The 72,089-nt window shown below is 47.2% G+C and overlaps 3 protein-coding genes and 1 long non-coding RNA gene across 4 annotated transcripts; 3 read left to right on the forward strand and 1 right to left on the reverse strand.

The window, feature by feature from the left end:
- Positions 1-27,817: 27,817 nt before the first annotated feature.
- Positions 27,818-29,963, forward strand: LOC119267166 (L-type lectin-domain containing receptor kinase SIT2-like). Its single transcript, XM_037548515.1, has one exon. It carries the CDS (start codon positions 27,820-27,822, stop codon positions 29,842-29,844), a length of 2,025 nt encoding a protein of 674 aa, XP_037404412.1. The 5' UTR covers positions 27,818-27,819; the 3' UTR covers positions 29,845-29,963.
- A 1,671-nt stretch (positions 29,964-31,634) lies between these two features.
- On the reverse strand, positions 31,635-36,576 carry LOC119267168. Its single transcript, XR_005132323.1, has 2 exons — positions 36,438-36,576; positions 31,635-31,944 (listed from the first exon to the last, which is right to left on the reverse strand). It is a non-coding gene; the product is annotated as an uncharacterized LOC119267168 (long non-coding RNA).
- Positions 32,295-35,861, forward strand: LOC119267167 (L-type lectin-domain containing receptor kinase SIT2-like). Its single transcript, XM_037548516.1, has 2 exons — positions 32,295-34,690; positions 35,734-35,861. Exons 1-2 carry the CDS (start codon positions 32,824-32,826, stop codon positions 35,748-35,750), a joined length of 1,884 nt encoding a protein of 627 aa, XP_037404413.1. The 5' UTR covers positions 32,295-32,823; the 3' UTR covers positions 35,751-35,861.
- Positions 36,577-38,223: 1,647 nt separating the features above from the next.
- LOC119267169 (chlorophyllase-2-like) lies at positions 38,224-39,586 on the forward strand. Its single transcript, XM_037548517.1, has 3 exons — positions 38,224-38,618; positions 38,711-38,833; positions 38,915-39,586. The coding sequence occupies exons 1-3, from the start codon at positions 38,361-38,363 to the stop codon at positions 39,467-39,469; spliced, it is 936 nt and encodes a 311-aa protein (XP_037404414.1). The 5' UTR covers positions 38,224-38,360; the 3' UTR covers positions 39,470-39,586.
- The last annotated feature ends 32,503 nt before the right edge of the window (positions 39,587-72,089 follow it).

Below are 72,089 nucleotides of genomic sequence, written 5' to 3' on the forward strand. Positions count from 1 at the left end.
ACTGCAAAGATAAGCCGGGTCATCCGAAAATCAAGGAAATATTTCCTGGATTGTCTGCATGGCATATTTCCTATCATTTCACAACCTACTTTTTTTCTTAGTTAGATACTATAGCACCTTCCCTTCATGGGGAGATGTTTATATACCATCTAAATTCATTCATTCATTCATTACTTACTTGCTCTTCTTTCCCAGTGATCGGAATAGGGATTTCCATGGATTGTAGGCCCTCGATTGTAATGATGGTATCAATGAAAGATGAAATAACATGATACTATTTAAAGCAATGGTTGATAGAGCGAGGTCTAACCTTGATTGGGTAGACCGAGAAGCAAACCACTAAGCAACTGGACTGCAGCCCCGAGAAAACAAGCAGTTCGGAAAAGCAAGTCAGGAATACGGTGGCGATGCAGCAACGATACGCATTCCCGCAAGGGGTAGTGAAAAGCCATTAGGGGGAAGAGATAGGTTTCTTATTCTAAGCCAAATTACTATACCATAAGGCGATTACCATTATGAAATGACACTTGAGAGGGCACTTTAAAGTGATTGAACCCACTTTCCATGTTAGTTTAAGCAACAATATTGCTAGGGACCAAAGTAGTGAAAACGACAGCTCCATTTTCCAAAACTTTCTGTCTCATAAGACTGTGAAACCACACAATTTGACATTCCCCTTGGGAAATAGGGAAAAACAGGCCCCGGATTCCGATAACTTATGTCTCGCCTAGTGGAAAAGTACACAATTGACTAAGAAGATTGGAAGGTGGTACGAAAATACTCATCGGGTCTTTCGTTCCAGCAGTCATGATATAGCTTCTAGCTTTGACCGCTCTTAAGGTGCCCGCACTCTTGGCTTGAATCGCCGACTTGTGTTTCGGTTTAACCGAAAAGCAGAATCCTATCATTTCACTACTCGACAGAGGCTCCTCATTCATCCATCGGATAGGACGCCCCATCTATGGACCAAGAGAACAAGATATTTACTTTTTTTACATCTGTAACTACATTCTCACATTTCTTTTTTGATCTCATGACTTTTTATGCGATCGGAAAATGAATGAGATCAGAAAGATAGGCGGACGACTTGACCATAAGGTCGGATGTTTCCGTGAGCAGTAAGCAGCGGATCTCCCCTTTTTGGGGGAAAGCTGGTGGCCCTTTTGGCGTGTTAATTCTTTCGACGGGGCGGCCTTCTTCGTTCGGTAGATCCGGTCGAGGTGGTTTTCCTTTACCAGCGCGTAGGTGGTCTAAGTTCCTATGACCGAGTCTTTCTGGCCCCTGTGAACATATTTTCTTAATGTATTAAAGAGGGCCTCTCTAACCGGTGAAAAGTGGTAGGTGTCCACTAACGGCTATTCCTGGCTCGGCTCCGATAACGCAATTCCGGGAGGAGTCGGTAGTTGGGCACTGGATCCCTTCGGACCTGGAGAACGTGTGACACTGGGTCGGGGTTTGGTGAACCAACAGGTCGCTCCTTTAGTTGAAGTATCGGGCCCCTTTTTCGTTGCCTAGGTTACACCTTCGGAATACCCCAGACGGGGATTTCGCTCTATTCCCCCCAATCTTCACTTTACGCCACGCCGACTCTCCGTCGTGGAATTAGACCAAGGGTCGAAGACCCATACCATAGGACCCCGTCTCCCGTATCTTATCTTTCGCGCGTAGGAGATCGAGACACAGCCTTAGGGCTATGGGGAAAGTGGATCGATTGCCCTAGAATTACAACTACGTAGAGGGTCTCTACAAGTCCATAAATAAGTTCCCAAAAATTGATCGGCAGTAGTCCGGTCGCACCCGAACAATAATATTCCAGAGGGAAATGCACCTAAGATCAAATATTTTGAGCCGGCTTCCGTGGAAAATTCAGACTTTCTTTTTGATGCTGCGGTCACATAAAAACATAAACTTTGAAGCTCAATAGCTAAATACATGGCAATTAAATCATGAGCCGGGATCATTAAGAGCATACTGCGAGTAGGAAGTGGAATTAATACAATGAATTCAGAAGCATCAAACCTCTCTTTTTTGAAAAAATCGAAACACATCGAAATGGTACCAGCCGTACTTAATAATAGAAGGATTTGGCAGAAATATGTAAAATTGTCCCTCCTAAAAAAATTATTCCAGAATAAATGGGCAATAGTTAGGAGAGGTGCGCCAGCGGCGAGCAGAAGCAAGGTTATTAGATACCGAAGGAAAGCCCGGCCAGAACCACACGTGCAAGTTTCCCTGCATGTGGCTCGTCCGTGATAACTTCTTCGGATTTGCGTGAACTAGCGGACCGATCACTAAGTGGTTAGTACCTCCAGCATGAGCGAACCTTTTCAGAACTGGTTAGGAATGGGCGCCACTATCCCAGCCCGGATCTAGCCAGGTTCTATTGATCATGTCCCCTTCCCAACAGTTGTATCTTGTCTTGGGGCGTCTTTCTTTGGCTTTACTATCAAGCCAGACGCGGCGCCCTTTCGCATTATCATCTACCGCCCTTTCTTTCCTCCCGTCCCTTCACGCATGAAGATCGTCGTATGTATGTTCGACTTCGGTTGCCGGTGCAATAGAATTGGCGGGAGTATATTATGGCAGGATCAGTCACCTGGGCAAACCAAAACCCTCCTCCAAGAAGAATTGTGCTATGCCCCCCCCGATATCCCTATAGAGCGAAAGAGCTGCCTGGTGATCCCTAGGTTGCAGCACGTCCGGTCGTTAACTCCTCGCTAGCTGCCGCCGTTTCTAGTACCGACCGACGCCTCACCTGCATGCACAGGTACCTACGTAGTGTAGTGTCGGTCGCACATTCATAATAGCGTTCGGACTCATGTGCCTTCCTGAACCAGGGGAGTTCCCTTGCTCCTGCTGCGTACGATTAGCCGGCCTTGCGGCGGCAAAAGGATTAGGACGTCCCCCCATGCTAAGGTTCCCTGCGGTCCGGCCGCATTAGGTTAGGGAGCTGGGCGATAATAGCTCCTCCGCATCCCAAGCGCGCTGCCCTCCTAGGCGCGCAACACTAAGTAATCCAAGCCAACCCACATTACTAACTAACGGTGGATAATCATCTTTCTTAGAGGTACTAAATACAACTCCATGAATGAGCAAAATGAAGGTTGCGTTAATGATAAAGATCTCTGGGGAAACCGCTAAAAAAAGATTGAACATGTGGTTCCGAGTTTCGGTAACTTCTTCTACTTTCATTTCCTCCGTCTTCCAAATCGCAGAGTTAATTCAAAAGCCTAGGTGTTATTACTGAGCTGCTGCTCTTTTTTCTCTAATTCCCTTCTAAGATCCTCCGACTACTCCTCCTTATCCTACTCACTCGAAGTTTCGTTGGTCATTTATTGTTTTTTTAGCCTCTTTGACAAAGTTAGTAAGAAGAAAAACCTCGATCTTCAGTACACTTCACACCCACACAATCTCTATTTGAAACTAACACTCCATTTCCAGATAGTGAGCGATCGCTCAGCAATGATACCGCGCCGGACGAAGTACCTATCCCCGGGGACCACGCTTTTTTACTTGTTTCCTTTTTTTTCTTTCTATATGAAATTAAGACGATTTCGTTTGTGTTCATGTTGGCGATTTCAGATGTGAATGAGGCCGGTCGTCTCCCCTTCCTACGGGTTCCCCAGTGACACATCAACCACGCCCCTTCTTTTCTCCGATCATAAATAACCTGATCTCTTTCTTTCTAATTCATCCCCTTCTTTCTAATTCAAAAAAGAAAGGGGGGGGGGGCGGTAAGGCAGGCTCGCAACTTACAAAGGGCACTCGCTGCTCGCAGGCCTGCTCTTTCTATTATGATTTCTATGTCTATGAAAGCTCCTTTGACTCCAGCCCCATAAGCTATTCTTTCACCTGCACCAGCTCTTGGTCTTTGTCCAGGACAAAGATATCGCAATAGTGGAATAAGGAAGTGCAAGTTGGCGATCGAAGCAAAGGAAAGATGAAGCCGAAGAGGATACCTAGGGCCATCTAAGACTGCTGTAGTAAATAGCTTACACGACTGATCAGGCTCATCAACCTATGGAACCTCACGCTATGTTGCTATGATTCTTTTATCACGAAAGCATGTCGGGCGAAGGAATAAAACGCGTACAACACTAGCAAGAAGAGACTTGCCAAAGAATTCGATGCCTCACAGGATCCTGCAAAAGCGGAGTCCAAAAAAGCACGAGTCGGGTCGGCGGTTTCAGATTCAGATAGTTCAGTTCAATCATCATCTGACACCTTTCGGTGCCATTCCTTTTGAAACAGGCGTTTCTTTTGTAAAAGAATTCGATGCCCCTGCGAAAAACCGAGTCAAGAAAGAGGTAAGGGCCGGGTCAGAGGCGGAACAGACATTCAAAGCAACCGAACCATAGATCCAGCTTTGCAGGACAAGCATAACGAAAGTAAGCATTTGGCCAGACATTCAAATAAACCCTATATCTAGAAATCCATCATCCCTGTCTGAACGGTCTAAGCATCATATCTTTTTCTTTTCACTTCCGCTGCATCGTCCGGACATCAGAAATAGCTGCATTAGCAGCATCTCGCTACAACTCCCTTGGCAACCCTAGCACCAACAGGAACAACTCAGTTCAAGCTAGCAACAACTAACAATTTCTACTTCCTCGAACAAGAGCTTGCTTTTAGTTCACGTTAGCTACATTCGTTTTAATAGAAAGATGGGAAAGGCTAGGTTAGCAGAAGACTATGCTTGTGCCACAAACTTATTGCTTCGGAGAAGCATTTCTTCAATGAATCTTACTCAGTACAGTATTCATAAGGGACCTGTATCTAAATATTCTGTTCTAACATTCCAATTTTGGTTGGAAGTTTCTCAAATGAAAGAGCACAACCCTTTCCATCACTTCTCTACATACTGGCATTCGGAGCTAGGAGCAGAGAAGAGAAGTCAATCGGAAGAATCGTAAAAGCCTGGAGCTCAAACATTGCGTTCTACACTTTACTTTTGTTTTGTATCTCTGAAACAGGAGTGAAAAGAAATCAGCTCATCCACCGCTAACTAAACAGGGCGAAACTAGCTCTTCTTTGGTTTCCCTGGGTCCAAGTTGGGGCAAAACCTGCTCTTTTCCCGAAAAAAGTCTATCGTACTAGGTGGCGCGACACGCGACATAGGTAGTAAAGTAGTGATTTTGGGCCCAATTCATACTTATTTTTTGATTGGAATTCTTATCCTAGCTCGGCCTACTCGCGAGATGTTAGCCTTCAGCCTGATTACATAAAGCATAGCACTTCTGATCGATTTGAATATTCCATTCCCTATTTCCTTGAGCGCTTTCACCATTAACCCATGGGTGCCAAGACCATCCCCCCGGCTCTTTCTTCTTCTAGTTCATATAATAGAACACAAGGATCGAACCTACTTTGCTTTAAGTCTGTTTACTTTTTAACGCCGTCTACGGAGAGACAAGATGAGAGAGGAGAGAGGAAGCTGAACGACAAGAGCTGACGAAGTCCAATCAAGCTGAGGCCTGGAAAGAGTTAAGAAAAAACACCTTCTACCTGCATTCATGGGTGCTCAACGATAGATTCCACATCAAGATAGGCAAAGCGGGATACAGCTCGTTTATTACCTCAAAGAAAACAAGAAACAAGTCTTTTCTAATCACGGAACACGAGAATAGCATGCACGGGAGAAGGATTTAGGGAAAGGTACACGATGATTTTTTGGAGTCTATAGGGGAAGATTCCACCAGCCCCAATTGCTTTGGGTGAGAGATCGAACCTCCACTCGTTTCTGGTTTCTGCTTTCTCCCTAGGGAAAGAAGATATGATACTTTTCGAAGAATGCAATCCCCGCATTCCGGCCCTGCTCTGCAAATCAACATCTGAAGATCTACGGGTCACCATAGTCTTCTGATCCACTAATAAGATTCCGCGCTCGAGATGATGTGATCTGAACGAAAAGATAGATACATCCGAGCTGCCCAAGGATATGGTCTGGGTACCGATCTGCTAGGATAAGGGGGAGATCCTAGTAGCCATCGCTGTTAAGAACAACCGATGCCTTATGTGTATTGGATCCGCTCTTCTGTTAGCATAAACACATGAATGAGATTCTATTCCTCTTCCTTATTCTTCCTAAATAGAACCCCCCAACCTAGGTGCGGAAGTAAAATAAATCCTTGTTTGTACATCGCTGAACTTACATACCCGGGCCCGGCTCAACATTCTTTTAAAACAATCGAATAACGGCTTTTCCATGACTTGGCCATTCAATCTTGTGAACTAATCGAGACCGAAATTGGATAAAGAGATACAAAAGGAGAGGAATACCCAATCGATGAAAGAACATGAAACCCTTCTGTTTCTATAGAGGTACGGGAAACGGTTGGGGGCAATAAAGTAGGTGAAGTGGTTGGATTTTGCGAGCTGTTCCAACCACTGCTGGATGTGATTCCAAGAGCCGAACGAGAATGAATACCACACAGAAGAGTCAAGACCGGGCTCCCTAATAGAATGTTTAACCGATCCATTCCGGATCGATCGAATTGGTACGGAAGTTGTAACATGGGAAAAGCACAGAAAACACGACTTATTTGAATAACCCGGTGACCTACCAATTGTAGAAGTAGGATTTTTGGCAAGCAATAAGCACTTAAATAATACAATTCGAGTGTACCAGATTCTTTATCATTTCGAGGAAAAGGTTCGGGAGGAAAGGGAAACAACAGAGGGATCCGAATCGAACCTAAATGGGAATGACATGAAAAATCTTTTTCAAAACCTATCATTAAGGGCGTGACGACGATATACGAGAGGAATAAAAAAAAACTCGTGATTGGTGTGGAGGGGAAGATCTGCTTATGAAATTGTTCAAGAAAGAGTCGTCTCATTTCCTTACTTCTGCGTTCTTTCGAATTCATTCACTTCGACGGCTGGCGCTACGCTAGCTTTGCATGATTAGCTCCGACAGAACAGGTACTGCATTTCCTTAGTTGGATCCGCTCTTTCTCTCTCGTGCAGTTGTTGCTTCCGGCTATTTATTCAGTCGTCAATCAGCATTGATCCGGGTAGTTAGTCAGTCTCTCTCTTTTTGCCCGTCCTTCTCTATCTATGAAATTCCTAATTCAGGGAGTTCGCTTTCCAATATCTAAATGTTCATGCAAAGCAACAAACGAAATGCAAGAACTGTCACGCAGAAGTCACACAGTATGCTGATCGTTCTGAAATGATAAAAAGTATGGGATTTCATAAGAGATTCATACATAGAGATCTAAACTCATGGAAGGGCCCGGCCAGCAAACGAGATCTCTTACATCCAAAGGACCATGCCAATCGAAGATGAACCATTCACCGAGCCGAGTATGTGCAAGACAAGACACGGCTAGATAAGTCAAATAGAAGATATTGCTTTTACACGAGCAACTCTTTTCTTCATGTGGGTACAGCCCACTTTTCCTTTGATGAAATGCGAACACAAACTTCAGGCACCCAAGAAAGAAGTCAAGATCGAAATCGAAGCATTGTCATTGGGTTGAAGATCAATTCATATCGACAAGACTTTCCATTCATCTTTTTGTTGATATTTGGATTCCGTTTTCAAATAAAGTCATCTTGTAGTTAGAAATCACCTTTAGAATCATCAGCCTCTGTCCCTACACTGACTCGCTTATCCGGGATCGATCCTCACAACGGTCCTTTATTTCGAAACGAGGATAGGTCTCTCGTGGAACGAGGTGTAGATTGAGAAGAAAGATGAGCGTATGGTCCATACTCACTCGGGTTCAAACTTATTTTGCAGGGAGAAATGGGTACATGCCTGTAGATCTTCTTCTCACAGCGAGCACTTGATTACGGAGCCTGATTCTATATATTTTTTATGGATTATTATTGAATCTATCTTTTTCTGCAAATCATAGTGGGAATCCTATTACCGATACCTAAACGTTTTCTTTGTCGAAACAGAAAGGAGGGAAATTGGATAACCGATGACACGAGTTTCCCGTTCAACGTTCCGCTTCGCTCCACTTTTAGATAGGCAATTCAATAGTTACCGACGAAAGGAGTTCCCCTTCTCTTGGCCAATTGACGTTCTGCTTCAATAAGTCATGACCTTCACTCTCCTCAAGTGAGGAGGGCATATTGTTTGACCAACGAAAGCCTCACTAGTTCCTTCTTCCCGTTCACTATTCCCGTAGCCTGATACGAGTTATTTAGTTCGTGTCTCCTTGTTCTTGGGAAGAACCGAAGGTTCATTCGCGGCACTCGTAGACATAGTTGTATTTCAGACCCTCTTCTTTCCCTAAAAAGCTAATAAATCAAAACAAGAGAAAAGCAGAAGCGAAAGCTCGAGTCGAAGAGTGGAGGTCGCTCGGTAACTCGAGTCGATCAGTCCCATTCATTCTTGCCTGAAACAAGTGGGCTATTCATTCCGGTGCCACCTTTGTTCAATCGAGTCCATGTTCTCTATTTCCCAAAACCCATTCGTTCACCGACCCGTGGACCAGAGGTTTAAAGCTTGGAATTGAGCTTTCTAGCTTTCTTTAGTACAATCTTTTTGCAAGAGCAACCCCCGGTTCGTTCCTAAGACTACACTCACAACTTTCTCTGTTCATGTTCCGGCATAGGAGATCTAGTGGTAGGATAGGGGACAGAGCTTTAGGGCTGCAGTAAACCTCATATGCGCGTGGCTCATCATAAGACCTTAGCCTGATGTCCTACCCAAAGACTTCAAAGGTAGTCACAGGACAACCTTTCCGAGTTCTAACTTCCAAACCTATAACTTGGTTTGCTTGCCTGCTTCCTATCTGACCTATCAATCAAAGAAATGTTCTAGTTCCGCGATACGAGCTTGACTGTCGCTCTGAGACAGTAGATTTCTTGGTTGGGGGTCCCTTTATCAAAGGCTCCCTTCCCTACTGATCATACAACAAATGAAGGTGGTTAGAAAGATGGCACATCGATCTTCTGTACACCCTGTTCGTGCTGCGGAACGCAGAAAATCCGCCTTCCTTGGAAAAAAAATTCCTGACTCCGAAGTCTCAAAGGAGAGTTGGGCGGCGCCTTCTGAAGAGCCCTTCATTCTGCGACTCAGATAGGCTAGGATTCGTGTCTCAGCCGGAAGGGGTCGTAGGACTGACTCAGACAAAGCGTTAGAAGTACGATCTCCGAATCTATAAGCTTTGGCCTGCCTTCTTCCCTTATCTAATCTCTTAGGTAATAAGAAAGTGGTGTTAATTGTCACGCTAAGGAGCTGACCAGTGACATTTCTGTCTCAATTGAAGTCAACCTTACTATACTCGCTTGTAGGAGATCATCGCTTAGAAGGGCGTTCTTTCGCTAGAAAAACAAGAGTTTGAAGATCACCCAACCCACGAAAAGGTCAGAACTCTCGATCTAGCCCCACTTTCTATAGCAATTTATCGACATGTTGTTTCGAATGTCCTTGAAAAGGCCTACACACATACCCTGCCACTCGATGTGTAGTGGGTTTGTTCAGTAGAGATGGGTAGAGCGCACAAGTATTGGAAGGAAAGTTTCACCCTTCTTAAAAGAGAAAAAGTCTGTATTGAACTCTGATTTGAATTCCTTTCTTATTAGTTTCAAAGTGCAAAATGTTCATTGCCTTGATCAGAGCCTTTAAGCCTTTTAGCCTTTTAGAAGCGAGCATTTCCGCAGCTTCTATTTTTCCTAAAGCTAATGAACCGAATGGAAGAGAAAAACTTGGAATAAATAATAAAGAAGGAACCAACAAGAAAATAAAGAATTGTTCCAACCTCGGCTCGCGGTCTGTCTGGAAATGGAAAATAGTTCTCTCTCTCATTTGGTCTCGCCACAGTGACAAGAAAAACAAGTGAATAATTGGAATAGAACGCAATCGTCAACCAAAATCGGGTAGGATGTATTCTAAAAGAAAGCCTTGCCTCACTCGCAAGTGAGGACCTCACCCCTCCTTCCTCATTTATTGAGAATGGAAAAAGACAATGTTCATTGCTTCCTCAAAACAAGAGTTCCACGGGCGGCTGCTCCTGAACGAGCTGCTCATGCTCAAACTGATCAACATAAAGTGGAAAGTGTAGTAGAGATATTACTCGCAGTATGAGAAGGAAGAGAAGATCTAACCTCTCTACTTGACACCTCTGAACCAACTTCATTCCTAGTTAAAACAGGAAAGCTGAAAGTACTCAAGCTTCAAACTCCTTGCTAACCGATAAAAGGAATAATGCTTCAAGGACTATATGACTAGCTCTTATACGAGTTCCTGGTAAACCACTACTTGCGTAAAGTACTCCGCTCGCTCCCCTGCTCGTTCAAAGTATTCCACTCGCTAGGATCTTAGTAAATAAGCTTACTCCTTACCTTTCCTTCCTAGCTTTGAGAGCAATACTACCTGTAATAACACAATGAACTTATCCTACTTAGGGAACAGGCTGGCATAAAGGGCAAAAGAGAAAGAGTTACACCCGGTCTAAAACCAGGTGGTGTTACTTTCCTGCTTCCACCTGAACCTGCTTGCAGGCCTTATAGAAAAGTCTTGTATAAGATAACTAGCTTGACAACAGGAATTCTCTAACTTACTTGTAGATAACGAACTTGCTGAAGGAGGTTAAGATAGTTTTCCGTTAATGGGGAGAGAGAAAAAGAGTCCTCGCTTTCATAATCGGTAATCAGAGTCCAGGCTTCCTACACCCATATTTTACGACAACCTATGAACCGACTAACTCAACAGCTGGCCTTAGAGAAACTGTCCTAACTTATCCAAGTAGTCCTAATAAATGGCCATGATGAAATACTCTTCCTTTCCCTGCGGCACTCGCTTGAAGGACTCGAAAGCTGACTAATGCTGATAGGAAGAACTTTCAAAGTTCTCGTTAGTCCTTTCATTGAAGCTAGTGACATCATCTGACTCTATCAATTCATTTCTATCTTCTTTTTCTTTCATTTATCTCTTTCCTATCTATACAGTGTATTACCCCAAAAGATAGTGAGTTAAGCAAGCATGTGGGAAGTAAGCGAGCAGGGTGAGGCGGCGGCTTGTAGAAAATCCTCAATATCTATATCGGAGTCAGCATCCGTTTTTGTTTGAGTTTCGCTGTTAGCTTACGTCCTTTTAGCTAGTTCGACGTGTTTTCCTTAGTCCTTCAAGCAAGTGAGCCAGTCGCGGTAGGTCTTTTTAGCCTTTAAGTAGTAGTCCTGTTCGAAAGATAGTTATCATAGTGAAGAGAGTTATTACAGTTTTTCGAGTTTCTTGAAGGCCAGGCAGTCAGCCAAGGAAGGAAGTTATGGTGTGGAAGTCTTCTAGTATGTCTTCCCCTTCAAGCTCTCGAGTACACTAGGGGAGAGGTATCGAAACTCAAAGTATAAATCAAAGTGAAAGTAAGAAGTATAAGTAGTAGGCTATCGATTAGGTTTTTCTACTTAATTAAGCTGCTTATGCAAAGTTTTAGAATTTGTTCACATAGGCAGCGTGATTGGGGGCATATTTGTTGCTTCCCAAGGTAGTTAGTTCACCACACATGCATGTTAGTACTAAACTGCAGAAAACTATTAAGTCATCCAATTCATGCCGCATTGCAAGATTACTCTACCACTCTATAAATGGTATATAGATAAGTGTCTTCACTTCATCAAATGAAAATCAAAGAAATTGAGTACTAACACGTATTGCTATGGATGCTGCAAACAGGCTTTCGGCAGCAATTCCAGAAAAAAGGAATAGGTGTTTTAGCCAGGTCATCAAATCAGGGGGGATATGCCAAGAAGAAATCCATGGAAATCAGCATTCCAAGAACAATAAGTTGGCACTTTCTTTCATATATAAACTATTTATTGAGGGAAAAGATATGCAAAACTAGAGTGGAATCGATTGAATGCACTATCGTTATGCTTTGGCCAACCCTCTTTTCCAAGTTCCTCTTGTTTATCCAATCTGTATTCCAATCATAAATCCAAGGTAAGATCAAGCCAAAGGGGAATCTAGGTACCGTTGACCCAGGAAATCAAGTATCAAAGGACCCGGGCAATAGGTTTATGACTGAACTGAAACTAGAGCAGGGAATAGCAGGATGCCTATGTTTCCAATACAGAAATCCTTAACAGAACAGAGCACAGACAATAGGGCCAACTATTGATCTTACTTTCCCTCAATAAATAGTTTGGATTGGATAAACAATCCTACTTTCATTCCAATCATAAAACAAGGGAAAAGATCAAGGGAGAAAACCCTTCCAAGAAAACTAGTAACCAAACCCTGACGAACTTGCATTTGTTGAGCGAAAAGAAGAGTTCAACAGGAAGAACGTATGAAGAGATTGAGATGTTTGGATCTTGGCTAAATTTACAAGCGAAGAATGCACGTGAAGTATTAAAGGTACATTCGACTATATCTCATTCTATAGAAACCATTTCTCAATCTATAGAAACCATTTGCTTTAGGTAGACGTGATGGTACTTCCACTATTTTGGCATCTTATGGAACCCAATTCGAGATATATAAACTAGATCCTTGTTATTAGAATGATGATCTCTTGGCTATGACTGAGTCATATATTAATGGAAATGGTTTGCTCCTCCGAAAGTCCAAGTTGAGTCCAAGTAGTGGCAAACTAGAATCCTTCTTTTCTTTTCCCTTCGTGGTTAGTTTCAGTTCAAATGATGAATTGAGACATAAACCAATGGATTCCAGTGGCTGGGGGATCCTATGTCTATAGATAGATTCAAGTACCATTCTATACCCCTTCCCTAGTGCCCTATAGACCTGTTTTGCTAAGTGGGTCCTACTTAGCTGGTCGGCCTAGGGGGGGATGCAATTCAAGAGACAAGTTCTACAAGTTCTCATGGCCGAGATCCCCGTATTGGTAACGGGGCTGGTGCTGACTCGTTCAGAGAACAGACCCCCGATGTTCTTGGGAAGAAAGAGAGAAGGACGGCCCTGTAAGGGAGATCCTGTGTTGGAAGATATTGGTGGGTGTCATCTCGTTCAATTCTGGGTCAAATGACAAGAGGGCCGTTCAAGAAGATTAGAAGTAGATGTTGTTGAGAAAAGGTCAAAGTGCCACTATGGAGGTCGGAACAAGCGTCTACCTACCAAGTGAATTGTGATTGAAATGACGATGGCAACAGGTTGAGCTCTATCCACTCAAATGGAATCCATCGATGCGGTAAAGGACAGAGCAGAAACAAATCCTCCATTTCCCTGCCTTGCGACCGAACAAAGAAGAAATGCTAGAGTGAGGAGACCTGTTGGTTGACTAACTGAAGGAAACGACGCCTCTCCTGCTTTGCTTACTTTTGGCCAGCATTCGTCTTCGGCTTACAGTAGCGTTTGCAGCTCTATTGGAAATCGAATTTCTATGTCCGTCCATAAAAAGCATCAACTTCTAGTGTCGCCATCCACCACAAGAGTAGGTAACCTGCTCGCTCTTTTCTCTATTGGGGGATCTAGGTATATCTTCCAACTCTCCTTCCTGCACACTAGCATACAAAGCAGCCTCATAAACTGCATTTTGTAACTGAACCTCCACAGTTTTAAAACCTAAGGGTGGATCAAAAGGCACCGGTATTCTCTAATCTAACTTGAATTCAGATCAATAATCAAGGGGCACAAGAAGAAGGCAAGAGCGCGGTTCCGGCTAAAACCAACTCTTCGAGGAAAGCAGAACTCAGCGGTGACTGATCCGCTCGAACCACACTACTTACTTAGGCTCACTTACGAGAGCTCCCCTGACTCTGATCTCTGATCTAGTAGATGCGAGAAATCAATCCAACTCCATCTAATCTTATGATCTTTGCAGAGGACAAAGGTACTAGGGATATTTCCTCCATTTATATTCGTAAGAAAGAACTCCCACTATTCGTTTGTATCAGCCTTTAGCGGGTCTTGGTGAATCAAAAAAAGGCGTAGATAATGCGCATTGCTTTTGAGTTCGATTTGAACTAACTAGTTTCCACGGTTCTCCAGGAACCTACTGTTTGTTTGGAGTATAGCCAAGTGGTAAGGCATCGGTTTTTGGTATCGGCATGCAAAGGTTCGAATCCTTTTACTCCAGATTATGAAGACCCGATCGGATTTGTCAAGAACGAGCTAACAACTACAGGGGAAGCGGCTCAGTATCAACATACCACCTGCCCGTCTTATCAATGACAATCATCCGTTTGGATGAGGCCATTCTAAGGGTTGTTTAGGATTGGTATCTGCTCTCTTCCCACGGAGTTCTTGTCCCCATGACCAGTATCAGCAGAGGCAAGACCTGTAAGCATCAAGCCAGCCAAGAAGTAGAAGTTGGTAAAGATGGCACAAACAAAAGAAGAAAGGAACTTGGTTGGTGATCTTACATACGGGAGGCCTTCTATAGAGTGAGGCAAATAGCGATTTTGCTATAGATACTGGGATCAGAAAATGGTAGTGGATGTGGACGCCGAACAGGTGGCACGAAATGCTCGTTCAACGGACGGAGTCATACCACCGCCTCCTCCTGCAAACGAGCAAGTTCTAAGCTTTATCGATCTTCTCCGGCTCACGAAACTCTGGTCTAATGCCCGCCTTTAGAAAGGACCTGTTTCTTCCTATTATTCATATCCGCTAGGGGTACGAAGGAGAAGGAGACCGGATGCGTTAAGCTAGTTGGTAAGAGTTCTTGTCATTATTGATAGTGGCCCTAGAGAAAGAGCTTACGCTGATTGTTCTAACTTCATTCATATTTGATTCCGCAACTGAGACCTTTTCCCACATCTGTGCCAGGAGGGCAAGCGGTCAAACCAGAAAGGGTTCTCGCTTCTCCGTCTGGAAGGACACCAAATGGACCAAATCCTATCGATCTTTCCTTACGACTCGACTTCAAAAAAAAGGCCGCAGAGGGCTAAAGGCAGTATCTTTAGTCTACCCAACTCCCTTGCTGCCTATTTCCTTTTAGACGGTCATTCCATGGGGCCACAAGCACCATCAATTGCATTATCCCCGGTACCACACATCACTCCAATCAGAATAAGCGGGAATGCTGGTTGGAAAGACAGAGAAATAGAATAATGAGAATCATATGGTCTGCTTGGGAAGATAAGCGAAGAAAGCTCTAAGGTTTCCCTTCCTGAATCAAACATCTCTTCTTTCAATGCAAGTTTGCGCGTTCTATATGGTCAGTTATCCAAATAGCGTTAAATTTGTATCCACCAACAAGTGTTACCTATATATATGGTCACTGGCCTGATGTAATACCAAATACTTTTAGTACGCTAATATGGGTGGGAGTGTCTGCCTTACTATGGTCGCTTTGGCTATGTAGAAATGATTATGTTTTTAATGGCAAAATCTCTTCTCCTATGCAGGTTATTTACCGTTGTACGCACTGGCTTCGTATGTGGTCTACTCTGCACCGAACGGAGTACCAATCGCTATTCAAGGCGGTGTGTATGCGGTTGGAGCGGGTGGCCAGGGAGGTTTTTACCCAACACGGGTGGCAGCATAATCTCTGAATCGATCCACCTTCTCCGTCGACATAGGCATAGTTTTGGCCCCATATGGCTTTTGCCACTTTGTCGTCTTATATTTTTTTGTCAGACCGTTTGTTTGATGGTTGTGTGCATCTTAGCTATGCAGAGGCCGGGTGACGCTCTTTATGTTTTGTATCTGCTCGATTCTACATTTTGAGTTAATAAAAGCGCCCTTTATCAAAAATGTCCATGTACGCTTTAAAATTTGTTGCAAGTAATATTTGTGTGACACCAACTTCTGTTGATGTCTGAGCAGGTTGGGCCTGGCATGATCTGGTGTTGCTTGTCCCCATCGACGGCTGCTGGGCCCGGCCGTGGCCTCCCGTGCATGCGCTAATCGTCTTCATGGACCTCCTGTTGTTCGGAGTTGGCGGTGGTGTTGTATGACCTTGGCACAACCATTCTGGTAAGTTTCTAATTTTCTTGATTCCTCCCCTCCTCCCTACTTGCTCTGTGTGCTGGCCATCGAGCCGTGGTTGATCCTATGATGGCGGACTTGTCAGGATTTTAGTGTTGATAATCTTTCTCTACTGTTTAGTTGAGTAATTTGATTAGGATGGAATGTCTTGGTTGGTTCGATGTTAACAATTCCAGGCTAGCTAGGGAGATGGCGTCCCAATGGTCATCTTGCTCCCACGCTCCGCCCGCGCCCCGTGTCGCCTTCAGCCCCCGTCGTGCCCACCCCCAGCCCCACCCGCCGGTCCGTCGTTCCGACGCCCGTCGGCCAGATAACGCTCCTGCTTGCTCACGTGTTGGTACGGATGGCTCCGCCCGTCCGGCCTCCGATGTCCCGTTACCGGGCCGTTCCAGGCCCACCTCGATGGATCTTGAACCTGACAATGATGGCTGGACGGAGGTGCGCAGCCGTCGCCACCAGCGTCGTCAAGAGAAGTTGCCCACTGTCAGCCGTTCGTCGGGGCCCAAGCTTCGGATTCCTCGGTGGCTGCTGGACAGGTGCTTTAGGTGTGTGGAGTCGGGGCACCATAAAGAGGTGTGCACCGGTGAGATCCGTTGCCATAAGTGTTGGATCTCTGGACACATCGCCCGTGACTGCCCCCCTCCTCTCGCTCCTCGCCTCCCCCACCCGCCCAGATCCGGCCAGGCTACCCAGCGCGGTGCCGCCCGTTCGCTGGTCCGGTCGCCCCCTTTCCTCCGAGTCGTCACCGCCGCCCGCCACCGCTGCAGTCCATGGCGCACTACCCTCCGCTGGCCCAGGTGCGCTTCCCAGGGGAGGTCCTCACGCATGGGGACCCAGATCTGCGGCCGGAGCGCGGCGGCGGAATCATCTCCCGCACCCCGGGTATGGATGCGCTGGAGGCGGACTTTCGCAGCCGGGCGCTGCTGGCCACGGTGGGGGGGCCGGCGATCGCCCATCTCTCCGGAGGCCCTGGTCCAATCCCTCGCCCGGATCTGCGGCGTGGAGCGGCGGCATGTCCGGGTGGAGGTCTCTCATCCGGCGGATTTCTTCATCACTTTTGCCTCCACTGCGGACTGTGATAGGGTCTTCCTCGACTCCGGCAAGCTGCGCTGCAAGGGGGCGCCTATCGCGTTCCAGCATTGGCACCGGAGCGCGCTTGCCTCCAGTGGCTCTATGGAGTTCTTTTGCCGGCTGGGGATTGAGGGGCTGCCGGCGAATGCGTGGGAGTGCGGCGCCATCAGCCAGCTGCTCAACAATCTCAATGGCCAGCTGGTTGAGATCCTTCCGCCGGATGACCGGTGGCAACTCCAGGTCACTGCCTGGTTGAAGAATCCGTCGGCGGTCCCGAAGATCTATGATTTGGAGATTCCGAAGCCGGTGAGCTTACCGGCCTCCTTCGAAGAAGACAACCCGACATCACCTCCTCTCACTGTCCCGCCGACTGAGAGGATCACGCTCATCCACCCGCTCACCATCCATGTCATCGATGTGGTGGATCGTACTGTCCCATACTTGGAGCTGCGCCCCAATTTCCAACCAGATGACGACGGGGATCTCACAAGGCGGCACGACTATTCGAGAAGCGGCTACTGGGGCAGGATTGATGGTACCGGAAGGGGCAATGTGCCCAACTCCGGTGGGCATCCGTTTGGCGGGCCTGGTGGCTATGGCATGGCAGGCGACTGGGGAGGTGGCCGCAGGGTCATGGGTGTCCTGGCGCCGGCAGGGGGAATGGCGGTACCCACGCGCCTCCTTGCTTCGGGGTCTGCTCATCCTCTGGAAGCTCCGGTCCAGGCGACGCGCTCGACGCTGATGGCGGCCTCTAGGAGGCCTAGCTCGTCGTCCTCTTCGGCGGCCGCAGTAGGTGCGCACGCTGGCTTGCTGGCTGGGAATGTGGCTGGGAGTCCAGTCGCCGGGTCGCCCCTGGCCGCCGTGCGCTCTTGTGGTTCTCTGGCATCAACTGCTGTTGGCTCGAGGGCCCTGGCGGACACGCCCTTGCTGCTCAGCCCCGAGGCTTCCACTGCAGTTGGATCTAAGGCACTTGGAAGCACGCCTCCCGTTCGGATTTCCGCGCTCTGGGGCACGCCGCCGCATCGAAGGCTGTCATTCAGCCCGGCGTCTCAAATGCAGGCGGGGAAAAGCTCTCAGGAGATGGCGGGGATGATACACGCTGACCAGGCTGGGGAAGAGGAGGTGGAGGTTCAGGGATGCCTGGGGCACCCACAAGCTCATCAAGAGGACAACACCGACTTGCTCCAGGAGGTGGGATTATCCGTGCGGGTAGCGCTGACTCGCAGTGCCAGCACCAGCCCAATCCAGACCCCCTTCGCCGTTCCTCTGCCTCAGCACATGCTGCTGCCGCCGGCATCGGCTGGGGTTGGAACGGGCACTATGCAGGGGGCCTATGACGGCATCGGAGACACTGAGGCTCGGCCTGGTGGCGTCCCCGGCGCCGTTCATTCTTGGCCCCAGGCCGGCGGCGGCGGCCCCTGTCAGGCGCAGGAAGGCCCTCCCGCCCAATTTTACGCCCAGGAGGAGCGCTAGGCTGTGCAAAAATGCACCAGCCCACAACACGGGGCCTGTGCAGCGGGCGCAATCGGTGCTCCTGAAGAGGATGGGGGTGATTCTGGCTGAAGAACAGGTCTCTTCAGAAGCTCTGGACGAGTACCTCAAGTTGTTCGACAAGCCGCTTGCTCCACACCACGTCAAGGAAATCACCGCGATCTTCGCTCCCGGGGAGGTCGACTTCGACGAGCCTCCACAGGCAGGCTTTGATGCCTTCTCCCTGCCAGAGATGGTAGAGCCGTGTGGCGCTTAAAGCTGCTCTGTTTTATCGGTGGTTCTGCTTTTATCATCATGAGTATGTCTTTAGATGTCATGGTATGGAATGTAAGGGGGCTCAATAACCCTGTTTGGAGGAGCGCAGTTAGGCTTTTCGTGCAATCTCTCAATGTATCCCTAGTTTGCTTTCAAGAGTCCAAGTTGGCACTGGTGAATGACACTGTGGTTCGGGAAACTCTGGGGCCTGCCTTCGATGGTTTTGATTTCCTGCCGGCTGAAGGAACACGTGGTGGCATATTGTTGGCTTGGACGTCTGATATGTTGCGGGTGACTAACATCCAGAAAGAGGAGTTCATGATATCGGCACAAGTTCTTTCTCTAGCAGAGGGCAAAGAGTGGTTGGTTTCTTCGGTGTATGGGCCGCAAGAAGACATAGACAAAGCAAGATTCCTTGAGGCAATTGTGCAGTTTGGAGACCGCGTGAGCTTGCCGTGGATCCTGAATGGAGATTTCAACATTGTGTGCAACCCAGAGGAGCGCAGCACTGGGAGAGTGAACAGGAGGCTGATGAATAAGCTTCGCCACACGATCAACAGGTTGGGGCTCCACGACATGCCTCTGATTGGGCGTCGCTTATCTTGGTGCAATCAACAGCAGAACGCCATCTTGGCAAGGCTAGACCGTGTGCTCTTCAACAATGCATGGGAGGACTTGTACCCCATCAGTGATTTGCTTCCGCTTAGCTCCAGCATCTCAGATCACACCCCTCTGCTGCTCACCTGTTCGTCCACACGACCAAGGGCTTTTCGGTTTCGCTTTGAGAATTATTGGTGCAGGCTGCCTAGCTTTTTGGATGTGGTGAAAGACGCCTGGGCTCCAGAGGTTCCGGGGAGTGACCCCATGAAAATCCTCAACACTAAACTTCACAGAACTGCAAAAGCCCTACGCAGCTGGGGTCAAAGGAGCATGAGCCAACTGACGCTTCAGTTCCAGGTGGCCAGCGAGGTGATCTTATGCCTTGACAGCGCGCAAGAAAGACGTCCTCTTTCCAGTGAGGAAAAGAAGCTGCGTGCTTTTCTCAGGGGGAAGTGCCTGGCGTTCGCATCCCTCGAGCGGGTGCGGCTGCGGCAGAGAGCCAGGGTTCGGGATCTTCGGGAAGGGGATGCCAACTCCAGATACTTTCATATGAAGGCCAATGGGCGACGTCGGAAACACCTCATACCGTATCTCAAACATGGGGATAGAACAACTACTGCCATGGAAGACAAATTGAGTATGGCTAGCGAATTCTTTTGCAGGCTGATGGGCGCACCGGATCAGAACCTTAGGAGAGCCTGCCTGCGCCTGGAAGAATTGGGCTTAAGGATGCTGTCACCAGAGATGGCTGACAGGCTTGAATCGGAGTTCACGATCGATGAGGTGAAGCGTGTGGTAATGGACATGCCCCCTGACAGGGCACCAGGGTCGGACGGTTTTTCAGGGCTCTTCTTCAAATCATGCTGGGACGTCATAGCCACGGATCTAATGGCGGTGATGAAGGCTCTGCACGACGGCCGCTTCTACTCCTTTGGAGGTCTTAACACCTAGATACTCACCCTCCTGCCCAAGAAAGCCAACTCGCTGGAGATCGGTGACTTTAGACCCATCAACCTGATACACGGGGTAGCCAAGATATTTGCTAAGGGCACCAGGGTCGGACACCCTGACAGGGCACCAGGGTCGGACGGTTTTTCAGGGCTCTTCTTCAAATCATGCTGGGACGTCATAGCCACGGATCTAATGGCGGTGATGAAGGCTCTGCACGACGGCCGCTTCTACTCCTTTGGAGGTCTTAACACCTAGATACTCACCCTCCTGCCCAAGAAAGCCAACTCGCTGGAGATCGGTGACTTTAGACCCATCAACCTGATACACGGGGTAGCCAAGATATTTGCTAAGGTCCTCTCTACCCGTCTGGCTCCGCTTCTGCCAAGTCTGATTTCGAAAGCTCAGAGTGCTTTTGTGACTAGCCGCAATATCCACGAGAACTTCAAGTTTGTGAGGAACAAAGCTAGGTGGCTGCACAGACGGCGCTGCTCCTCAGTGCTAATGAAAATTGACATATCCAAGGCCTTTGATACTCTATCTTGGGAATTTCTTCTGGAGGTGTTGTCTGCTCGGGGATTCGGTCGGAGGTGGCGTTCCTGGATTTGCGGGCTGCTATCCACTGCCTCCACCTCCATCCTTATCAACGGAGAGCTTGCCCCCCCCCCCTTCGCCCTCGGCCAAGGCGTCCGCCAGGGCGACCCCGTTTCCCCGGCCTTATTCATTCTGGCTATGGACGCCCTTCACGGCATGTTGGAATGGGCAAGGCAGCGCCATCTTCTCTCCGATCTTGGCTGCGATAGAGGGGTGCCGCGTGCATCTGTTTTTGCCGATGACGCGGTTCTGTTCTTCAAGCCAGAGCGTAACGATCTCCTGCTTATATCAACCCTTCTGCAGCTCTTTGGGGAGGCGTCGAGGCTTCGGATCAATATGCACAAGAGCACCATCACTTGCATACGATGTGATGAGGTGTAGGCTGCAGAGGTAGCTGGACACTTCCAGTGCAGGCAACAGGCCTTTCCTATCTTATATCTCGGTATACCTCTATCGATATACAGGCTCAAGCGGCACGAGTTGCCGCCCTTGGTTGATAAGCTCTCGAACAAGATGAAGGGCTGGAAATCGAAGGTGTTGGCAGTTGCAGGCCGGCTCACGCTCACCTCTTCGATCCTCATGGCACTGCCCATGCACATCATGGCAGCGCTCCCGCTGCCGGCCTGGGCTATCAAGACTATCAACCGCCGTTGCCGTGGATTTATTTGGAAGGGGGAGGAGACTAGTGGTGGCCATTGCCTTATGCCTTGGAGTAGGGTGTGCATGGCGCGGGAGCTCGGAGGATTGGGTGTTTTGAATATCAAATGGTTTGGGTTCGCGCTGCGCTGCAGATGGCCTTGGTTACGTTGGAGTGCAGAGGAGCGGCCGTGGCATGGCCTGCCTGATATTACGGAGAAGGAGGTCCACGCAATCTTCAATGCAGCCTGCCGCATCACGCTCGGGTCAGGAGAGGTAGCCAAGTTCTGGACTGATAAGTGGTTGGACACCGGCTGCTCAATTGCTCAAACAGCACCGCAACTCTACTCCTTTGTCAAGGACAGGGGGAGATCTGTCAAGGAGGCGCTGACCGGGCAGGCTTGGGTACATGACATTGCGGGTGGGCTCTCCCTCCCTGCCATTGCTCAGTACCTCTCGGTCTGGGATATTGCACATGCCACTGTGTTAAATTATGAGGCGAGAGACACGCCGCGATGGCTCCTGACGGAAAATCAGCAGTTCTCTGTCCAAAGTGCATACCGCCTGTTCTTTCTGGGCAACGTTCGCTTCGACTGTTAGGGCATCTCCAGCCGCGCCCCCAACAGGCCCTCCTCAGGCGATTTTGCTGTGCCGGCGCCAAAAAACGGCCCAGTCGCGCCCCCAGAAGCCCGTTTTTCGCCATCTCGGGCCAAAACTGGTGCCGGCGGACCCAGGCCGAACCCGGCGCCCTGGGGGCGCTTGGGAAGCCGGCACAAGCAAAAAAGGCGCGTGGGTCCGCCCTGGCGGTGACCCGAGGGCCTTTTCCCGCTGTTTCTTGACGCTTTTCCCTCGCATCTCTCCTGCTCACTCGCCTTCCTCCCGCCATTCCCTCCCTTTCTCCCGCCAAACCCCCTCCCGCTCGCCTTCCAGTCGCCGCCATGCCGCCGAAGAAGTACGCCATGCCGCGCGCGGCGACAACTGCGAATGGCACCATGACCCAGCCGAAGCAGAGGAAGCCGAGGGCGCCGCCATCGAAGCCACCGGGCCTGTCGAACGCCGAGTGGAGGGTGGAAGTTCAGCGGCGCGACGCAGTCACCGCCGACCAGCGGAACAAGGCCATTGCCAAGAAGGCCCGCGACAACGCGGCGCGCGCGGCGGCGTCTTCCTCATCGGTCGACCAGGCGGGGATGATGAATCCACCCGTCGTCAGCCACGCCCAGTACGCGCCCTGGGGACAGCAAGGCGTCGGATCTCCATGGGGTTCGTCGTCGCCCGGCTACGCCGACGGCGACGCGCACGGTGGCTTCAACCCAAACGTGACCTTCCCTCATGGCCACCCCGCGACGCGCACACCCTCGCCCGCCTTCGTCGGCGTGCAGTTCCCTCCATACAACTACTCGCCGCCCGCCGCCTACGCGTCCACACCGATGCCCCATCTCCGCCGTGGACCGCTGCCCTTCTTGCACCTCGGCGACACCGACGACACAGGAGCCGACATGAACGACATCATCGCGACAGGATCGACCGCGTCTCCCGGGTTTGCCACCCAGGACGAGGTAGTGGATCTCAGCGGCGACATGGAGGCCGAGCTCGGCTATGTCTACGGCGAGGACGCGCACGAAGCGCAGGAACCCGAGAAGGAGGACGAGGACGAGAAGGAGGAGGAGGAGGAGGAGGAGCCGGCTCCTGTTCCGACGAAGGGGCGCCAGAAGAAGAAGCGGGCGGCTAGGTCAGGCGAACCGCGCATCAAGTGGACGTCCAAGGAGGAAGAATGCCTCACCGAAGCATGGAAAGTCGTCTGCCTCGACCCGACCACCGGCGCGAACCAGAGCTTGGAGACGTACTGGGACCGCATCAAGGCCGAGTTCGACGAGCGAAAGCTCGTCGACCCGTACTTCAAAGGCGTCTACATGCAGCGCGGCTCCAAGGCGATGGTGAACCATTGGGGGCGTATCCAGTTGGTGTGCAACAAATGGCATGGAATCATCGAGGAGGTCGCGACTCGCCCGGAGAGTGGCGCCAGCGTTGAGGATCAGGTATGCACGCCGTTCGCCCGCATCTCTTCGTCGTCTATGCCCGCCAACTGTTTGTTCCTCCGCGCAGCTGCTGCGTATGTTCACCATGTATCGGCGCGACAACCAAGACGCCGACTTCAAACACCTCCACGTCTACAAGCGCATTGACAAGTGCGAGAAGTGGGCGGAAGTCCGACGTGCCCTCGACAAGGCCAAGGAGACCTACAAGCCGGACGCGACGACTCCGGGCGCGTCAGAGGGACGGCCGAATGGCCACAAATTGGCATAGAAGGGGAAAAACGCCGACGCGGCAACCGCGCGAGTGCAGGAGTCCATCGAGCATTGCCTCGCCGACGCCCAGGCCCGGGCCGTCCTACGTGAAGAGAAGACCGAGGCGCGGTGGTCGTCGCTGATGAAGAACAGCGCCATCAAGCTCGACCTGCTCCGGACGAACGTCGCCACGAAGAAGAGGAACACCGACATGGCTTTTTTGATGGGCGGGGCGGACATGCTCCAGAGCGACGACGAGCAGCTCAGGGCGTGGTACATGGTGGAGCGCGGCCTCATGCTGAACCAGATGCAGACGGCAACGCCGACGACGCCGACGACGCAAGCTCCCGCGCCCACGACCACACGGACGCCAAGCCCGAACGACGCCTCTACATCGCCGCCCAACAGTGCCGAAGCCGCGCCGACACAGCCCAACACCGAAGCAGCTCCGACACCGCCGAGCCCGCGCACGCCGACTCCGCCAACGCCTGGAGCTGACCCCGCCGAGTGAATCATTGCGCACGCGAACTTGCGGCGTGCTTGTTTTTTGTAACGCCAGACTACGTCCGATCGCCGGATTTGTGGCGTCTTTTGAGAGCGGGAACGACCAAGTTTAAATTTCCCGCATCCTGGGGCCGGCGCTTGGGGGCGTGACTGGGAGCTAGGTCGCTCCCAGGGGCCGAACTAGCGCCGGCACGCCCCCAGGCCGCTCTATTTAGGCGCCCTGGGGGGCCGAACGGCTGGAGATGCCCTTACAAGCCTATTTGGAAATCCAAGCCCCCCCCCCCCCCGCGGCAAATTCTTCATGTGGCTCGTGGTGCACCGTCGTTGCCTTACGGCGGACAATCTGTAGAAAAGGAATTGGCCTACCAATGAAGTCTGCCCCTTGTGTCTTCAAGCGTCGTAAGACTGCACCCACTTGTTTCTCCACTGCCGTTTTACACAACAAGTTTGGGCGCACTTCAGATCTTGGACCGGCGCCGATTTCCTTATCTCCGATAACACCTTTGCCTCCACTCGGGAGTGGTGGTTGCAGACTAGGGCTGACATTCCCAAGAACATCCGAAGGAATTTTGACACAGTGGTGATCTTGATGCATTGGAGGATATGGAAAGAAAGAAACTCCAGGATCTTTGACCAGGTGGCAGCTTCGCCGTCCGGCGTTCTGGAGCGGGTAGTAGAAGATGTGGCCATGTGGAGGGCCGCCGGATGCATCGTCGATCTGCCAACTTAGTTGTTGTGGGGGTGTTCATGTTTTGCAAGACCGGCCCTCACCTGGGTGGTCCGAGATCGTTGCTGTAGCGGGGGCGCCTCTGGTTTTTTGGAGGCCGACCCTTGGCAGGGCTGTTTGTAAACTCTGGGTTCAGTCTAAGTTTCCTAGAATGTCCTTGCTGTATTCTCTTTTCTATCTAATAAAGTTCGGCCAATGGCCTTTCGATTCGAACAATTCCAGGCTGCCGAATGATGCCTTCGTGTCTTCTTAGTTTGTATTGGTAAGGTCCTACTGTAGGATTAGCAGATCCAATGGCGCCATGATTTCTCGAATTTACGAGCGCCATCCCATTAGGAAGGTCCAACTATCCATATGGTGTGCTATTGGTAAAGGTACATGGCGTTGGGTTAGTTATAGGGTTCCTGGTTAGCTCCACGGTTAAGTTTATTTGCTTTCCTCACTGCCTATAACGCCAACAAAGAAAATAGAAGAGTAAAAGATATGACTCCTTTATAGGTTTACACATTTTAGTTCCCATTTCAACTTATACTGTTACGATGATGTATAGACAATATATTTGAATTATAGACACACAGTGTTGGGCATTCTCGTTGCTTTTTTGTATGGTCGAAGTATGTCTCTTGTCATGACAACGTGAGCAATATTTGGTTCAGCTGGTGGACCAGTAGCCCCTATTTTCCTAGTGTATGGAATTGTATAACCACCGAGTGTTAAAATCATCTATCTATTACTCCCTCCGTCTCATAATATAAGAGCGTTTTTTACACTACACTAGGGTAAAAACACTCTTATATTATGGGACGGAGAGTGTATTTAATTTCTAGCTGCATGCCTCCATAATGCCCAATTCAAAACTGTAGTACACGGTTTGCATCTTGAATCAATGTCTACATCATATTTGTAACATGTTCCATCCATCTCTGTGTCATGCAGCAGCAACTGCACCGGCTTGTCATCGACGGCGCCCAAGATGAAGATGCTGGTGGTGGCCTTGAGGGCGGTGGGTTTACCTTCAATTGTTTATGTGAAACCACGGGCGGCCTTCCCGTGACCTGAGGCCTGAATAGTAATTATTTGAGCATGGTTCTGCCATTTTTTGAGCTATAGTAGATCAGAAGGTCTGGTTCTTGGTCTCATGCTGCTGCTAATCTTGTTCTTGGTCTCATGCTGCTGCTAATCGTTGTGAAATCATTAGTGTGCCGTACTACACACATATACTAGATCGCAAGTAAAGTTGCGGCTCTGGCCATAGCTTTGGTAGCTTTTGGCTTTCCTTTTTAGTTGCTTGTAAGGAAACCATATGTTTTTTTTTCTTTTGATGTTTGTAACAAAAACTACTGTTCTGTTATGCGAGTACGTTAGTTAACCGGGCTGTTAACTACATCTCTTTTAAGAATCTTTTACTGGTTTTTCCAAAGAATTTTGGAGATGTTTAATTTACTTTTCCCAGTAGAATTACATCTTCTTGTTTTAATCAGTCATTCAATTCACTGTCAACAGAAAGTATTTTTACTTTTAAGATAACCACCATGACTTAATATTTGCAATCTGACTAGCTACTCCTTTGCAATTCTTTGCAGTGGCGTGGGTACAAAATCAGATCCACAACTCTCGTTGGTGCGACCTGGCAGTTGTTGCAGTCTCCAGCGATGGTGCTGTGTCGCATTGCTTCCACAGCTGACAACACAGATAGGTTATTGTGCCATAACCTCTGCGTCGACTAACACGACCACCTTCTCCGCTATCACTATTTAGGTGAGTCCCTGGTCTCTCCTTCAACCTCTGTTTGCTGTGAACTTTGAGACATGGCCACTTTGTGTGCTGACCATTGAGCCGTGGTTGATTCTGTGGTGGTGGACCCAAGCTTTTTTTGCTTATAGTCTTCTAGCTATTATTTCCCCCATTGTTTACTTAGGTAGTTTGATAAGGGTGACTTGTGTTGGTTCAATGTTGACAACTCTAGGCTGCCCTGGAGTAGTGGTGGAGATGGCGAAGCAGCAGGCCATCCTGAAGTGCATCCAGGATGAGGCCTATGTCTAGGTGAACCGAGTGTTCATCCGACAGGAACGGGTGGCGACCGACGCGCTTTTCGTCGAACTAGACGCAAAAGCGGAGGCCGATGCAGAGGAGCCGGAGTTGCGGTTGGCGCCCATGTACCCGGAGCCAAGCACGGAGATCGTGGACATCTCCGACGAGGACTAGGCTAGTGTAAGTTAGTTGATCTATGTACTATGTAGGTTTTCCTCTTTTGCATGTTTTGTATGGATTTATGGTTTCAAGTATGAGGTATCCGAATGCAGAGAAATAAATTTGAGGTGTGACTGGTCACTGCCCGTTGGACGTGTCCGCGGGCTTTTGAGGGCCCGGATTAGCTGTTCACGGCTGTAGATGCTTTTAGAAGTTGAAGGTTCGATTTAGCTTTCATCTTACAGATTTAAGGTCTGTTTTGGAATTATCATTTTTTTGGCGAACTCAGTCCTCCGCACACCATCTGTTCGAGAATCACCACAAGGCGTGCCGTCAGGGTACAAGGCGCGCCTCCTGCACTGAACCATGTTTCCATCATGTGTGTGGACATCGATCGATGGAGCTGCAACTACTGAAACTGCTGCTCGCCGGCTCCCATGCCTTTTGCTGATTGCAATCTTTGTGAGAGGAGCACGCAACCATTCCTCTTCCTGGTGGCACGCAACCATTCCTCCCACTGGGATGGAGACAGGGTCAACCGGCCGGTTCCGGCGGCTCACACTAATTGCCATCTACTAGAGGTGCACGGTGCACCAACTATGCATACCCAAACCAAGTAGTAGTACCCTTCTCGTCCGTAGCTAGTCCGTCCGGCCGGGTCCTCCGCCATGAAGAGTGGTGTGTCCACGCTTCTCCGGCTCCTCTTCCTAATTTGCCTTATTCTAGCAGCCAGCGCCACCGGAGAGGGCGATGACCAGCTCCTCTACTCCGGCTTCACCGGCGCCAACCTCGCCCTGGACGGCGCGGCCACGGTGACCCCAGGCGGCCTCCTCGAGCTCACCAACGGCACGGACCAGCAGAAGGGCCACGCCTTCTACCCGACTCCCCTCCGCTTCGCCGGAGGGTCTCCCGGCGCCGTCGTTCGGTCCTTCTCGGCCTCCTTCGTGTTTGCCATCCAGTCCATCTACACCGACCTGAGCGCCCACGGCATGGCCTTCGTGGTGGCGTCGAGCACCAACTTCTCCTCCGCGCTGCCCGGCCAGCTCCTGGGCCTCACCGACGTCCAGAACAACGGCAACGGCAGCAACCACTTCTTCGCCGTCGAGCTCGACACCATCCAGAACAAGGAGTTCGACGACCTCGACGCCAACCACGCCGGCGCCAACGTCAACGGCCTCCGCTCGCTGCAGTCCTACTACGCCGGCTACTTCGACGACGACGACGGTAGCTTCCGCAACCTGAGCCTGATCAGCCGCGAGGCCATGCAGGTGTGGGTGGATTACGACCACAGGGTCGCTCAAATCACCGTCACCATGGCTCCCCTCAACGTGGGCAGACCAGTAAGGCCGTTGTTCACGGCCACCTACAACCTCACGACCGCGGTCACAGACGTCGCGTATGTCGGCTTCTCCTCCGCGACCGGCACGATCAATGTGCGACACTATGTGCTTGGCTGGAGCTTCGCCATGAACGGTCCGGCTCCAGCCATCGACATCTCAAAGCTACCAAAGCTTCCCCGCATGGGACCGAAGCCACGGTCCAAGGTGCTGGACATTGTTCTGCCAATAGCATCCGGAGCGTTCGTCCTCAGCATGGGCGCCATTGTTCTCCTGGTGCTACGGAGACGGTTTCGGTATGCCGAGCTGCGAGAAGATTGGGAGGTCGAGTTCGGTCCACAACGGTTCTCCTACAAGGATCTGTACTGTGCAACGGAAGGTTTCAGCGACACACACCTGCTTGGAATTGGAGGATTCGGGAGGGTGTACAAGGGCATCCTTCCAGTGTCTACTAGAATGGAGGTTGCTGTGAAGAAGGTTGCACACGACTCGAAGCAGGGCATCAAAGAATTCATTTCAGAGGTTGTCAGCATAGGACGTCTCCAGCACCGCAATCTAGCGCCATTGCTTGGCTACTGCAGACGGAGAGGTGAACTGTTTCTGGTGTACAAGTACATGCCAAACGGGAGCGTTGACAAGTACTTGCACGGTAGAGAAGGCAAACCAATTTTGAATTGGGCTCAGAGGTGGCATATTGTCAAAGGCATTGCATCATGCTTGGTCTACCTTCATGAAGAGTGGGAGAAAGTGGTCATCCACCGGGACATCAAAGCCAGTAACGTCCTCCTCGATGGCGACATGAATGGAAGACTCGGTGACTTTGGCCTCGCAAGGCTGTACGACCACGACACCGACCCGCAAACCACACACATGGTGGGAACCATAGGATACCTCGCTCCTGAGCTAGGGCATACTAGCAAAGCGACACCTCTCACCGACGTGTTTGCCTTTGGAGTGTTTATTCTTGAAGTTACTTGTGGGCAGAGGCCTGTCAATCCAAACTTAGAGGATAGCCAAGTATTGTTGGTCGAATCGGTGCTCGATCAATGGAACAAGGGATCGCTCCTTGATCCCGTGGATAAGCAGCTTGGGGGCAACTACAACGCCGACGAGGCATGTGTGGCTCTAAAGCTAGGCCTGCTATGCTCTCACCCATTCGCCAATGCAAGGCCTACCATGCGGCAGGTGATGCAGTACCTTGATGGCGACATGCCATTGCCGGAGATGTCACCGACGGATTTAAGCTTTCAGATGATGACCATAATGCAGAATGGAGGATTTGATCAATTCATCATGACGTATCCTTCATCAACAGCGCGTATTGACAGCACATCCGTCCTTACAGTTGGGAGGTGAATTGCATGATCCTCACTGTGATATGTGACTTGAGTCATTCTGCCTTCTTAGTGCCCGGTTAATTCGAGCTTTGTGTTCTTTTTGCTTGTCACTTTTGTACGATGTTTTTTTTTCGAAAAGGAGGAATACTCCCGGCCTCTGCATCTGGACGATGCATATGGCCACTTTATTGATTATTAACACAAGACCTTACAAAGTCGTACAATAGTAAGACCAAAGCCACCATCTTCGCAACCTCTGTCACTACTCCTATCTAACTGATGAAGGGCGCTGATGGTCTGGGCCTAATACCAAACAGACCTCGCAGCCAAACCTAACATCTGAGACCTGAGGTCCCAATCAGGACTCCTTCCGGGTATGGGCACCCACCAGTTCGGCGTGCTCGTCAACCAGGCCCCCTGCCGGGTATGAGGCCGCCGCAGCCACGTACCATCAATCCATCTTCAGAGCTGAACTGTTGCATGAACCGTGCCAGGCCTCACTGCCATCGACGCCACCACGACGCCAGACAGCGCCACCATCCTGCACTCGTCCATCATCACACGCCCACCGGCGAGACCCCCGCTGCTCCATGCCGCTGAGACCCGCCGTTGTCGACGTGCCAGATGCCACGCCGCTCCTCCTCTTGTCCCCTCCAGCCAACATTTGCTCCAAAACGATGCCCCCAGGAGGGAGAACGACATCGAAACGTCGCCATCGTCCGATCCGGTAGATCCAGATCAAGGGTTTCCCCCGGAGCCTTTCGATCAGGTTGACGTGACCTGCAACGACGATGCCTCGAGAAGGGAACAACGTCCGAGACGCCGCCATCATCCGCCATGACCGCAGTCAGACGCGATTTTCACCGGAGGCCACGGCGTCCCGATCTCGCGGTTGGCTGGAACGGAGCCCTCCGCCGAACCGGTGACGTTGCCGCCGATCCGATCCCACCGCCGTGCGACGCCCCGATGGAGAACCCGATCTAGATCGAAGACGACCTCGACCGAAACCCTGCCACCAGCACCGCCACACCGCGCCACCTCCTCCTAGCCCAGTCGCCGCCGGATCCAGCCGTCCCCACCTCCGGGAGACCAGCCGGACGAGGCGCCCCTTGTCCCCGATCTGACGGCCCGCGCCGCCGCCACGAGGGCCAGAGGAAGGAGGGAATGCCCCGCCGCCGCCCGCGCCGCGCGGGCTTTGCCCGGCGGGCGCACTCCGGCGGCGGCGAGGGGGAGGCGACGCTGGGGAGGCGACGGCGGCGGCGGCCGATCGATCTCCCGAGGCGCGCGCGCGGAGCGTGCCGCGGGAGCGGGAGGTGAGCAACTAATGGCGCAAAACTGTTACTGTTGTGCACTTCATCTTTCTCTCAAGTTCTACAATATACATGTTGCTGTTTGGGTTCTGGGGCCACTTTTGTACGATGTAATGGATGTTTGATACTCTAATCTTAGCAAATATGGATGTGTGCATCGTCTGATGCAGAGGCGGGGTAAACCGTCATTTTTTTTTAAATGGCTCTATCCTTCACTAAACCAACATATAATTACAATGAAGGACATGTACTAAAACTGCTAGGAAGTGTAATAACTGGTGCATACATACTGTAAAGAAAAACATGTGCATATATAGAATATACTTGTTGGCAAAATACATGTATTTATTGGCCAGAATTATATGGACAACACATACAATTACTGCCCTTGTGACTAATTCTAAAGAATTAATATATGGTCATATGTTATTCAAAATAACTAGCTTAGTTTCTTTCTTGAAAGATCCAACGGATACTGGCTTTCTATATATCAAGGAGATAACATTTTGCACATTTCTACGATAACGTGGATATGTTAATAGCAAGAAGATGCAAATTATATCCAGGCTCTACACCATCACGATATCAAAAACTAGTCAAGACATTGAGAATGTAGAAAAGCAAATTATTAAAAAAAAATGCATAGCTCACGCATCAACACGCAACAAAACCAACCACAGACCTTGGCAACACAGACATGGAGTCTTGAAACCACCTTACAAAGTTGATCTCATCCAATGCTACAGTCTCCTCAGTGGACCGACTCCTCTCCCTCCTCCCTTCGCTTTCACATTTCTCTCATGCTTTTCCTGAAACTCCAGCCATGCAACCGGATCGCCCTGGGTTAGCCACACAGAAAAATGGCTGTCGCAGTAGACTTTTATCAGAGAATAGACAAGCTCTTCTGCAGGCACCCGTTTGACTCTACAAACAACACGTCCATCAGTTTGGGACCGTCCAACCCGACATGGAGACGTGCATGATGTAGGTGTCCACCGTGTAGCGACGGCCCAGTCCTTGGTGTTGGGCGGATGAGGATGTCCTTACATACAGTATGTAGAAAACTCTAGGCTAGCTACATTATATGTGCGGTGCATACCTAGCCCGGACCACCTCAGATTCAGCAGAGAAGTCCAACACAAGTGCATATGCAGACCGCTAGCCAGAGGACGCCGGGATTGACCATGACGGATCATGCATACCCAGTCGTTTTAGACGACTATCCAGACTTATCACCAACAGAAGTGTACGCATGCTACTCTACTTTCTGGCTTGATATTCAAAGGCTCTTCCCTCGTCTCGGAGGAGAGAATTATAACAACGTGTTGCTACTTGCTAGTGGTTGCCGTCTAAATCAGTCTGATTTAGACGGTTCCACAAAGATGTTCAGACTTCAGCGTCGATGGGGAGACAATTTTTCAGTATCTAGGAAGAAAATTGAACCTGTTGGACCACTTTCTCTTCGATTGCACACGTGGATGGTGATGTGTCTCTTGCTTGCGACTTAGCAAAATTACTAAGTACTATAAATTTTATGGATTTACTTCTTAGTAAATAATCATGGGCAGTTGTTTGCCACTGTCACGCGCACATACAGCAGTACTACTTAGATAGGATAGCCACACCGGTACTAGTTGTTTATCAGCCACAAAATATCGTAATATTTTCCTTGCCAGAGAGCTCAAGGCATGGCTCCGAGGGAGCACATCTTCTTCCTCCTCTATGCCATCCCACTCCTCGTTCTTCCCTGTGCTGCATCCACAACCAGCAACGACAGTTTCAGTTTTCTATACAACGGCTTCTCCGGTGTCAACCTCACCCTCGACGGCAGCGCCAAGGTGACGCCGGAGGGGCTCCTCGAGCTCACCAACGACACCATCAACCTCGGCCACGCCTTGTACCCGACCCCGCTGAGCCTGCGCGGGTCGCCCAACGGCACGGTGCGGTCCTTCTCCCTCAGCTTCGCCTTCGCCATCCTCTCCGTCCACGACGGCATAAGCGCCGACGGCATGGCCTTCTTTGTCGCCCCCACCAAGAACCTCTCCAACACGTGGGCGCAGTACATGGGCCTCCTCAACAGCGGCAACAATGGCAACGCCAGCAACCACATGTTCGCCGTCGAGCTCGACACCACCCAGAACAAGGAGTTCCAGGACATGGACAACAACCACGTTGGCATCGACATCAACAGCCTCAACTCCTTGCAGGCCTACCGCACTGGGTACTACGATGATGAGAGTAGAGCCTTCAACAACTTGACTCTTATCAGCGGCAAGGCGATGCAGGTATGGGCTGACTATGATGGGGTGTCCACGCAGATCAACGTGTTCTTGGCTCCTCTGGGAGTAGCTAAGCCGGTGAGGCCGCTGCTTTCATCTCCCTACAACCTCTCCACAGTTCTGAGAGAACCATCGTACATCGGCTTCGCAGCCACTACCGGCGCAATCAGCACGATCCACTGCGTTCTCGGCTGGAGCTTCGCCGTAAACGGCCCTGCTCCAGCCATCGACACATCTAAGCTCCCAAAGCTACCACGTCTTGGCCCAGAGCCTCGCTCCAAGGTCCTGGAGATCACCCTGCCTATTGCCACGGCCACGTTCGTCCTTGTAGTAGGAACTGTCATCATTTTGTTTCTTCGCAAGAGATTCAGGTACAGGGAGCTGCGGGAAGATTGGGAGGTCGATTTCGGGCCACACCGCTTCTCCTTCAAGGACCTGTTCCATGCCACGGAAGGGTTCAAGGAAAAGAATCTGCTTGGTGTGGGCGGGTTCGGCAAGGTATACAAAGGGACACTCCCAAAGTCCAAACTGAAAGTGGCGGTGAAGAGAGTGTCTCACGAGTCGAGGCAAGGGATGAAGGAGTTCATCGCGGAGGTTGTCAGTATCGGCCGGCTCAGACACCGCAACCTTGTGCCCCTGCTTGGCTATTGCCGAAGGAAAGGTGAACTTCTTTTGGTTTATGACTACATGTCAAATGGAAGCCTCAATCAGTATTTATACTTTAAAGATGGCAAGCCATCACTGAATTGGGAGGAGAGGTTACATATTATCAAGGGTGTCGCGTTCGGATTGTTTTACCTTCACGAGAAGTGGGAGAAAGTTGTCATACACCGAGACGTCAAGCCGAGCAACGTGCTTCTGGACAGTGAAATGAATGCAAGACTAGGTGACTTTGGTCTCTCAAGGTTGTACGATCATGGCACTGATCCACAAACCACACATATGGTTGGAACCATGGGATACCTGGCGCCTGAGTTCGTACGGACGGGCAAGGCATCCCCTCTGACGGACGTGTTTGCATTCGGCATATTTCTCCTTGAGGTTACTTCTGGGCAGAGGCCTATCAAGCAGAACCCATTTGGCAACAAACATACATTGGTCGACTGGGTTATAGAGCGTTGGCACAACGGATCGCTCATGGATACCGTGGATCAGAGACTGCGGGGTGACTACAACATCGATGATGCATCATTGGTGCTGAAGCTAGGGCTTCTGTGCTCGCACCCTTTTACTAGCGCAAGGCCCACAATGCGGCAAGTCATGCAGTATCTCGAAGGTGATACACCACTCCCAGAGCTAACACCAGCACACTTCAGCTTCACTATGCAGGCCTTGACGCAAAACAGAGGATTGGAATCACCAAACTTGCAATACCCTCAGTTATCGACGAGTTTTGCCACTTTTTCCGACCTTTCAGGAGGAAGATAACATATACATATACGGTGTTCAGTGTTATCGTGTCTCTCTTAGATGTTAAAACATCTACTTTCTTGTGCATTTCGTCTGGATAGATACTATATTTTAATGTATTCAAACACTAGCTAGGGAGCATATCAAACATTTACTTCACTTCAGATGTTACTCTGGTTGTCTATGCTCAGTTTAATTACTCACGGGGTTAATGAATCAATCTTCTGTATGTTCTACATGGTTCCAGTCTGAAACTACTTGGTGTATGTAAGCACCTAGCATGTACATGTGAACTCATGAATTTTACAGAAGTTTCTGTCTGTGCTTGTTTGGAATTCCTTTGAGAAACAATGAGAGTTCACTAACTGAATGGATTACATCGTCTCGTGAGTTGTCTGAAACATCATGGCCTTTGGGTCAGTTTGAGTGATATATACAGGTGTCAGTCGTGGAGCTTGAAAGAAATCTTAGGAGGGACGAAGCTGTAACTTTTTAGGACTACCCCAAATCGTCCGGGTTAAATCAATTGTACTTGAAGTGTCGATCTTGCGTACCATAAACTTTGCAATTCCACAAAAGGGTCAGCATAAGGACTGCTTATTCGAACCACAAAAGGGTCCGCTGTGTGGTATCCCTGAAGATTCGAACCACATCTTCTTCTCCTGTGTGTCCGTTTAATTCGTGTGGAGCTGCTTTAGAGAGGTAGTGGGAGGTGATTGGTGCCACACCAACTTTCCCGACCTTTTTGCCGAACTTTAGAACTTCCCCCTGCCCTCTTGCCACATTAGGTGGCTTGAGATTGGGGCACTCGCCTGGACCCTCTGGACGATTCGCAATAAGCTTGTGATTCAGCGCATCCTTCTTCGACGGGCTACTGACGCTCTTTTCAAACTGTCTGGTTTCTTGCAGCTTTGGCGGTCGCTTAGCGGCCTTCGGGACCGGGACGCCATCTCCGCCTTCATCGCCGACCTTCGCTCGATGGCCTTTCGTCTGTCGCCGCCGCCGCCCCCTCCGCCTCCTCCGGAGCCAGATTAGGCGCCGGACCTGTTCTCCGGCTTCGGCCTTTCTTTTCTTTGTTGTTTTTTGGGCTTGTTGAGCTGTGCCCTCAGCGGAACCTTTGTACCTCTTGTTGTGTATCTTGGGTGTGTGTGTTCCGGACTAGTCCGTGTATGTGTGCTTTTGACGGTTTGCTTTATTTATAAAGCGGGGCGAAAGCCTTTTTCGGTAAGGACTGCTTTAAATCTGCTCGCCACAGATCATCACTTTGATTAGGTGGATAATTGCCAAATATGTGGACATAATGCTGGATCCCGTTCCAAGAATTTAATCCCTCGGAACAAGACTTCGATTGTTCGAGTTTGATTTGTTATTTATGACTTTGATGTTCAAACTAGAGTAGCAAGAGAGGAGGCCGAGCATTCAGTAGCTTCACATTCACCTCTATTTCTTTTGTATAAAATGAATCGACAGTATATTAGCATTCCCCTAAACCATGGCTAGATTCGGTCCTTTATAAACAACAAATGTATCTAGTGCAAAACATCTGACCTAGTTAGAATCCCCCACTAATTAAGATGCAGCGGAAAACTAGGAATCGAACTGGATAAAATTACCGAATGGGGAGGGAGAGTAGACTGATCTTGCTGCTCACTGGCTCACCGCGCGTAGAGCCGGCGTCGCCCTGATGCGGAGCGCGGCCGCGACGAGGCGTCGAGGCCTCTGGCCATCTGACGGGCTGGAGAACGCACGCCCGCCGCCCCCCGCGCCCGAACGCATCTGCCCCGGCCCCAGCCAGACCCCGTTCCCCAACGCAAGTCCGCGCGAGAGTCTAGACGAGAAGAACAGAGTTTTTTTCCTAGATGGAGCAGAACAGAGCTGGTCACTGCTGGCTGCACACTATACGGCACCTATACCGAGGCGCCCCAGTTTTTTTTTTGTATTTTTTTCTGTTTGTGGTTTCAAAAATATGAATTTATAAGAAAGATGTTCATGAACGTAGTAAATGTCCCGAATTCTGAAACAAAATCACGAATTAAACAATGTTCGCATATTTAGAAAAAAATACGAATCCAAACATTGTTTTCGAAAATAATCACGATTCAAAAAATACACAGGATTCCAAAAAATACACAGGATTCCAAAAAATGTTCATGGTTTTAAAAAATAATCTTGAATTTCGAAAATATTAGTGAGCTTAAAAAATGATCACAAGTTTTTTTTAAATGATAACAAATTTCAAAAAATTGTTCTCGACTTCAAAAAAATGTTTACGAATTCAAAAAAATATTATGAACTAAAATTATATCCGTGAATTAGAAAAACATTTGCGAATTAAAAAACTGTGACTTAAAAATGTTCACATACATAGAAAAATATGTAGGTGGATCCAAAAGTCATTCATGAATTGCAAAAAATTATTCATGAATTCAAAAAATATTTGCAGATTCAAAAAAATATTCACAAATTTAAAAATAATCTTACCAAAATTATTAAAAAAAGAAAAGGATAAAGGAAGAAAATAAGAAAAAAGACAAAAGACAAAAATAGAAAAAGGAAAATAAAAACAGGACGAAAAACCAAAAGAACAAGAAAAACCCGCTGGGAGAAACCAGTATAGGCCGGTCCGTACAGAGGACGTGGCACATGGGGAGGTATGCGTTGGGTTGCTATCCAGTGACACATACCATATAGGAATCACCCCTATAGCGCCGGTTGCAAACCACTAGTGGTTGCGGCCTGCCAATGCGGGCTGCTTAAGAGGAAGCTGAGTGCTTATTTCACCGGACTTGTAAAGCATAAATCTATTTCGGTTTATTTCATGAAATTGAAATATTTGATATTTAAAGTTTAGCATGCTTCATAATTACATATTAATGTCATTTTTTTCAGAAAGGAGGATAACTCCCGGCCTCTGCATCAGAACAATGCATATAACTATATATTATTAAGAATACAAAATCCAGCAAGCGAACAACATTGAACCGGAAATAAAGCGAAAAGAAAATCCGAAGTCGCATGCCTCACGATAGTGACTGCTCTAAATAACTACTAATCCTATGTTACAAGACGAGAGCAAAAAGAAAAATGCACAACTCGTAGGCTACACTTTTAAGAAGGAATCGTCGCGCGTGCATTGATGATGACGAGTCCAACATGAGGTTGAACTTCGGATTCTCATCCCCAAACCAAACTTCAATCCATCACGTTCAGCAAGGACACGACACAAACGCGTCGACATAGTGATGGGAGGCGGCCGACTGATGACTAGTAAGACTTATCGAAGATGGAAACAAAGGAATGTCCCAATCTTCCATCGTATCAACTATCAAGTACGTACTACAAGAGAATGTGAAAAGGAGGACTAAAATGCATCAGATATTTCTTGGAGAACCACGCAGATAAGGATCCCCAGAACACACGGCCGTTAAGCGGCCACAAGCACCGGTAACTACCACAACTCCAGGTTAACATACACGAGCTCCTCTGCAAGGCGCGTGGGATCGGCAGAGTAGCAGCCTGTCGCTCTGCTTCACACCATGGCGTCTGCAGGCGACGTGTTCGACCATGGACGCCATGGCACCAGCCTTACCAAGGTCGCGCAGGCCACGAGGTGCTGTCCGACCAGTCCCGTCGACGCGCAGTCTCCTCCGAAGCCGCTGCTGGTGGCCGCCCCGTGCGACGCAGGGGAGTACCCGGTGCTGCTCTTCCTGCACGGCTACCTCTGCAACAACTACTTCTACTCCCAGCTGCTCCAGCATGTCGCCTCCCATGGCTTCATCGTCGTCGGTCCTCAGGTATCTTATATCAACAAGGTCGTCAAGCTAATGTCGGCGCGGCAATGAATTTCTGCTCCAGAGATGAACACTGAACTCGAGTACAATTGTAGCTGTACACGGTATCCGGGCCCGATACCACCGGCGAGATAAACTCGGCGGCCGCCGTCATCGACTGGCTCGCTGTCGGCCTTTCTTCCAAGCTCCCACCCGGTGTTCGACCGAACCTAACTGCGGTCAGTTTACCATCGATTGCTCTCTAATTTAACCGAACAATTATTCATCAAGATACTAACAATTGCATCATCATTCATCAGGTGTCCATCTCCGGCCACAGCCGGGGCGGCAAGGTGGCCTTCGCGCTCGCGCTGGGCCACGCCAAGACCACCCTGCCTCTCGCGGCCCTCATCGCCGTCGACCCCGTGGACGGCACCGGCATGGGCGACCAGACGCCCCCGCCGATCCTGGTCTACAAGCCGAACGCGCTGCGCGTCCCGGCGCCGGTCATGGTCATCGGCACGGGCCTCGGCGAGCTGCCCCGCAACGCCCTGTTCCCGCCGTGCGCGCCTCTGGGCGTGAGCCACGCGGAGTTCTACGACGAGTGCTCGGCGCCGGCGTGCCACCTGGTGGCGAGGGACTACGGGCACACCGACATGATGGACGACGTGACGACGGGCGCCAAGGGGCTGGCCACGCGCGCCCTGTGCAAGAGCGGCGGGGCCAGGGCGCCCATGAGGCGGTTCGTCGCCGGCGGCATGGTGGCGTTCCTCAACAAGTGGGTGGAGGGGAAGCCCGAGTGGTTGGATGCCATGAGGGAGCGAACGGATGTCACGCCTGTGGTGCTGTCCGTGGTGGAGTTCCGTGATGAGTAGCCAGGATACTGATGCCTTGTCAGTCCTCATTAGAGTTTCAATCGATAGCGGTTACTCATAGCTCCTGTGCGACACATTTGAGGTGAATTAGCAAGGGTGCGACGTTGTTCGAGCGAATGGCTGTGATGCGATAATTTTGACCAGGTAAATAGCCCACGCACAACATGGCTGTTAAACTCAAATGATGCCCTCGTTAGCTGTTGGGGGCTGGACCCACCACTTATTCACGTAAGCGCGGGACCCACCACTTGTCTACTCGTGGGACCCACCTCCTTGCAGCTAGAAGAGACGAGCGCCCATGCCCGTCCGCCCGCTGCCACCCATTCATCCCCTTTCCCCAATCTTTCTCTTCTCCGGCGACCTAGCGCAAATGTCTACCTCCTCCGCCACACATTTAGAATGATGACAGTATGGACCGGTGCTGCTCACAAGGTGCCCTGACTGCCCACGCCCAGACCCTCTTAAACGGCTGGTCACTAAGAGGGATGACAATGGCAATCTTGGGCGGGAATTTGTGAAATGCTTGAGCAAACCAATGGCAGGAAGGGATGGCAAGGTTAGATCTCAGTTCTAAGCCCGTTCTTTCGCTGTCTTTTGCTCTGATTTCTCCATGTTTTGTTTTTCTCCTCGATTGGATTTTAGGGTTCATGTTGTTGTTTTCAGATCCTGAAGAAATGTTACCATTTCGAGTAGATTGATGAATATGTTGATAGGATTCAGTTTGAGGGCTACGTTGATCCGAGCGTGGCCGCAACCTGGGAGCTCAATTTGGGCGGGGTGCCGCCGATTGCTGTGGAGAATATGGGGAGCTCGGGCGGAGGGGCGGGCAGAGTCGTGCCGATGGCGATGTATGTGCGCAATGCTGAACTGCATGCGGAGTTCGAATTGACCGAGGAACTGAAGAAGATCAAGAAACATCTAATGCAGATGATCGATTTGCAGAAACAAGTAAATTTCATGGCAGGGAGGTTCTATTGTTGTATCATTGCTCTGTTTTTGTTTTATTTCTTGTTCATCCGTCATTAGAATGGGCATTTAGGCCTGTCAGGGTAGAGGATGTGATCTGTGCGCCATGCCAAGTTATGTATCTGAATTGAAGCAGCAATTTGGAACACAAATTATTCAGTGTTCGTGATGTGTTTCCTCTATTTTTGTTCTTCAGTTAACAGAGTACACACCCAAATTCAATTTCTAGTAAAAAACAAAACTGGGCTGTCGAATAGATGTTGGGCCGTAAGAAAATAACCATGCCCAAATAGAGACCAGCCCACCCGCGTAGGGGCACGAGCTCACTCGCGTAGGGACACCAACCCACCTCTAACTTTGGCAAATAAAATGTTACTTGTTTTTACTTTGACCTTTTTCTTGCACTAAATTTTGTGATGGACATTTTTTGATGCACTAAAACTAAATGTTACTTGTTTTTATGCATGTCTACGGTTCCATGAACTAAAAGAGTTGCATGCTTGCATGAAGTAAATTAGTTTGCATTTCCTAGTTGCAGGTCGATAGTGGGTTTGCATGGGGCTCCTAGTTGCATGTCTATGGTTTGGGTCATGACCCATTATTTGGCCAATATTTTGAAGATGGTGTGTGTGGTGATTGGGGTGTAGCAACCCGGGCCCGTAGCAACCCATAGCAATACACAAATAATAGCAAGAACAACCCATAGCAATCTACAAATAATAGCACGAAACACACAATATATATAGTAGCATAACGATTATATAGAAGCATAATGATTGCAATCCATAGTTCCATGATAGCCTTACAACTCCACGATATCCTTACAACTTAAAATACTAATACAACTTAATAATAGTAGCATAACGATTACAACTTAAAATACTAATATGATAGATATATAGCAAGCTAGATAGATCGGGAGCACCAAACGCGGGTTCTTCGGGTTCTTCTCCTCCTCCTCCGGGTGAACACCACCTCGCTCCTCCGGGCGCCCTTCACGCCTCCCCGTTGTTGATGGGGTACGGGAGCGTGTGCATAACATCATTGTTGGGGAAGATGTTGTTGAAGTCGGTGAAGATGTTATGGCTGGTGAAAGCTATGAACTCACAACCAACCCAATACACTCGCCCGAGGAGGTGGAAAGCATCGAAGGGGTTAGTGAACATAGCGAGGAGCCCCACCACAACGCCATTGTGGTTGACCTCCTCAAGATGGTACATCCTCGAAGAGCCGCGGGGGAGGTGGCGGAAGCCGGTCGCAAGGAAGAACTCCGTTAACTCCCTTGCGCCCCTCCACCTTGAGATCGCCCACACCCTAAGGGTTCTCTCTACGTACACTCCGGCCGGGTAGAGTGAGGGAGTCCTGGATTAGGGGGTGTTCGGGTAGCCGGACTATACCTTCAGCCGGACTCCTGGACTATGAAGACGCAAGATTGAAGACTTCGTCCCATGTCCGGATGGGACTTTCCTTGGCGTGGAAGGCAAGCTTGGCGATGCGGATATTCAAGATCTCCTACCCTTGTAACCGACTCTGTGTAACCCTAACCCTATCCGGTGTCTATATAAACCGGAGGGTTGTAGTCCGTAGGCAATCAACTCCATACACAACAATCATACCATAGGCTAGCTTCTAGGGTTTAGCCTCCTTGATCTCGTGGTAGATCTACTCTTGTATTACCCATATCATCAATATTAATCAAGCAGGAGTAGGGTATTACCTCCATCGAGAGGGCCCGAACCTGGGTAAAAAACATCGTGTCCCTTGTCTCCTGTTACCATCCGGCCTTGACGCACAGTTCGGGACCCCTTACCCGAGATCCGCCGGTTTTGACACCGACATTGGTGCTTTCATTGAGAGTTCCTCTGTGTCGTCGCCTTTAGGCCCAATGGCTCCTTTGATCATCAACAACGATACGGTTCAGAGTGAGACTTTTCTCCCCGGACAGATCTTCGTCTTCGGCGGCTTCGCTCTGCGGGCCAATTCGCTCGGCCACCTTGAGCAGATCAAAAGCTACGCCCCTGGCCATCAGGTCAGGTTTGGAAGCCTAAACTACACGGCTGACATCCACGGGGACTTGATCTTCGACGGATTCGAGCCACAGCTAAGCACGCCGCACTGTCTCGATGGGCATGATGTAGCTCTGCCGCCGAACAGCGCCTTGGAGGCAGCACACGCATCAGTTCCGACCATTAATTCAGAGCCTACTGCGCCGATCGAGGATTAGCGGTTGGACGCTGCCTCAGGGGCTGCGATTTCAGAGGCGATCGAGCCGAACTCCAGCCCCGCACTCCGCATGGCCCGTGACTCCGAGAAACCGGATTCCTCTCCGAACTCCGAGCCCCCCATGCCCCTGCCGATCGAATCCGATTGGGCGCGATAATGGAGTTCACCGCCGCGGACATCTTTCAGCATTCGCCTCTTGGCGATATCCTGAATTCTCTTAAGTCTCTCTCTTTATCAGGAGAGCCCTGGCCGGACTACGGTCAGCGAGGGTGGGATACGGATGATGAGGAAATTCAAAGCCCACCCACCACCCACTTTGTAGCCACTGTCGACGATCTAACCGACATGCTTGACTTCAGCTCCGAAGACATCGACGGCATGGACGACGATGTAGGAGACGAACAGGAACCAGCACCTGTAGGGCGCTGGAAGGCCACCTCGTCATATGACATATATATGGTGGATACTCCAAAAGATGGAGATGGCGATGGAACAGTGGGGGATGACGCCCCCAAGAAACAGCCAAAGCGTCGGCGTCAGCGGCGCCGCTCTAAATCCCGCCAAAGCAAAAACGGTGATTCCGGCACGGGAGATAATACTACCCCGGATAGCGCCGAAGAACACCCACCTCAGCAAGATTCGGCATAGGAAGATGGAGAAGCCAGCCCTCATGAGAGAGCGGCAGACCGAGAGGTCGAGGATGATAACTATACGCCTCCCTCCGAAGACGAGGCAAGCCTCGATGATGACGAATTCGTCATACCATCAGACCCCGCCGAACAAGAGCGTTTTAAACGCAGGCTTTTAGCCACGGCAAGCAGCCTCAAGAAAAAGCAGCAACAGCTTAGAGCTGCCCAAGATTTGCTAGCCGACAGATGGACTGAAGTCCTTGCGGTCGAAGAGTATGAACTCGAACGCCCCTCCAAGAGTTACCCGAAGCGCAGGCCGCTACCCCGATCAGAGGAGGAAGCACCTACATCACCAGCGCATGACATGGCAGACCGGCCACCTCGCGGCCGCGACAGAGGGGCCTCTCGGCCCTCCACCCAAGCCATGCCCCGACGCCGCTCAACTAAGGCACGGGAAAATGCGCCCGACCTGTGAGACATACTGGAGGATAAGGCAAGACAAACAAGATCAATCTACGGATCGCACAGGCGCCCTACAACACGTGACAATGATCTTCACTCCGGATACAACAAATCCGGCCGGGCCGAACACAACAGACATAGCTCTTCCGAGCTGCGTCGTGATATAGCCCAGTACAGAGGCGCCGCACACCCGCTATGCTTCACGAATGAAGTAATGGATCATAAAATCCCAGAGGGTTTCAAACCCGTAAACATCGGATCATACGATGGCACAACAGATCCGGCGATATGGATCGAGGATTATCTCCTTCACATCCACATGGCACGCGGCGATGATCTACACGCCATCAAATACCTCCCGCTCAAACTTAAAGGACCGGCCCGACATTGGCTCAACAGCTTGCCAGCAGACTCAATCGGTTCTTGGGAGGACCTGGAAGCCGCATTCCTCGACAACTTCCAGGGCACTTACGTGCGACCGTCGGATGCCGACAACTTAAGCCACATAATTCAGCAGCCAGAGGAATCGGCCAGACAATTCTGGACACAGTTCCTAACAAAGAAAAACCAGATAGTCGACTGTCCGGACGCAGGAGCCCTAGCAGCCTTCAAGCATAACATCCGCGACGAGTGGCTTGCCCGGCACCTGGGACAGGAAAAGCCGAAATCCATGGCAGCCCTCACGACACTCATGACCCGCTTTTGCACGGGAGAAGACAGCTGGCTAGCTCGCAGCAACAACTTATCAAAGAACCTTGGTAATTCAGATACCAAGTACAAAAGTGGTAGGACACGTCGGAATAAGCAAAAACGCTGCGTTAACAGCGACAACAATGAAGACACGGCAGTCAATGCCGGATTCAAAGGCTAAAAATTCGGTCAGCGGAAAAAGCCATTCAAAAAGAATACTCAGGGTCCGTCCAGTTTGGACCGAATACTCGATCGCTTGTGCCAGATACATGGCACCCCCGAAAGGCCAACCAATCACACTAACAGGGATTGTTGGGTGTTCAAGCAGGCAGGCAAGTTAAGGGCCGAAAATAGAGACAAGGGGCTGCACAGCGACGACGAGGAGCCCAAGCCGCCGAACAACAATGGACAGAAGGGCTTTCCCCCACAAGTGCGGATGGTGAACATGATATACGCAACCCACATTCCCAAGCAGGAGCGGAAGCATGCGCTACGGGACGTATACGCGATGGAGCCAGTCGCCCCAAAGTTCAACCCATGGTCCTCCTGCCCGATCACTTTTGATCGAAGGGACCATCCCACTAGCATCCGTCATGGCGGCTTCGCCGCATTGGTTCTCGACCCAATCATCGACGGATTTCATCTCACAAGAGTCCTCATGGACGGCGGCAGTAGCCTGAACCTGCTTTATCAGGATACAGTGCGGAAAATGGGCATAGATCCCTCAAGGATTAAGCCCACAAGAACGACCTTTAAAGGCGTTATACCAGGTGTAGAAGCCAACTATACAGGCTCAGTAACACTTGACGTGGTCTTCGGATCCCCGGACAATTCCCGAAGTGAAGAGTTAATCTTCGATATAGTCCCGTTTCGCAGTGGCTATCACGCCCTGCTCGGACGAACCGCATTCGCAAAGTTCAATGCAGTGCCGCACTACGCATATCTCAAGCTCAAGATGCCAGGCCCTCGACGAGTAATTACGGTCAACAGAAACACCGAACGCTCCCTCCGTACGGAGGAGCATACGGCGGCTCTCGCAGCGGAGGTACAAAGTAGCCTTCTCAAGCAATTCTCCAGTCCGGCCATTAAAAAGTCAGACACTGTCAAGCACGCCCGGAGTAACCCACAGCAGGACCGCCTGGCACACTCTGAGCAAGCGTAGCAATGTGGCCCCAACCCCAGCTTTCGCGACATAGCGAAACCAGTACCTCGCGTACATAACTACGCCCTTGAAATACCATGGGCACAGGGGAAGGGGCACAATAACGGCACACCCAAAATACGGCTTAAAACGTACTAGGGGCTGCTGGATTCTTTTTTTAATTATTTCTTACTTTCAGGACTCCATACTTCGGACGACCTGTTCGGCAATTTGACTGCCGCACAAACGATGCAAGATCCAGGAGGCAGACAAGCCATGCCGCATTATGGAACCCCCAGGTGCTCTCTATCATGAGCAGTATACCTGTTTTGAATACAATTCCGCGGCCTGCCCCTGGCTAGGACATGTTAAATAGTCCAATATCTTTACCTTATAATACCACTTGTATCGTTCTGCTCTGACAGCAACCTTTATATAAACAATGCATAGCTTTTGTCTATTTTCTGCATTACTCTCTTTTATATATGTTCATTAATGACATGTTGCACCTGTACACTGTGGTACGGCAAGTACGCCAGGGGCTTCAGTACCCTTTAATATGGTGTGAGAAGTTTGTACACTTTCACAAGTGCGGCACCCCGAACTTATAGCACTATATGCATCGGCTCCGAATCATGATTTGGGTCAATAGTTGGGTTTGCCCGGCTCCTATGTTTTGGTGCCTTACGTTCCGCTATATCGGCTAAGGTAGCACTAGGAGAACCACTGCGATTGTGCCCCGATTGAGCTGGGTTAAGCACCTCAGTGGAGAAAGCTAAAACTGACTGTCATGATGAGGCGAGAGACTGGTCGCTGTTCGAGAGGTTTTTTGAGTCCCTAAAGACTTATGCCGCTTCGAGCGAGGAGCCGAATTTGTCCGGCCAAGGCATGGATAGCGCCCCGAACTCGGTCTTCCGAACTAGGGGCTTCGCCAAAATTTAAAATTATAAAGTTCTATGGCTAAGTGAGAGTGTTCAAGCATTATAGTCCGATTGCCTGGTTCGTTGTGCTGAGTGCCTCCCTCGAAGGACCCAACTGTGGGAAAAAGAGCGCTCAGGTTTATCCCGAACACCCCAGCACTAGTGGCATGGGGGCAGAAGCCGATGACTGGCCATCTCTCAATTTTTTGATAAACGGCCACACAGAAAATAATATTTTAAATTCAACAAGCATTGCTTAAGCGCCTATGAACAAGTTTTCAGCGCACAGGATAAAAATGAGCGAGTTTATTCAAAAATTACATCCTTGGTACATTTATCCGCCACAAGGCGGGCACCCGCAAGAACATCCTTGTAATAGTTCTCGGGCTTGCGATGCTCCTTCCCCGGCGGCGGCCCGTCCTTCACAAGCTTCTCACCGTCCAGCTTACCCCAGTGCACCTTTGCACGGGCAAGGGCCCGACGGGCACCTTCGATGCAGACGGAGCGCTTGATGACCTCGAGCCTTGGATAGGCCTCCACCAGCCGCCGCACCAGCCCAAAGTAGCTCCCAGGTAGGGCCTCTCCGGGCCACAGCCAAACTATGAAGCCCTTCATGGCCTGTTCGGCCGCCTTGTGGAGCTCGACCAGCTGTTTCAGCTGGTCCCTCAAGGGCACAGGGTGTCCGACCTCAGCATACTGAGACCAGAACACCTTCTCCGTCGAGCTGCCCTCTTCAGCTCGGTAGAATGCGGCGGCGTCGGATACGCTGCGGGAAAGGTCTGCGAATGCCCCTGGAGAACTCCGGATTCGGGTAAGTAACAAGTAGTTTACTTTTATATTTCTGCTTTGCATAAAGAATGCCTTACCCGCTGCTATCTTCTTTATCTCCTCCAACTCTCGGAGGGCCTTTTGGGCTTTGGCCTTGGCAGACTTGGCAGTCTCAAGGGCCGCCGCGAGCTTGGACGCTTGGGTCTTTGACTCAAGCTCCAAACTCTCATGTTTTTTCATGAGAGCCTGAAGCTCTTGCTGCACCTCGCCGACCCGAGCCCCAAGTTTCTCTCGCTTGGTGCGCTCCGCGGCCGTTTTCTTTTCGGCCTCGGACAGCGCCTGCTTGAGGGTCGCCACCTCAGTCGTGGCCCCTATAATAAGCAGTGCAATCCTATTATTTTTTGCAATCACGCCTCTCTATAGGCGCTTTTTCTGTAAGGTATTTCTTACCTTCTTTCTCCTCGAGCTGCCGCTTGGCAAGGCCGAGCTCTTGCTCGGTCTGCTCGAGGTCCTGCTTCAGGACACCCACCTCCGCAGTCAGTGCGACGGTGGATAGCAGCGAAGCCTGCATACGCATATTGACTCTTTTTGTTAGACTCCTGCGGAATTTAACAGATCCTCTATTCGGCTTTTCTTTCCGAACGCCAAACAGAGCATCAGGGGCGACTGTCTATGCGGTTATATTTTTACATATTTTTACTTACCTCGAAGCCTGTTAGGAGGTTAGCGCAAGCTTCACTCAGTCCACTCTTGGCAGACTGAACCTTCTGGATCACCGTACTCATAATAGTACGGTGCTCCTCGTCGATGGAGGCGCCGTCAAGCACCTCGACCAGATTGTCCGGCACCTCTAGTCGGACGGAGGCCGCCGGCTCAGAAGGCTTGCTCCTCTTGGAAGGAGTTCGCCTACCGCGGTCCAGAACTGTTGAAGATTCCGGCGTGGTGTCCGGCACAAAGCCGGACTTGGAGCCCTGGGGGGTCTTGTCACCTTTACTCCTGGGGTCCAGGAGATCGCCTTGCGGCTCCTCCAGGACCACCTCCTCCTGCCCCAAAGCTCGTTGCGACGCCACTTCGGCGTCGTCCGTAGTGCGGGGGGAGACAGCGGGCGGAACTGAGTTCACGTCCGATGAATCCAGGGAGCCGCTCGACGACTCGTTGAGTTCGGCCCGGGGCGGGCTGCATAATTATGTTCGACATTAGGGAAAGCTGTGCGACAAAGGAACATCATGAGTTATTCTGATATCCGAACTTACGATTTCACTGGACGCTTGGCCCTGTTTGGCCACTCCTCTTTGCCCTCTTCGGCGTTGGGGGCGTAGTCCGGCGGAGGGGTCTTCCTTTTCCTAGACCCCTCGGCCTCCCCCGTTGGGGCGGCCTTCCTCTTCTCTCCTCCCTCCGCTGGGGAGAGGGAGAGTTTTCTTCTTCCTCCTCATCGTTTTCGCGGGAGGAGGGCGTCTCGGACTCGTCAGATGATGAGTCTGACACCACCACATTACGGGCACTCTTTTGAGTCCCCGTGGCCTTCTTCTTCTTGGCCTTCTTCTCTGGCACCACATAAGGCGCCGGAACCAGCAGCTTCACTAGGAGAGCAGGGGCTAGGTCTTCGGGCAAGGGAGCCGGACAGTTAATCGATCCGGACTTCGTCCGCCAAGCCTGTCAAAGGTAAGGGAGTTTAGATCCCGCATAGAGTCAAACTACGAAAAAACTTAACATCCTGTAAAAGGTGAAAATAGCTTACCTCGCTAGCGTGACGCTGCGAGTTGTATCCGCGGTCCTCGGAAGCGGATGTGGGAGCCTCGGCGCCTTTGGTTAGCACCTTCCAGATGTCTCCATTCGTCGTGTCGAAGAGCCTGTTAAGGGTTTGGTGCTGCGCCGGGTCGAACTCCCACAGATTAAAGTCCCGTTGTTGACACGGGAGGATCCGGCGGACGAGCATAACCTGGACTACATTGACGAGCTTGATCGGCTTGCTCACCAGGGACTGGATGCATGTCTGCAGTCCGGTCACCTCTTTTTCGTCGCCCCACGACAGGCCCGTCTCTTTCCAGGACATAAGCCGCGTGGGGGGTCCGGATCGGAACTCGGGGGCTGCGATCCATTTCGGATCGCGCGGCTCGGTGATGTAAAACCACCACGATTGCCACCCCTTTAGGGTCTCCACGAAGGAGCCCTCGAGCCATAGAACGTTGGCCATCTTGCCCGCCATGGCACCTCCGCACTCTGCCTGGCTGCCGCGCACCACCTTGGGCTTGACGTTGAAGGTCTTGAGCCAGAGGCCGAAATGGGGGCGGATGCGGAGGAAAGCCTCGCACACGACGATAAACGCCGAGATGTTGAGGATGGAGTTCGGGGCCAGATCGTGGAAATCCAGGCCGTAGTAGAACATGAGCCCCCGGACAAATGGGTGGAGTGGAAAACCCAGTCCGCGAAGGAAGTGGTGGAGAAATACTACCCTCTCATGGGGCCTAGGGGTGGGGAGAAGCTGCCCCTCCTCGGGATTCAAATTTGAGCCCAAATTTGAATCCAAATTTGAATTTAAAACAATGACCAACAAACAAGTTCGAATAGAAATACGAGGATACATAGTGACTACCAGTACGCACCAAGTTACAAATATTATTACATGACACAAATTTTCAAACAGTTCTCTGTTCTACCTCTTCCTACCACGTCGTGTGCCCTTCTTCGCCTTAGCACTTCTTGTTTTTGGTTCTACTACACACACAAGTTCACTGATCATCTTGGTTTTCTTCACTGGTCTTTTCAACACCTCGCCAACACCCTCAAGATTAGTGTCTTCAGTCTGAATGTTGACAGCAGTTTCAGTTTCTTCGGTGTGTGGTCCGAGATCGCTCGCTCCATCGCATGAACCGGCACCAAAGGGTACTTTTGTTCCCAATCCACACTAGCGAGTACCCTATCCAACTTCTCATAAGTCGGAATGGGAATGTATTGGACCATATAAATTGTCTACCGGTGAGCTCAGTTTCTCTTAAATTAAGACTCTCGATAATCATGTTAAACATCATAGACCGCCATCCATCAAAATTGTCATTGTTCTTTTCATCTTTCCTCCGAATGATATTAAAGTCTCCACCGACTAGGATTGGCAAAGTTTCATCTCCACATATCCGCACTAAGTCGGCTAGAAAATCAGGTTTAAGTTCGGGTTGTGCTATGATGTCTACTACACAACCTTCTTCTTATAGACGTTGTTGGGCCTCCAAGTGCAGAGGTTTGTAGGACAGTAGCAAGTTTCCCTCAAATGGATGACCTAAGGTTTATCAATCCATAGGAGGCGTAGGATGAAGATGGTCTCTCTCAAGCAACCCTGCAACCAAATAACAAAGAGTCTCTTGTGTCCCCAACACACCCAATACAATGGTAAATTGTATAGGTGCACTAGTTCGGCGAAGAGATGGTGATACAAGTGGTAAATGGATGGTAGTTAATAGTTTTTGTAATATGAAAATATAAAACAGCAAGGTAGCGAATGATAAAAGTGAGCATAAACGGTATTGCAATGTGTTGAAACAAGGCCTAGGGATCATACTTTCACTAGTGCAAGTCCTCTCAACAATAATAACATAATTGGATCATATAACTATCCCTCAACATGCAACAAAGAGCCACTACAAAGTCACTAATAGCGGAGAACAAACAAAGAGATTATGATAGGGTACGAAACCACCTCAAAGTTATTCTTTCCAATCAATTCGTTGGGCTATTCCTATAAGTGTCACAAACAGCCCTAGAGTTCGTACTAGAATAACACCTTAAGACACAAATCAACCAAAACCCTAATGTCACCTAGATACTCCAATGTCACCTCAAGTATCCGTGGGTATGATTATATAATATGCATCACACAATCTCAGATTCATCTATTCAACCAACACATTGAACCTCAAAGAGTGCCCCAAAGTTTCTACCGGAGAGTCAAGACGAAAACGTGTGCCAACCCCTATGCATCGATTCCCAAGGTCACGGAACCCGCAAGTTGATCACCAAAACATACATCAAGTGGATCATAGAATACCCCATTGTCACCACAGGTATCCCACGCAAGACATACATCAAGTGTTCTCAAATCCTTAAAGACTCAATCCGATAAGATAACTTCAAAGGGGAAACTCAATCCATTACAAGAGAGTAGAGGGGGGAGAAAAAATCATAGGATTCAAATATAATAGCAAAGCTCGCGATACATCAAGATTGTATCACCTCAAGAACACGAGAGAGAGAGAGAGATCAAACACATAGCTACTTGTACATACCCTCAGCCCCGAGGGAGAACTACTTCCTCCTTGTCATGGAGAGCACCGGGATGATGAAGATGGCCACCGGAGAGGAATTCCCCCTCCGGCAGGGTGCTGGAACGGGTCTAGATTGGTTTTCGGTGGCTACGGAGGCTTCTGGCGGCGGAACTCCCAATCTATTGTGTTCCCCGATTGTTTTAGGGTATATGGATATATATAGGTAGAAGAAATACGTCAAAGGAGACACGAGGGGCCCACGAGGGTGGAGGGCGCACCCCCCTGCCTCGTGGCTTCCTCGTTGATCCCCCGACGTGCACTCCAAGTCTCCTGTATTGCTTTCTTTTCAAAAATAAGTTCCGTGAAGTTTCAGGTCAATTGGACTCCGTTTGATTTTCCTTTTATGCGATACTCTAAAACAAGGAAAAACAGAAACTGGCACTGGGCTCTGGGTTAATAGGTTAGTCCCAAAAATCATATAAAATAGCATATAAATGCATATAAAACATCCAAGGTTGATAATATAATAGCATGGAACAATCAAAAATTATAGATACGTTGGAGACGTATCATCATCCCCAAGCTTAATTCCTGCTCGTCCTCGAGTAGGTAAATGATAAAAACAGAATTTTTGATGTGGAATGCTACCTAACATATTTGTCATGTATTTCTCTTTATTGTAGCAAGAATATTCAGATCCATAAGATTCAAGACAAAAGTTCATATTGACATAAAAATAATAATACTTCAAGCATACTAACTAAGCAATCATGTCTTCTCAAAATAACATGGCCAAAGAAAGTTCATCCCTACAAAATCATATAGTTTAGTCATGCTTCATTTTCGTCACACAAGAATGCTCTCATCATGCACAACCCCGATGACAAGCCAAGCAATTGTTTCATACTTTAGTAATCTCAAACTTTTTTCAACTTTCACGCAATACATGAGTGTGAGCCATGGATATAACACTATGGGTGGAATAGAATATAATGAGGGGGTTATGTGGAGAAGACAAAAAGGAGAAAGTCTCACATCGACGCGGCTAATCAATGGGCTAGGGAGATGCCCATCAATTGATGTCAATGCAAGGAGTAGGGATTGCCATGCAACGGATGCATTAGAGCTATAAGTGTATGGAAGCTCAACAAAAGAAACTAAGTGGGTGTGCATCCAACTTGCTTGCTCACGAAGACCTAGGGCACTTGAGGAGGCCCATTGTTGGAATATACAAGCCAAGTACTATAATGAAATATTCCCACTAGTATATGAAAGTGACAAAACAAGAGACTCTCTATCATGAAGATCATGGTGCTACTTTGAAGCACAAGTGTGGAAAAAGGATAGTAGCATTGCCCCTTTTTACTTTCTTTTTTTGGCCTTTCCCCTTTTTTTATTTGGCCTTTCTTTTTTTGGGACAATGCTCTATTAATGATGATCATCACACTTCTATTTATTTACAACTCAAAGATTACAACTCGATACTAGAACAAGGTATGACTATATGAATGCCTCCGGCGTTGTACCGGGATGTGCAATGATGGTTGAGTGACATGTATGAAAGAATTATGAACGGTGGCTTTGCCACAAATACAATGTCAACTACATGATCATGCAAAGCAATATGACAATGATGAAGCGTGTCATAATAAACGGAACGGTGGAAAGTTGCATGGCAATATATCTCGGAATGGCTATGGAAATGCCATAATAGGTAGGTATGGTGGCTGTTTTGAGGAAGATATAAGGAGGTTTATGTTTGATAGAGCGTATCATATCACGGGGTTTGGATGCACTGGCGAAGTTTGCACCAACTCTCAATGTGAGAAAGGGCAATGCACGGTACCGAAGAGGCTAGCAATGATGGAAGGGTAGGAGTGCGTATAATCCATGGACTCAACATTAGTCATAAAGAACTCACATACTTATTCCAAAAATCTACAAGTCATCAAAAACCAAGTATTACGCGCATGCTCCTAGGGGATAGATTGGTAGGAAAATACCATCGCTCGTCCCCGGCCGCCACTCATATGGAAGACAATCAAATAACACCTCATGTTTCAAATTTGTTACACAACGTTTACCATACGTGCATGCTACGGGACTTACAAACTTCAACACAAGTATTTCTCAAATTCACAACTACTCAACTAGCACAACTTTGATATCACTATTTCCATATCTCAAAACAATCATCAAGTATCAAACTTCTCTTAGTATTCACTGCACTTATATGAAAGTTTTTATTATATCCCTCTTGGATGCCCATCATATTAGGACTAATTTCATAACCAATGCAAATTACCATGCTGTTCTAAAGACTCTCAAAATAATATAAGTGAATCATGAGAGTTCATCTATTTCTACAAAATAAAACCACCACCGTGCTCTAAAAAGATATAAGTGAAGCACTAGAGCAAATGACAAACTACTCCAAAAGATATAAGTGAAGATCAATGAGTAGTTGAACAATTATGCAACTATATGAAGACTCTCTAATCATTTAATAATTTCAGATCTTGGTATTTTATTCAAACAGCAAGCAAAACAAAATTAAATAAAATGACACTCCAGGCAAAACACATATCATGTGGCGAATAAAAATATAGCTCCAAGTAAAGTTACCGATGAACGAAGACGAAAGAGGGGATGCCATCCGGGGCATCCCCAAGCTTAGGCTCTTGTTTGTCCTTGAATATTTCCTTGGGGTGCCTTGGTCATCCCCAAGCTTAGGCTCTTTCCACTCCTTATTCCATAGTCCATCGAATCTTTACCCAAAACTTGAAAACTTCACAACACAAAACTTAACAGAAAACTCGTAAGCTCCATTAGCGAAAGAAAACAAAATACCACTTCAAGGTACTGTAATGAACTCATTCTTTATTTATATTGGTGTTAAACCTACTGTATTCCAACTTCTCTATGGTTTATAAACTCTTTTACTAGCCATAGATTCATCAAAATAAGTAAACAACACGTGAAAAACAGAATCTGTCAAAAACAGAACAGTCTGTAGTAATCTGTAACTAACGCAAACATCTGGAACCCCAAAAATTCTAAAGTAAACTGCCAGACGTGAGGAATTTATCTATTAATCATCTGCAAAAATAATTAGCTAAATATCACTCTCCAATAAAAAATGACAGCAATTCTCGTGAGTGCTAAAGTTTCTGTTTTTTACAGCAAGATCAACAAGACTTTCCCCAAGTCTTCCCAACGGTTCTACTTGGCACAAACACTAATTAAAACATAAAAACTCAATCATAACAGATGCTAGATAAATTATTTATTGCTAAACAGGAGCAAAAATCAAGGAACAAAAATAAAGTTGGGTTGCCTCCCAACAAGCGCTATCATTTAACGTCCCTAGCTAGGCATGATGATTTCAACGATGCTCACATAAAAGATAAGAATTGTAACATAAAGAGAGCATCATGAAGAATATGACTAACACATTTAAGTCTAACCCACTTCCTATGCATAGAGATTTTGTGAGCAAAAAACTTGTGGGAACAAGAATCAACTTGCATAGGTAGGTAAAATAAGCATAACTTCAAAATTTTAAGCACATAGAGAGGAAACTTGATATTATTGCAATTCCTACATGCATATGTTCCTCCCTCATAATAATTTTCAGTAGCATCATGAATGAATTCAACAATATAACCAGAACCTAAAGCATTATTTTCATGATCTACAAGCATAGAAATTTTACTACTCTCCACATAAGCAAAGTTCTTCTCATTCGGAATAGTGGGAGTATCATAAGAAACTCGAATACTATAAATTGTTTCCACATTAAAAGAGTAATGTTCAGAAAAGGGGTAACCATAATCATGCCAAGTTTTATAAATATAATCACTACTTTTTATAGCATAAGTATCATCACAATAATCATCATAAGTAGGAGGCATGCTATCATCATTATAAATTTGCATATCAAAACTTGGGAGACTAAAAATATCATCTTCATTAAACCTAGCATCCCCAAGCTTGGGACAAACATTAATTGCAGCAAATATATTCTCAAAAACATCATATTAATCAAACATAGCATCCCCAAGGTTGGGCCTTTTCATATCATAAGCATAATCACTCTCATCATTAATAGTATGGATAGCACCAATAGTATAGCAATTATCATATTCTTCCAAGCAAGTGCCAAAAAGATTTTCAACATCATAAGAAGTATCATTATCTTCCACAATTATATTTTCATGAGGCACAATAGTAATAGGAGCAGCATTATTTGGGAGAGATATCTTTTTACCTCTCTTCCTCTTTCTTTTCTTCTTCTTCACTACATCGTGTGTGGGTTCAATCCTCTTTTTGGAGCTCCTTATTAATGAGATTGGTTGAATAGGAGGCTCCTCCTCGTTACCTGATTCATCATAAGAAATAATAAGAGGATATTGGGAAGTCTCTTCCCTTTCATTAGTATTCTCTTCATCCTCTATTTGTTTTCTTTTCTTTATGTAATTGGCAATATAGGGGTTTTCAATGCAATTCACCACACAATACATATAAATTTCCTCTAGATCAAAGCCAAGAAGTTTATCACGGGCAAATACTGGAAGATAGTTAGTTATACGTTTCATTTCTTCATAACCCATAAGCAAACTAAGTTCATTATGATGTGCAAGGGAAATCAAGTCATCACAATTTTTGGAAATGATTAGATCATGAAACAATTTGCATCGGATGGTTAAATGACCACGTTCATTGCAAAGCTCACAAGTATGGCCAAGAAAATTTGAATTTTCAGCACATTCATCTATCCTTTCTTGCAACAATTTAGTTTCTAAGTACTTATGCCTCTTGCAAAATCTATCTTCCCTAATTAGTGTGTACTTGCAAACCCAATGCACTCCACAAAAATTGACATGTTTATAGGAGACATTTTCATCATAACTAGTGCAATCATCATTAGTACTGTGGATATTCAAGGAATTCATACTAAATTGCAATCATGCTCATCATTCAAATATTTAGTGCCAAACATTTTAATGCATTCTTCTTCTAACACTTTGGCACAATTTTCCTTTCCATCATACTCACGAAAGATATTAAAAAGATGAAGCGTGTGAGGTAAACTCAATTCCATTTTTTGTAGTTTTCTTTTATAAACTAAACTAGTGCTAAAACAAGAAACAAAAAGATTCGATTGCAAGATCTAAAGATATACCTTCAAGCACTCACCTCCCCCGCAACGGCGCCAGAAAAGAGCCTGATGTCTACTACACAACCTTCTTCTTGTAGACGTTGTTGGGCCTCCAAGTGCAGAGGTTTGTAGGACTGTAGCAAGTTTCCCTCAAGTGGATGACCTAAGATTTATCAATCCGTAGGAGGCGTAGGATGAAGATGGTCTCTCTCAAGCAACCCTGCAACCAAATAACAAAGAGTCTCTTGTGTCCCCAACACAACCAATACAATGGTAAATTGTATAGGTGCACTAGTTTGGCGAAGAGATGGTGATACAAGTGGTATATGGATGGTAGATAATAGTTTTTGTAATATGAAAATATAAAAACAGCAAGGTAACGAATGATAAAAGTGAGCGTAAACGGCATTGCAATGTGTTGAAACAAGGCCTAGGGTTCATACTTTCACTAGTGCAAGTCCTCTCAACAATAATAACATAATTGGATCATATAACTATCCCTCAACATGCAACAAAGAGTCACTCCAAAGTCACTAATAGCGGAGAACAAACGAAGAGATTATGGTAGGGTACGAAACCACCTCAAAGTTATTCTTTCCAATCAATCCGTTGGGCTATTCCTATAAGTGTCACAAACAGCCCTAGAGTTCGTACTAGAATAACACCTTAAGACACAAATCAACCAAAACCCTAATGTCACCTAGATACTCCAATGTCACCTCAAGTATCTGTGGGTATGATTATATTATATGCATCACACAATCTCAGATTCATCTATTCAACCAACACATAGAACCTCAAAGAGTGCCCCAAGGTTTCTACCGGAGAGTCAAGATGAAAATGTGTGCCAACCTCTATGCATCGATTCCCAAGGTCACGGAACCCGCAAGTTGATCACCAAAACATACATCAAGTGGATCATAGAATACCCCATTGTCACCACAGGTATCCCACACAAGACATACATCAAGTGTTCTCAAATCCTTAAAGACTCAATCCGATAAGATAACTTCAAAGGGGAAACTCAATCCATTACAAGAGAGTAGAGGGGGGAGAAAACATCATAGGATCCAAATATAATAGCAAAGCTCGCGATACATCAAGATCGTATCACCTCAAGAACACGAGAGAGAGAGAGAGAGAGAGAGAGAGAGAGAGAGAGAGAGAGAGATCAAACACATAGCTACTGGTACATACCCTTAGCCCCGAGGGAGAACTACTTCCTCCTCGTCATGAAGAGCACCGGGATGATGAAGATGGCACCGGAGAGGGATTCCCCCTCCGGCAGGGTGCCGGAACAGGTCTAGATTGGTTTTCGGTGGCGGTGGAACTGCCGATCTATTGTGCTCCCCGATCATTCTAGGGTATATGGATATATATATATATAGGCGGAAGAAATACGTCAGAGGAGCCACGAGGGGCCCACGAGGGTGGTGGGCGCGCCCAGGGGGGTGGGCACGCCCCCTGCCTCGTGGCTTCCTCGTTGATCCCCCGACGTGCACTCCAAGTCTCCTGTATTGCTTTCTTTCCAAAAATAAGTTCCGTGAAGTTTCAGGTCAATTGGACTCCGTTTGATTTTCCTTTTCTGCGATACTCTAAAACAAGGAAAAAACAGAAACTGGCACTGGGCTCTGGGTTAATACGTTAGTCCCAAAAATCATATAAAATACTATATAAATGCATATAAAACATCCAAGGTTGATAATATAATAGCATGGAACAATCAAAAATTATAGATACGTTGCAGACGTATCATGCTACCCCATATACAGCCACAAGAGACCACTAGAAACCATCCAATTTTGATCTCACCCGAAACTTGACCTTAAAATCTCCCCGAACCACATTAAGCACCTCAAGTGTTTCACATCGAACCCCTAGTAAAATCCCACCGGACCTTCCTCTAGGCGGTAAGACATGCCAATCAAAATCAATTCCTCCGGGTAGAGTTCCAAGGAACTGTGAGATGAAATTATCTCGTCGTGTTTCCAAAAGCGCAATAAAATCTAAACGCTTGTCTATCATTGTCTCAGCCAAGAATCTACGTTTAGCCAAGTCAGCTAGACCTCTGCTATTCCAAAAGATTCCTTTCATAAGTCATCATGGATTTTTTTCTTTAGCTTAACCCTAGCACTTCTACGGGCCGCCGAAGTAGGATAAATTTTTCGTTTCCAGGGTCGCTTGGGCTTCTCCCCATCACCCTCCGTGACCGTAGGGTCGGTGAAACACGAGGCAATGCCCTCCATCCTTAGAGGTTCTACAGTGTCCATAGTCTCCAACCCCTCCTCATCTTCGGCCTCCTCACTAGGCAAGATTTTATTGCAAATGTTTTCTAGGGCTACAATTCCAAGGTTGTTCACGTCATCGTCACTCATAGGTTTGACTGACGCGAGGTTTCTAATTATTTCAGAAGCCCACTCTGCTTCTAAATTTAAAAGATCATTAACAGATTTCACTACCTCCTTTTCATTTGAACCCAAAGTTATTCCTAGGTCGTTTGCCTTATCAATAATTTCATGCTCGGTGAAATGCATAATTGAACAACTCTTATCAAAAGACATACATGTAGCTGTCTCGACATCGCGAAGCATGGCCGCCCTCTTGGTGCGCGCTAGCTGCATGTCATCAGCATCTAGCTGTCCCTGGATCCGGTGACTGACACGCCTGCCAACTGAGACCGGATCCGTGATCCCACCGAAGGAAACAATCTCCTCCGTAGTCCTCTCCCGAGGCGTGTGCTCCCCACTCCGACTCCCTTCCCTAGCTATCGATGACGGAGGGTAAGGTGTGCTTTGGTTAACATTTGCCAAATATTGGCCAACATTTTTTTAAATGTTTTTTAAATATTTTGGAATATGTGATCAAAATTTTCATGATCTGCATGACATTAGACGATTATTTTCAACCCTAAGCGAGACATATCACTCCCCCCTAATAATCCACAAGTATAGGGGATCGCAACAGTTTTCGAGGGTAATATTCAACCCAAATTTATTGATTCGACACAAGGGGAGCCAAAGAATATTCTCAAGTATTAGCAGTTGAGTTGTCAATTCAACCACACCTGGAAACTTAATATCTGCAGCAAAGTGGTTAGTAGCAAAGTAATATGATAATAGTGGTAACGGTAGCAAAAGTAATATTTTGGTTTTATAGTGATTGTAACAGTAATAACGGAAAAGTAAATAAGCGAAGAACAATATATGAAAATCTCATAGGCAATGGATCGGTGATGGAGAATTATGTCGGATGCGATTATTCATGCAACAGTTATAACATAGGGTGACACAAAACTAGCTCCAATTCATCAATGTAATGTAGGCATGTATTCCGAATATAGTCATACGTGCTTATGGAAAAGAACTTGCATGACATCTTTTGTCCTACCCTCCCGTGGCAGCGGGGTCCTATTGGAAACTAAGGGATATTAATGCCTCCTTTTAATAGAGTACCGGACCAAAGCATTAACACATAGTGAATACATGAACTCCTCAAACTACGGTCATCACCGGGAGTGGTCCCGATTATTGTCACTTTGGGGTTGCCGGATCATAACACATAGTAGGTGACTATAGACTTGCAAGATAGGATCAAGAACTCACATATATTCATGAAAACATAATAGGTTCAGATCTGAAATCATGGCACTCGGGCCCTAGTGACAAGCATTAAGCATAGCAAAGTCATAGCAACATCACTCTTAGAACATAGTGGATACTAGCGATCGAACCCTAACAAAACTAACTCGATTACATGATAAATCTCATCCAACCCATCACCTTCCAGCAAGCCTACGATGGAATTACTCACACACGGCGGTGAGCATCATGGAATTGGTGATGGAGGAAGGTTGACGATGATGATGGTGATGGATTCCCCTCTCCGGAGCCCCGAACGGACTCCAGATCGGCCCTCCCGAGAGAGTTTAGGGCTTGGCGGTGGCTCCGTATCATAAAACGCGATGAATCCTTCTCTCTGATTTTTTCCTCCCCGAACACGAATATATGGAGTTGGAGTTGAGGTCGGTGGAGCGTCAGGGGGCCCACGAGCCAGGGGGCATGCCCAGGGGGGTAGGCACGCCCCACCCTCGTGGACAGGGAGGGCCCCCTGACGTGAATTCTTCTTCTAGTATTTTTTATATATTCCAAAAATAATCTCCGTTGATTTTCAAGTCATTCCGAAAACTTTTATTTCTACACAAAATAACACCATGGCAATTCTGCTGAAAACAGCGTCAGTCTGGGTTAGTTCCATTCAAATCATGCAAGTTAGAGTCCAAAACAAGGGCAAAAGTGTTTGGAAAAGTAGATACGACGGAGACATATCAACTCCCCCAAGCTTAAACTTTTGCTTGTCCTCAAGCAGTTCAGTTGATAAACTGAAAGTGATACAGAAAAACTTTTACAAACTCTGTTTGCTCTTCTTGTTGTAAATATGTAAAGCCAGCATTCAAGTTTTCAGCAAAGATTATGAACTAACCACATTCGCGATAACATTTAGGTCTCATGTTTACTCATATCAATGGCATAATCAACTAGCGAGCAATAATAATAAATCTTGGATGACAACACTTTCTCAAAACAATCATAATATGATATAACAAGATGGTATCTCACTAGCCCTTTCTGAGACGGCAAAACATAAATGCGGAGCACCTTTAAAGATCAAGGACTGACTAGACATTATAATTCATGGTAAAAGAGATCCACTCAAGTCATACTCAATGCAAACTAATAGTAATGGATGCAAATGACAACGGTGCTCTCCAACTGGTGCTTTTTAATAAGAGGATGATGACTCAACATAAAAGTAAATAGATAGGCCCTTCACAGAGGGAAGCATGGATTTGTAGAGGTGCTAGAGCTTGGTTTTGAAATAGAAATGAGTAATATTTTGAGCGGTATACTTTCATTGTCAACATAACAACCGAGAGATCTCGATATCTTCCATGCTACACACATTATAGGCGGTTCCCAAACGGAATGGTAAAGTTTATACTCCCCCTCCACCAACAAGCATCAATCCATGGCTTTCTCGAAACAACGAGTGCCTCCAACTAACAAGAGTCCCGGGGGAGTTTTGTTTGCAGTTATTTTGATTTGATTTGCTTAAAGCATGGGACTGGGCATCCCGGTGACCAGCCATTTTCTCGTGAGTGAGGAGTGGAATCCACTCCTCTTGAGAATAACCCGCCTAGCATGGAGGATACAGACATCCCTAGTTGATACATGAGCTATTCGAGCATACAAAACAGAATGTTTATTTGAAGGTTTAGAGTTTGGCACATACAAATTTACTTGGAACGGCAGGTAGATACCGTATATAGGTAGGTATGGTGGACTCATATGGAACAACTTTGGGGTTTATGGAGTTGGATGCACAAGCAGTATTCCCGCTTAGTACAAGTGAAGGCTAGAAAAAGACTGGGAAGCGACCAGCTAGAGAGCGACAATAGTCATGAACATGCATTAAAATTAATCAACACCAAATGCAAGCATGAGTAGGATATAATGCACCATGAACATAAATATCGTAGAGGCTATGTTGATTTTGTTTCAACTACATGCGTGAACATGTGCCAAGTCAAGCCACTCGAATCATTCAAAAGAGGATACCACCCTATCATACCACATCACAACCATTTTAATAGCATGTTGGCACGCAAGGTAAACCATTGTAAGCTCCTAGCTAATTAAGCATGGCATAAGCAACTATAATCTCTAATTGTCATTGCAAATATGTTTCTTTCATAATAGGTTGAATTAGGAACGATGAACTAATCATATTTACAAGAACAAGAGAGGTCGAGTTCATACCAGCTTTCCTCATCTCAATAAGTTCATCATATAATCATCATTATTGCCTTTCACTTGCATGACCGAATAGTGTGGATAATAATAATAGTGCACGTGCATTGGACTAAGCTGGAATCTGCAAGCATTCAATTCAAGAGAGAAGACAAGGTAATATGGGATCTTTGTTAGATCAACAATAATGCATATGAGAGCTCAACATTTTCATTATGGTCTTCTCCTCTCAACCCCCAAAGAAAAGAAATAAAACTATTTACACGGGAAAGCTCCCAATAAGCAAAAGAAGAATGAGAAATCTTTTTGGGTTTTCTTTTTAACTACTACCACTACAGACATGGAAAGTAAACTAACTAAAAGCTACAACTAATTTTTTTTGTTTTTCTTAAAGTTTATCAAACACACAAGAAGGAAGCATAAAAAGGGAAATAAACTAGCATCGATATTACAATGAAAAAGTATGAGCACCGACAACTAGCATGAGTGTGTGAACAGGAATGTAATGTCGGTGAGAAATACGTACTCCCCTAAGCTTAGGCTTTTGGAATAAGTTGGTCTATGGCCACGGCTAGCCTGGCAGATATCCAAAGTTATAGTTGGGGTCGTACTGAGAAGGATCCTCCTGGTGCCTGATAACCCACAAGTATAGGGGATCGCAACAATTTTCGAGGGTAAAGTATTCAACCCCAATTTATTGATTCGACATAAGGGGAGCCAAAGAATACTCTCAAGTATTAGCAGCTGAGTTGCCAATTCAACCACCCCTGGAAACTTAATATCTGCAGCAAAGTGTTTAGTAGCAAAGTAATACGATAGTAGTGGTAACGGTAGCAAAAGGTAAAAGTGGTAAAAGTAATGTTTTTGGTATTTTGTAGTGATGATAGCAAATAGCAACGGGAAAGTAAATAAGCGGAGAACAATATATGGAAAGCTCGTAAGCAATGGATCAGTGATGCAGAATTATGCCGGATGCGGTTCATCATGTAACAGTCATAACCTAGGGTGACGTAGAACTAGCTCCAGTTCATTGATGTAATGTAGGCATGTATTCCGAATATAGTCATACGTGCTTATGGAAAAGAACTTGCATGACATCTTTTGTCCTACCCTCCTGTGGCAGCGGGGTTCTTACGGAAACTAAGGGATATTAAGGCCTCCTTTTAATAGAGAACAGGAACAAAGCATTAACACATAGTGAATACATGAACTCCTTAAACTACGGTCATCACCGGTAAGTATCCCGATTATTGTCACTTCGGGGTTAACGGATCATAACACATAATAGGTGACTATGGACTTGCAAGATAGGATCAAGAACACTCATATATTGATGAAAACATAATAGGTCCAGATCTGAAATCATGGCACTCAGGCCCTAGTGACAAGAATTAAGCATAGCAAAGTCGTAGCAACATCAATCTCAAAACATAGTGGACACTAGGGATCAAACCCTAACAAAACTAACTCGATTACATGATAGATCCCATCCAACCCATCACCGTCCAGCAAGCCTACGATGGAATTACTCACGCACGGCGGTGAGCATCATGAAATTGGTGATGGAGGATGTGAAAGATCGTGGATGTCGCCTAGAGGGGGGGGTGAATAGGCGCTTTAAAATAATTACAGTTTAGGCTTGAACAAATGCGGAATAAACCTAGCGGTTAATTTGTCAAACACAGAACCTACAACAACTAGGCTCACCTATGTGCACCAACAACTTATACTAAGCAAGATAAACAACTATGTGATAGCAAGATATATGACAAGAAACAATATGGCTATCACAAAGTAAAGAGCATAAGTAAAGGGCTCGGGTAAGAGATAACCGAGGCACACAGAGACGACGATGTGTCCCGAAGTTCACACCCTTGCGGATGCTAATCTCCGTTTGGAGCGGTGTGGAGGCACAATGCTCCCCAAAAAGCCACTAGGGCCACCATAATCTCCTCACGCCCTCGCACAATGCAAGATGCCATGATTCCACTAAGGGACCCTTGAGGGCGGTCACCGAACCCGTACAAATGGCAACCCTTGGGGGCGGTCACCGAATCCGTACACTTTGGCAACCCTTGGGGGCGGTCACCGGTACCCGTCAAATTGCTCGGGGCGATCTCCACAACCTAATTGGAGACCCCGATGCTTGCCCGGAGCTTTACACCACAATGATTGAGCTCCGAACACCACCAGCCATCTAGGGCGCCCAAGCACCCAAGAGGAACAAGCTCAAGGTTACCAAGCACCCAAGACTAATAAGCTTCTCAACTTTTAATTTCCACGTATCACGTGGAGAACTCAAACCAATGCACCATATGCAATGGCAAGGGCACACGGAGTGCCCAAGTCCTTCTCTCTCAAATCCCACCGAAGCAACTAATGCTAGGGAGGAAAATGAGAGGAAGAACAAGAAGGAGAACACCAAGAACTCCAAGATCTAGATCCAAGGGGTTCCCCTCACCTAGAGGAGAAACTGATTGGTGGAAACGTGGATCTAGATCTCCTCTCTCTTTTCCCTAAAAAACTAGCAAGAATCCATGGAGGGATTGAGAGTTAGCAAGCTCGAAGAAGGTCAACAATGGGGGAAGAACACGAGCTCAAAGGATCAGGTTCAATGGGGAAGAAGACCCCCTTTTATAGGTGGGGAAAAATCCAACCGTTATGCTCACAGCCCGCACAGAGCGGTACTACCGCTCCCAGGAGCGGTACTACCACTAGGGCGGTAGTACCCCTTTGAAAAACAACAGCGAGGAGGAAAAAGTCCAGTAGAACCGCCGGAGCGGTACTACCGCCCGTCCTCACGGTACTACCGCTAGGGATCGCGGTACTACCGCAAAGGGTAGCGGTACTACTGCTAGCGAGCGGTACTAAAAAATACATCCGGGCCTACCACCGCAGGACTTGGGACGAGTTTTTGGTCTGGAGCGGTACTACCGCTGTAGGAGCCGCGGTAGTAAAAAATTACATCTGCTCCAATTCGCGGTAGTACCGCTGCAGCCTTTTCAGAACACCAAAACTGCCACAACTTTTGCAAACAGACTCCGAATTCGATGAAACCAAGTTTGTTGGAAAGCTAGCGACAAGGGCTAACACAATCTTGAACGAAATATCAATGAGAAGCAAATCAGAAAAGGCCCATAAGAAAATGGTGAGAACCCTTCCTCGGATAAGACCGGTAAAACCTTCAACACCGAAAACATCATAGAAGACGCATGCGAACTCCGTTTTCGATGAACTCAAGCTTGCCATCAAGATGAACATAAGCTCTAAGACTCACAAAGAGAACCAAAAAAGAACCAAGAAACATGATGCAAGGATGTAATGGTTTGAGCTCTCTACTAACGATACGATCAAGCCACCAACTTGAGAGCCCCCCTTGATAGTATGGCAAACGATCATATAACCCGGTTTCCCAACTACCACCATGAGACCGGTTAAATAGAAAGTCTATCAAGGGCAAACCTTTGCCTTGCACATGGTCCACTTGAGCTAGATGATGACGATCTTGACTCCCTCAAGTTGGACCACCTTTCTTGATTGTGTTGGCTCGATGAAGACTAGATGATTGCTCCCCCATACTCCACTATGGGTGAGCCACTCTTCGACACATCTTCACAAGTCCATTGACACCACAATGGATGGCAAGCTTCAAGAACTTGATATCTTCGTGGTGCTCCACCTGAACTTGCACACATCAATCTTGATGACGATCACCACTTGATGCCATCCTTTCCATGGGTTGTATGATATCTTCCTCTTAACACAAGCCCATGGACACGTACCTAACCCCACATAGAACTCTCACATAGACCATGGGTTAGTACACAAAGTGCAATGGACAATTCTTACCATACCATGGGATCACTTGATCCCTCTCGGTACATCTTTTACGCTTTGTGAGTTGATCAACTTGATTCACTCTTGACATAGTCTTGATCAACCTTGAATATTTCCAACTCTCTTCGTTTGGATGATGTCATGAAGGTAAACATGAATGATCACACAATCTTCTTCTTCAAGACATGCTTTCAATAAGCTCAACACTCACATGACCAATCTTTGGATAATTCCTTAATAGCACCTTGGTCAACACATAAACACCTTGAAACCAACACATGGACTTTAAGAAATGCCTATGGACAAATCCTTCAAATATAACTCAATGCAACCATTAGTCCATAGAGAATGTCATCAATTACCAAAACCACACATGGGGGCACCGCATGTCCTTTCAATCTCCCCCATTTTGGTAATTGATGAAAATCACTTTCAAGAGAGTTTATATAAGGAATTATGCATCACCATGCTATGCAACAACCAATAATGCATGCGTTGGAGATGCGTATGCTTAGGAACAAACCAAAGCTAGAAGATACAACTCTCTAAACTTCTCCACAAAACTCTCTAAAACTTCTCCCCCATTGGCATCGATTGCCAAAATGGGCGAAAAGGTTAGAAGGCCAATATAAATTGTGGTCCTCCATAAATTGTGTATTTCTCAACAAGTGAGTGAAATGCAACACACATAACCAAAGGTAAATACTTGGAGTAACACAAACTATATTGAGGCACAAAGATAGAAAATAATGATATGCCACAAAGACATAAAAAAAGAGAGAAATAAGCAATCAGGCAATCAAAATATACCAATTGAAGCAAGCAATCAACGGATATCAATTGAGCCAACTAGAACAATGATCCGACGTGCCATATGAATGAAATAAATTATGATATGAGCAAAGGAGTGTTCTAGAGAAACTAGAGAAGCTCCCCATGATTTGTGCACAATTTAGTTTTGTAATTGGATACAGTGAGCACAAAATAGGATCGTCATTCCCCCAAGATCAATAGAACCTCACGACAAGTGCAAGCGAGTAACAGAGTGTTCTAAAGACACTAGTGAAGCTCTCCATGATTTGTGCACTCCTTACAACATTTGCATTAGGATACCAAGTGCACAAAATAAGATCATCACTCCCCGAAAATCAATAGAAACTCACAACAAGTGCAAGTGAGAATGTAGGAAACAAAGCCTAGCACTTGCAAAAAACACATGGTTGAGCAACATATAAAAGAGGCAACTTAAGAGTATGCTCAACCAAAATGATGTGTGTGAGTCATGGCAAAGCACTTGAGAAGACTAATGTATGGATGAGCATTAAGCATCAACATAGTCTTGGAAGAATGAGGCACACGGTGCAAGGCCTATCATTCCCACACACAACTAGCAAATGGGTTCACAAGCTTACTAATAAGCATATAGAGAACCTATGCTTGTGACAACCCGTGGTGAAGATAGAACAAGAAAGCCTCATCAAGACGAGGGATACCAATTAAGATGGCAAAAGCCTCGTAAAGATAAGCATGAGGAAAATAATCTTCACCACACAAGAGTGCATCAAGATGCACCGAGATACGACACGCACTCAAGGCAAAAGCTTTCACGGAGCCACCAAAGAAATAACAAAAGAGAGACAAGGTGGACGTGAAAGAAAGGATATCATCTAGAGATGTAATTTCTCTCAAGTGTATAAGGTTCTAGGTAGACGAAATCATGATGATATATATCTACAAAGAAGGATGTACACCCGAAATAGTTACAACATGAAGGAACAAGATATCCAAAAGGAAGTCATACATATACCAATAAGATATTTGCTTGAGAGCATAGCACAAGGCTAGATATGGTCTTATTGCATATAAATGAATTCCAACCACATGAACATCAAAGACATCACAACTAGCAACAAGACATCATTGTTGGGATGCTTTGAGAAAGGAAACAAGTATCACAAGAGAGAATGGATAACATGCCATGATACAACCTACAAAAGGTTGATGCAAGAAATGTGTGCATGAAGTAGATGATGATACTTGTTACCGAGATACCATTGGATGGATGTAGTAGATACCAATTAAAGTTAGATAGTAGTTCATTAATCATCCTAGCTTGAATCCAATAAGCACATGGTGACACCACCTTCCTTGTGAGTGAGACGAGCATCGAATGCATCTCCACTTGTTCCTAGAACAACAACACAAACAAAATGGTACCCAAACTCATTGGGACCAAAGAGTTAGAGAACCAACAACACATAGGACAAACTCCACATAAATATGTGCATATAGATATGAAAATGAATTTCATGCACATCTCATCCAATTTGAGACTTGGTGGAGTTCCCCCTACATATTGGGTCAAAGAAAGAAAGCATGCCAAAGAAACTACAAGAAATAAATATGCATGCTCAAGACTTTCAAGAACCGAGACCAAAAGACAAAGAAATACCAAGCGAAGAAAAGATACCAAATGAATAAATCATCACTTGGAGGATATCCAAAAAGATACATCAAGGAATGAGATATCCATTGATACACTCAAAAAGAAAGATGTAAAACTCCCAAAAGAGAGGATGGTTCCAAACAAACCAAGTGCTCTACAAAGTTTCATGATGGCACAAAGTACCAAAAAGAAACGGTTTGCATTCCACCAACACACACTTGATAAGGATCACAAGGTGAGCGTTCTAAGAAGAATAGGATAGCTCCCCCAAGCATTGTGCATTATAGAGAATTTGCATTTGAATACAAAAAGCACAAGATGGGATCACCACTTTCACTATATCTATACAAACACTAGACAAGCTCAAGTAAATAACAAGATCCACAAGTGGTATGGAATACAATGGGAGTTGACACAATCCTAGGCAAGAGATAAAGCAAATAAAAGCAAAGGCCAATGTAAAGATGATCAATAATTTCTACCACACATAAGTGAGTACCAATGGTCAAAAGACAAGAAGTATTTGGAAATAATTCCCGGTGGTAGATAGCAAGGATATCCGACATCATCTTCACACCAAACAAAAAGCAAATTGCAACTTGTAGAGCTAACATGCCACCTAGGAACAAGATAATTTACAATATCAATTCTAGGTGATAATATCTCAAATGTACACATTTTCTAGGCTAGTAATATACACATAGCATATTACTCCCCCATAATGTGATACCAATTAAAGATAAACAAGAGGCAAAAAAACGATCCAACAAGAGATAATTAATGGACAATTTAGAATTTGAATTTCTCATGAGAAGACATACCACATAGCGACTAGATAATCTTGAAATATCAATACTAGATGGTATTACTCATGTACACACATATATAGGATTGTGAGGTGCACAAAGCACATCACTCCCCCATAATGGGATATTCCATTAATCTCTCACAAGAGCCAACTAAGAAATGAACAAGATGCAAAAGGCTCAATGCATGACACACACGTACATGATGTGCAAACCAACACACACATACTTGATTGCTCAAGATAATCAAGTTGGAAGCACAACATATACAAACACATGCAAGGAACAAAACCAAACATGCAAAGGGGTAAGTAACTATCAATGTAAACACTTTAAGCACGAGTTACCGCATGGAGGAACATTGGATAAAAGATAGAAACTTGATAATTCAAATGACTTGGCTTGAGACAATTAGAATGATGAAGTCCCCTTAATTCTTCATAAAGTAGCCAAGTCTCCAATGCCCTCCAACAACACCTATTGATCAAGTTTGAGCTTGTTGGTCCCCAACCAAGTTGGGTCCTAAGAGGTTAGTCACAATAGGCTTGGCTACCCAAATGGTTCTCTTCTTGACACCACTTTGAGTACCAACAACTTTGGCAAACACATTGCCAACCTTATCCTTCCCAAGAGAATAGATGTCATCAATAATAATTGGGTTGGATAAGTTACCACTAGTGCATGAAGAGGCGAGGTGACCTTTCTCACGACATAAGTAGCAACGTCTACTCTTCACTTTCTTCTCACTTGATTTCCCAACTTGAGAAGCATTAGCTTGAGGATTCTTGGGAAGAGGACTTTCTTCAACTTGTGGTTGAGCATGATATCGAACTTGTGGCCGCTTCCCTCGTTGCTTGTCACTAATGGCCTTCTTCTTCAATGGGCAAGATCTAACATGATGCCCTTCTACTTTGCACTTGAAGCAAACAATCTTGGACGAATTCTTGACTTGCTCTTGGCCCTTCTTTTTGTTCATCTTGGACTTATTCTTCTTCTTGGAGTTGAATCCAAGTCCACCTTTGTCATTGGCGGATTTTTGCACACTCAAGATATTGTTGAGTGTGAATTTCCCTTCATGACTCTTTTCCAAGTCTTTCTTCAAAGAAGTGACTTGGGCCTTGAGCTCTTTGATTTCCTCTACATGGTTAGTCTCAACACAAGTACTAGAGGAAGTATAAGCTTCATTGTTAGAGCAACAAGGCAAGGAAAGCAATTCATCACAAGATGTACCAACATTGTGAGTAGATGAATTACAAGGACTAGCACATGGCAACATAGCATTTTGACTAGAAGTAGTGCTAGTATCCACATGAGGCTCACTAGATGTTACCTTAGCAATCATGGCCTCATGAGCTATCTTTAGCACATTATGGGATACTAGAAGATCATCATGAGAGCTTGAGAGCTTTTCATGACTTTCTTCCAATTTCCCATAATTGCTATATAGCAACTCAAGTTGAGCCCATAGCTCAACATTCTCCTTCAAAATGGATGCTTCACAAGTAATAGAGTTAGTAGCACAAGCATCATCATTAACAACAAGAGGAGAGGACAACTTGGAAAGCTATTTTAAATAAGAAGCTTCAAGTTGAGCATGAGACTCGGTGAGTTTGATGAGCTCACCCTTAATGACCCTTGAGCCATTTTCGAGGTGCTCAAAATCCTCAAGGAGTCTAGAATGAGAAACTTCAAGCTTAGCATTTTTAGTTTCAAAATCATTGGCCACCACAAGAGCTCTATCACGAGATTCCCTCACTCTAGATAATTCTAGAGCAAAAGCCCCTCAAGAGACTCCTTGGTGGTTTGTTCAAGTTCAAGAGCTTGAGAGAGGTCCGCAATCTCATTAGCGTAATCATGCTCATGACCTTCCATTATATCAATGGTGACCTCATGCTCCTCAAGACGAGATTCCAACTCATCAATATATTTCTTGCCCTCAGTAGCAATAGACATGATTTCCATGAAGTTGGAACGAGCAATTTTATTCTTAAGAAGAGCTTTAAAAATCATTTCCCCCTTAATTTTTAAGGAGGCAACATCATCATTCTCTTCATGATAATCAACATCATCATCACTCTTGCCATCATCAATATCATCACAAGATATATTGGGATTCAAAGTGGGAGATACCTTTGAAGCCTTGGCCCATAAGGAGAAATGCAATAGATGATGATTTAGGATCCCTTGAAGCACCATCCATGACCACATCTTGTTCCATGGAGTGTTGGGTTTCCTCTACATTGTTAGCACAACAACTCGAGGAAATACATGCATTTTCATCATGGCAACAAGATATAGCAAGCATATCATCATGAGATTTAGTCAAGCAATTTCTACATGATATGCAAGGACGATCAACACAAGCATGTGAAACATTTGGAGTGCTCGAAGTGCTAAAGTCCAAAGATGAAGCATTGCAATAAGAAAGTGACGAAGGATTATCAACAATGAGCCCACTATCATCATTGCAATGAACACCACTACTCACCATGTCATTACCTTGTGGCA

Source organism: Triticum dicoccoides, chromosome 3A (assembly GCF_002162155.2).
Source record: "Triticum dicoccoides isolate Atlit2015 ecotype Zavitan chromosome 3A, WEW_v2.0, whole genome shotgun sequence".
NCBI lineage: Eukaryota > Viridiplantae > Streptophyta > Magnoliopsida > Poales > Poaceae > Triticum > Triticum dicoccoides.

Coding starts and splice junctions, on each gene's coding strand:
- LOC119267166 (XM_037548515.1), top strand. CDS start 27,820: ATGAAGAGTGGTGTGTCCACGCTTCTCCGGCTCCTCTTCCTAATTTGC.
- LOC119267167 (XM_037548516.1), top strand. CDS start 32,824: ATGGCTCCGAGGGAGCACATCTTCTTCCTCCTCTATGCCATCCCACTC.
- LOC119267169 (XM_037548517.1), top strand. CDS start 38,361: ATGGCGTCTGCAGGCGACGTGTTCGACCATGGACGCCATGGCACCAGC. Junction 38,619..38,710: donor TCATCGTCGTCGGTCCTCAG/GTATCTTATATC, acceptor GTACAATTGTAG/CTGTACACGGTATCCGGGCC. Junction 38,834..38,914: donor TTCGACCGAACCTAACTGCG/GTCAGTTTACCA, acceptor ATCATTCATCAG/GTGTCCATCTCCGGCCACAG.